General features: G+C 29.3%; 1 protein-coding gene and 1 long non-coding RNA gene across 2 annotated transcripts in view; one reads left to right on the top strand and one right to left on the bottom strand.

Annotated features, from left to right (window-relative positions):
- LOC145307186 (uncharacterized) overlaps positions 1-3,397 on the top strand; it is a 15,481-nt gene extending 12,084 nt beyond the window's left edge. Inside the window, exons 3-5 of the long non-coding RNA XR_013875332.1 lie at positions 1,740-1,815; positions 2,312-2,362; positions 2,734-3,397. This is a non-coding gene — a long non-coding RNA (uncharacterized LOC145307186). The remainder of the gene's footprint in view (positions 1-1,739; positions 1,816-2,311; positions 2,363-2,733) is intronic.
- Positions 3,398-29,021: 25,624 nt separating this feature from the next.
- Positions 29,022-48,382, bottom strand: LOC145306803 (uncharacterized). Its single transcript, XM_080149098.1, has 14 exons — positions 48,190-48,382; positions 46,763-46,824; positions 44,286-44,383; positions 42,274-42,317; positions 41,492-41,569; positions 40,977-41,038; positions 39,990-40,118; positions 37,006-37,085; positions 35,228-35,260; positions 34,178-34,229; positions 32,960-33,091; positions 32,079-32,121; positions 30,915-30,966; positions 29,022-29,823 (listed from the first exon to the last, which is right to left on the bottom strand). The coding sequence occupies exons 1-14, from the start codon at positions 48,323-48,325 to the stop codon at positions 29,664-29,666; spliced, it is 1,161 nt and encodes a 386-aa protein (XP_080005224.1). The 5' UTR covers positions 48,326-48,382; the 3' UTR covers positions 29,022-29,663.
- Positions 48,383-72,089: the final 23,707 nt, after the last annotated feature.

Below are 72,089 nucleotides of genomic sequence, written 5' to 3'. Positions count from 1 at the left end.
CCCCTCCCCTATTTAGCCAGTCCAATCTGACTGCTGCGCGACGGGGTCATCTGCGGTCATGAGGTGAATGGTGATATAATAGGATTAGTGCAGAAGGCTTGACTTGATAAGCCACTGCGTAGCAACTCTGTAAACTACCCGTCCGTCTGCTGCCGTATTACCACACTAGCGTCGAAATGGGTCATACAGATATTTTTTCTGGAAAATAATTTATTACGCAAGAAAAGGGGCGCAATCACTCGTTTTGCTCTTTATTTTGAATTTTTTTAATGGCAATACGGCATACATACAGTAAGCGAGTTTTTTAACACAAATATGAAATTATATAATTATAAATATACTTATGCTTATTTTATCGGTATATCATTTTATTGTCATTTTTATGCTGGAAAATAAATCTACTACTACTTTTTATCGCTAGGAATTAATGTTGCAATTAAATAGAAATGCCAAAATTGAGAATAAAGAAATGAGTGTCGTACAGATGAACAATTTTTAAAAAATCGATCAATTTGAGGTGTGAAGGGGGGGGGGGGGTGGATTTGTATGTGAGTTAGTTGAACTTGTAGGTTAGCAGTGAGGAAAAGTAGATTCCTATAAAGAGTTAGGTACAATTTAGGATATGTGGCAACTCTGTTATCGTTACCAGAAAGTCAATTTAAAACATGCTGATTTTTTTGTATAAAATTATACAATACATATATATTGTATATATATAATTTTTGGAATTATGATTCCTAGAATATCAAGGTACAATATTTAAACAAGGCATTTCTTTAATTGAATCAAAAAAAATTAAAACATCTACTTTTACTGTATCCTGTATTTACACAAGTTTTCAATGTACAATTTAGACAAATAAATGTTCTGCTTTTTAAGTCAAGTTTTGATGTTCTGACATTCTACAAGAGTTATTGTTCGTTTATCTTTTCTTGTATATATGTATGTATGTATATTTCAAATTTAATTATTTGTGTAATGTGAAGGAAACGAAGTTGCGGGTTTCGTCGTATTTTCAAAGTAGGTTGGCACCGCAGGGTTAGAGCCCCCCCCCCCCCCATTGCAAGGGATAGAAATAAGAGAAAAGCTACTGTGACGAAACCTGCAACTTCGTTTCCTCCACATTACCCAATTATTTAAGTATTTTTATAAATGAGATAAAGTGTGGTAATACGGCAGCAGACGGACGGGTAGTTTACAGAGTTGCTACGCAGTGGCTTATCAAGTCAAGCCTTCTGCACTAATCCTATTATATCACCATTCACCTCATGACCGCAGATGACCCCGTCGCGCAGCGGTCAGATTGGACTGGCTAAATAGGGGAGGGGCACGGACACTTAGAACCCCGCGCCCCTCAGGCAACTATACAACCGGGAGATGGTGCCTCCCCTTTTACTACAGCTTACCCCACAGATGTCTACCGCCGCAGCTACGCCCTTGTCTCCCACACCCCCTTCAAACCTAACTTATTGTTATAATCTATTTTGTATATATATAGTAACCACCCATTGTAAATGTATTCAGTTAAAATATAATTTCTGTATGAGTAAATCCTGCTAGTTTGTTTTGGTAGAATACTTCAAGGCTAGGGGCTCGTTGGATTCGAACTCGCAACCGGTGAGCTGAAACGCTTCGGCTTACCACAAAAGAATGAAATAAGATACACAACTAATGATAGAACCCCTTCCTCTGGTTTCAGAAATTTGCTTTTATAGATGTTGTCATCCTTGTTATTTTAGGATTTTGTTTCGGATCATTTCTAGCTGCTTGGACTCCGTCACCAAAACTTTTATTTAGCTATCTCTCTATTGCAAGGTAGGTGATTTTTTATCGTTGGGCCGGATACTGGATATCAGACTGATTTCCAATGCAAATTACCGGATATCTGGCAAATTACCGGATATCTGGCCGGATAACCTGTAATCCGGCATTATAAATCAGCCGGATATCCGGTATCTGGAAAGTTTCAATATACGGTATCCAGCCGGATATTGAAAATGGCCGGAAATCCGGCTCAACACTAATTTTATTTTGTATGTCTGTCTGTATATCTGAAGTAGTTAGGTTTGATTTAGAAAGCGTAGCAACTCTATAATGGTCACCAGAATGTCCCTACGTCCATTTTAAATATGTTGATTTTTAAACTTTTTAACATTTTAAATTTTTTATGTGATATAATTATTTGATTTTTTTTTTAATACTTTTGCTTCTCGGGGCTAAAAACTGTTTTTAATCTTATAATTGTACAGTTTTATATCCGCGGAAAGCTGTTTATAATACGATGTGAGAAATAACTACTCTCCTGTTTCAGGATCCTGCTGGTTCCAGTTTTCTTCCTGGCAAACTTGGAGGGCCACAACAGGTAGAAAGACAAAATTTCCCGCCAAATTTTAGCATTTACTTTTTTTGGTAGCGAAGCTTCTGTGTAATTTACTTTTTTTGATAGCGAAGCTTCTGTGTAATTTACTCTGTCTATCTGTTGGTCAGTCAGTCCGTCCGTCCGATTATTTAAAGATTTTTTTTAGATTAAAAATGGGGATGATCGATTTTCTCTTCCTTCTACCTTAACTGTCCCTAGAGGCTTCTAGGGTTATAGCCCTCAGTCCACCTATTGTATAGAGTAGTGCGGGTATTTTTTCTAAAGCTGAAGATCTCAATAATTGCTGAACCAAGAGAAATCACAAAAAAGTATAGACTTGAACGCCACATTTAAAACTTACGTATATAATTAAGGATATTACCAGCAGTGCTATGGGACTGGGCCCTGGTCATTCTCATCATTGTGTGGGCCATCATCAGTTCATACAGCCTCACCCTCGCCACCACAAAATCTAGGAATCAGATTATACACTTAAGTAACCAAAGTTTTAAAAAAAACGTAGCCTTTGCTACTTTTATTGAATTTTTTCTTCAAAATTTTCAACTAATACAATTAATCTAAAGAAAGGGTAATTCTGTTTATCATCATTAGGAATTACTTTTAGCACTTTATCATTCATTGTCTTATCCCTTAAGATTCCAAAAAGTATTTAAATGAGTTTTCATTGGTTCATTAAGTTGAATGTCCAAAACGTTTCAACAACTAATTTCAATCTACAGAAGGGTAAATTGTGTATCATCATTGGGGATTTACATCAATTTATCGGCCATTTCCGTATCCCTTTAGATCCCTGGATAAAAAGTGTATAATTTTATTTAAAAATCCAGAAGTTTTGTGGACTTTCTAGCACTGTTAGCTGGAATGATAGCCGCTGTATTTACAACTATCTGCATGTTACAATATTTGTAACAATCCGTTTCATTTCCCCTAGATTAGAACCGGTTCTAAGCTATACTATCCGCATAATATCCGCGGAAACCTGACTATAATCCACAAATAAATAATGCTTAAATTTTTTTTACCTGTATTTTTTTTTTGCTTTTTCTTATATAAAAGTATTAGAGTGTATAACTGTTTGTGTGTGTATGTATAGCAAAGAATCTTACTAACTAACCGTTAATTCGCCTTTGCCGTGAAGCTTCAAAAGGGTCCAGGGAAGGTTTATAATTATTTTTAAGCTCTTAAATGGTAGGACAAACGAATATTGTGACTTGTATAGTGTCAGAACATAAAATTTGCGGAAAAACTTACATACTTACATTTTTAGGACTTGATTATAGAGATGCTTCGCTTAAAGAATGTACTTTGTTGTCCTAGGAATCAGTATTCCCAAAATCAGACCATTTAGATAATTTTATCACATAAAAATTTGATGTTAAAAAATTTAAAAAGCAACATGTTTAAAATAGACTTACGGACTTTCTGGAAATAAATAAATAAAAAAAAAGTCAAAAGAATACAGGGATAAAGAATACAAGTAGGAATTAGAAATTATTTATCGCATTATATTTTAGACAGCTTTTGGTGGATAATAAATGAAAATTTATAAGATAAATTCTAGTTTTGTTAGCCCTGGGCTATATTTAAAATAAATTTTTTAATTTTTCATTTTACCGTTCACAGAAAATTGTCTATAATACAATGCGATATACTTTTTTAAACAGTTCTGTTCCAGTGAATATAAATTTGATTTGTAATATATTATGTATATTAAATGATATTTTATATATTTTTAAATAAAACTTAACTAAATAATTGATATTATCTATTTTTTCTGATCAAACAATTAATAAAAATAATCTATTTATGCGTGTTAGAATTGTCTTATCAATTTTAAACATGCATATTAAATTCTGTTCCATTTTTGACAGCATAGTAACTCTATGAGGGAGAAGACATTGAGCTGTTTATTACACCAAACTCTAAAGTTTTAATATAACTTTTGAGACTTTTATTGAATTTTTATTGATTGGTTCATATAGTTGAGTGTCTAAACGATGAAATCATAAAAGGGTAATTTTTGTAACATAATTAGGATGTACATTAATTTATTGGTCATTGTCTTATCCCTTTAGATCCCTGATAGCAAATACTTAATCATTATAACTAATTATTTTAATTTTAGTAGGAAATTGAACATAATACGATACAAGTTTTATCAGAATGGCTGAAAACTAGTTCTAATCCGGTAGATACTGGAAAGATTTGCAATTTTTTTATGCAATAAGTCATTCTGTCAAAGTAAGTTGAATGTATGTTCTAATAAAATTTGTGTTACTTTGCCATTTCTCTTTGCTTTTGTATTCTAGACAGCTTTCTGCGGATATTAAAAAGATAAAATATAAGATTAAAACCATTTTTATTAGCCCTGAGGGGCCAAAGGTCCAAACCAACAAAACTAGTTCTATGATTTTTCATTTTAACATTCATATAAAAATGGTTGTAATACGATGCTATACATGATTTTTCAGTATGGCTTAGAACCAGTGGATAATAATAGGTTTTAATACCATATCCAATTCAATGATAATGTACAAAAATACACCTTCTGTTGATAAAAAATTAGTGGTTGAAACGTTTAAACACTTAACTTTATGAACCAACCAATCAGAACTTCACTTAAGTTCCCAAAGTTATTAAGCCAACGATATAATAAACTTTTGGAGACTAGTAGGATAAACAACCCATTTTCCCATCTCTTGTAAGTTTATTTACTAAAGTATTAGGATGTATAATTAGCACGCTTCGTTTTTTATTAAATGAATAAGTTGGAGTACAATGTTTGGCACTTTCGATATAAGTAAATGATAATAACAAAACCCATAGAATGCGATAATAACTTCAGAAAAATCGAAGAAAATAGTTTTCATACTTAATTAACGTTTTTAAGCTTTTCTTCAAAAAGTTAAGATAAGATGCCTTTAAAAGTCGTCTATGATTTTTTCAGGGATAAAAATGAAACTTTAAAATAAGAATTACAGCATATTTTTTTAATTAGTACAAAGTAAAATTTTGAACATTTTATTGATCAGTATATTTTTTAAAATGTGAAGTAGAAACCTGAATATTTTATCATAAAAATTGTGTTATGATTTGATTGTCTGCTAGATGACAAGAATATAGATACTGACTGGTTCTTTAAAAAAATATTAGTTAGATTACTTTCAGAACCCCTCTTTTTGCAACATTATTTTATTAGAACAGAGCCGTAGTCTTAGTGTACTCGATATCTATACAGTTAAACATTGATTTAGAATTGTTCAATTTTCTAACTTCTGATAAAAACAGAATTTATGGTATTTTTGTAAATATTATACCTCCAAGAAATGGCTATACTTCCCAATCATATGTTGTGTGATATTTAAGAGGAATTATTTTGATATAATGTCATTAAAATATTAGTTTTAAAAAAAAGTGCTAAAAAACTGACTTTATTTTATTGATGCAGGGAAAATTTTGTCAAATATTTGAATAAAAAAACAATATAAAAGAAAATGAATTATTTTTAATATAGTCACAAAAAGGCTTAATAATTTAGTAAATTTTTCATTTACTAATCATGTCAGTTAAACTCTATTACACAGTAAAAAGATGTTCTCGTTTTAATTTTAAGTAATTTCAAATGCATTTTAATACCTTTTAATGATTTATTTTTAAAAACATCATTTTATAAAATGTTATTGATTTTTGAAGTTATATGTTAGAATGTTTTTAAATTTTGTTGCTATTTTGTTTTAAATGTAGAAACATTCAAAAAATGATTTTATTAGATTTTCATCACTTAAATTGCATGTTTGATGAAATTTTCAACTGATAATTCAAGGAAAATCGTTTAGGTTTTATTATATTTTACTTTGAATTGTTAAAATTCAAAATAAATAAAAATAAAATATTTTATTGTCAAAAAAGGAGAAGTTATGCTTTCCTCAAAAAAAAAATACCTACAACATGAAAATTAACACGTGTAATGAGAATTTTTTTCTTTCAGGCTTAGTTTTAAGTAATTCTTGATATTTTTTGTAAAAATGATTTTATATAAAAGATTTTAAAACTCGATTTAAGTAGTGGTGCTAAAAAAGTGGTATGATCTGTGCGTTCAGCAGTCTTTAAAATTCAAAAACTTAGAATGATTTGTTGCCAGCAATATTTTACCGTGAATTGCACTAGATTCAAAATTTTAATAAATTGTGCCTATTTTAAAAAAAGATTAAAGAAATTGCTAGATAAAAATTTTCATACAACACAAATTTTAAACTTTAGAATGATATTGTTTTATGATATTGAAACTGAAAATTACAAATTTTAAACTTTAGAATGATATTGTTTTATGATATTGAAACTGAAAATTACGTAATGCAATTTTTAAATTTTTAAGTCTTTTCTTTAGTTAGTTATTGCTCTAATTGCATAATTTAAAAATTTTAAAAGAAAAATTAACAGCTTTTTAATTTGATTTTTCAAAACAATCAATAAAGTACATTTTTTTGGTTTTAGCAAAAAAAAATTCTAAAACATAAAAAGATATATTTTAGCCTATTATTTAATTTTTTTTTAATATTTTGCAAAAAAAAATATACAGCTATCTTTGTTAGTAAAAATCAACAAAATTTTGTACAATACAATGAGTAGCTAATAAATTTGTTTAGTTAATTTTAAAAACAGTTAAAAAATTGTTATTTTTAAACTTATTATTATTTAAAAGAATTTATTATTATAATATATATAAATTATAGTTTAATAAACTTTATATTGAAATAGTAACAAAACCAGTTGTAAGTTTTCAAATCCTTGTTTTTATTAATTTATAGTTATTTTGTAGTATTTATTAGTAGAGAAGCTACTCCTAAATTTATTTTATATGTCCGTTTGTCCATTTTTTTGTCTAAGAAATAGAGAAATAGGTTTCACACACCTAGTACAAAATTCTATCTACGATTTTTTGTGCTTCGCTACTCATAAATGTTTTATCTTTGTTTTTTTAAATTTAAAAAAAAATTTTGATTAAACAAAAAAATTAAAAATATTTAAAGATAATTGTGCATTGATAAAATAACATAATTTAAGGTACACAAAAATGTTTTAAAAGAAAAAAAAATACTTTAAAAATTTAAAATTTGACCTCTTAGACCTCTAGTTTTCATAATGTCAAAAATAATAACTAGGCTAAAAATGGTATTATTTTGCAAGAAAAAAATTACTCAAAAAAATCAGAAAACACTCAAATTTACACTGGAAACTAAATTTTTATACGATATAATTTACGCAAAAAAAAGTTTTATTTTAAAAAGTGTGACTATTTTTGTCATTTTTGTCAACCGAAATCTTGTGCAAATCTAAAATATTATTGTTTATTTCAACTGCAATTATATTACTTTTCTATTTCAAAAAGCAGTTTTATATAAAAATAATTTAAAAGCTTATGTAATCTAAGGACGTGGAGTAAAACCTAATTCCAATCTAGAAACAACAGACCTTAATCTTTTAATTATTTATATGGTGAGCAAGATCGATATGAGCAAACCCAATTTGACTCCGACCTTATTTAACTTTTGGCTTACCTTAATCCAGCTCAATTTAGTGCTGATGGATCTTATCAAATAAAAAAATAAATTCAAGAATTATACAAGGGAGTGTGTTGGACATAGTATTGTTTTTTTTAAAGTAAATTATTTTAAACAGATGTAGGTATCAGAATATCATCATAAGATATTTTAGTGCTTTAAGATGTCCAGAAAATGTTTAGTTATATAATATCAACATTTTTGCCCAAAAAGTGGATTAGAAAATTGTATGTAGTTTTAAAAAATAAAATAAAAAATATAAAAAATAAAAAAATTAAATGCCAAAAATGACTTGGAGACAGAGTGCTCAAAGAATGCTTTATCAGACGAGGATTGTAAAACAAGTTGTTGCATTCTTTAGATATACAAAAAGATACAAATAACTGAATACCAAACCGAAGTAAAATTAAATGACCGAGGTAATAATTACAATCAGTTAAAGGTTACAAAATTATTCAACAAACTGCAAAAATAAAACTTCTTAAAAATTCAATCAATTTTATAAAATTTCTAATTCATTCTAACTTTGAAAATGAAATCTTAAATGTTTTTGTTTTTTTTAATCAAAAGAGTTGGCTTTTTATTAATTTGTCTAAAATTTTATTAGGATAACTATAAACTGAGCAATAACGTTTTTTAAAATCCTACCCCTAACATTTTAATCTTTTTTAAAAGAATTTTAGACAAAAATAAAAAAAAATATTTTGAGAATTTTTAAAATAAAATTGTATTAATACAATACATAATACTTTAAATAATATTTTTGTCAAAGAGATATTTTTTTAGGACAGACAGACACACATAGACAGAAATACTTCCTGTTATTTTTATATATATTGTCTATATTGATCTCTGAACTTTACATGAATTATCAAAAACCGCAAAATTTTCCTATTTATTTTAATATGTTAAAAAGTAATGTTTATAATGTAATAAAATTATTGCAAGTAATAAGTATAAAATATACATATGCTTTACAAAATAAATTTACTGATCATTTTTTAAGCTTTTTCTGTCTGTAACAAAAGATTTTGCTAAATGTTCTTTTTTGCAGTAAAGAATTTTAAAAGTCTATTAAAAGTTCTCATCTATTTCTTGTCAAAAATAATTTTAATCTTAAATTCAAACTGTAAAGTGCCTCTAAAGGTTTCTAAGATGGAAGGGAGTTCTAAAAGCTTCTTTTTTTTGATTTCAGTTTTTGTTACAAAAAGAAACATAAATTTTTTTCTGGCGGTTTGTGTGAATTTTAGAAAAAAAAATAAATTTTAGTTGCTAAATATTAAAATTTTAAAGCTAGAAATACCAAAAATGTTAATATTTCATTACAAAAAAAAATATTTTTCCTGACCATAGCTGAAAAACGGAAAATTACAAAAACCGTTTTTTTTTGGCAAATACGGCAGTTTACGGCGTAATTTACTTATTAAATTTTCATTAATTAAAAAAAGGAAGTAAACGGTCAAAAAACTACATTTTTAGATATTTTTTGATATTTTGGGATTCACAAAAAATTAGGTCTCAACCTTATACTTAAAATTTATAATGTAAAAGTAAATTTTTTTATAATTTTGATAATTTTAGTGCCACTTTACTGACTTTAATTACACATTACAACCAACTCAACTCTTGCTGACGTTAAATTTCTAAACTTAAAAAGTCATTAAGTTAAAGCATTCTATTTTATCTAAAAAAAATGACAAAAAAAATGATGAAATAGGGAAATGACAAAAACTTCAAAATAACGCAACGAAAAATTAAAAATCTAGGAATCGATCTAGCACCACAATATATAAACAAATCCTAACAAAACTTAATGGAAATATGTAGACTATTAGCATATTCAATCCCTGATAATTTTAGCCGTAAATTTTGAATAGGAATTGAGAAAACAATAGAAAACCTAAAAATCTAGGAATCGATCTAGCACCCCTATTAATAAATAAATCGTAATAAAACATAAGGAAAATATGTAAAATGTAAATTAAGGCAGTCCCTGAAAATTTCAGCCCATTATCTTAAAAAGGAGTTGAGAAAATCAGAAAAACATGAAAATGTAGGAATCGATCTAGCACCCCAAATGACAGACGGTTGGACAAAACAACGTATAGATTAGATATGCATATTATATAAGAATCTTCACTAAAAATTTCAGCTGTCTATCTTTTATAGGAGCCGAGAAAATCACGTTTTCCCCACTTTGTCTCAGACGGACGGACAGACGGACATTTCGAATATTAGAGTAGCTTGGCTACTAAAAAGGTGTGATAAAAAAATCGTTTTGCTACTCACAAAAAAATAATTCATTTTTTTTTTATTTATTTTGATACACTTATGTAAAAAAAAGATTATGAATTAAAAAAAAAATAGAAATTTAAAACCAAAAAATATATAAACAGATTTTTTGTAATTGTTAGTAAAAAACAAAAATTTCTAAGATGTTTATCTTGAACAGATACATCCTAAAAACTAGGGGATAACAACTGTCCTTTTAAACCTTTTTATGCAAAAAACGTCTTTTTGCGACAGTTGTTTTTATGCGACTTTCGACATTTGTTTTGATTCGACAAACCTTTTACAGAAACAATTGTTTTCATGCCACTTCTTACCAGTCCTAAATTTTTTCAAAAATTATAAATAGAAAAAATCGTCAAAAAAATGGTCAAACATTTAATTTTTACTGAATTTTTTTACTTAAATTAACATTTTATTAAGCAAAATTTTTTTAATCTGTTTAACAATCTGCAAGAACTATTTTTTTTTTATCTATTTAAAAGGTTTAATACAAAGAAATGTTACAAATAGACGTTTGTTTAAAGGTCAAATTACTTATTTTTTAAATTTAAAAAAAAAATAATAATAGTTCCTACGCATATTTTTAAAAAAATTACTATTGCAAAAAAAAAAATTTTTTTTGTATGTACAAAAATCGTTGTATTTTTGTTTTCAAGAAGATAATATGAATTTTGTGACGTCTAAACAATCTTTCACCGGAGTGAAGACAAACACATAACTTGAAAATGCCTAACGTCTATAAAAAAAGCCTAAATTTTAGTCAATAATCATTTTTTTTACAGTTATGTAAAAATGTGTATTTTTTAATAAAACATTACTATTTTTAATTATAGAACTAAAATTTTAGAAAAATTTTAGCTTTTTTGGTTGTTTTTGGTTTGTATTCACGGGTCAAAAGTAATTCCTAAAGTAATTAATTGTTTTAAAAATCTAAATTATCACTTGCAAATGCGTTTTAATCTCAAAGCTAATAATTACGGAATATTTTTAGTTATATGACTAGAATGACAAGAAGATGGCAAAAAAAACCACTTTTTGCCAGGTTTTAAAAAAATCAGTTTTAATCTAACCATTTTTATCAATTTATATCACAGTGTCTAAAAATTTTATAGATTTGGTCTCGAAATTGTAAGAAGCTTGAAATTTAAGATAAGGATGAAAATTGTTCAAATGTTTAATAAACTATAAAAGTTGTTGCTTAGTGCTAGTCTAAAAGAAAAAAACATCATTAATATATCGTTTGTAAAAGTGTGGTTTGAAGCCTTTCAATACTGTTAGCATCAAACATTCTATGGCACAATTGGCATTAACCCCATGGCCGGGGCCCGCCTTTGCTCAACACTTCTGCACTGGAGACATACTATTTGTAGTGTATGATAACAATAAGTTAATGTCTGTCTCAAAGATCACTGAAAAAATTACTTTGGGATACAGTAATGTATTTACCAGGGATAAAATTTTCATCGTAAACACTTTTATCACATTTAATGAAAGAATGTTCCTATTATCATATTCAAAATAATGTTAAAAAATAAGCTTTAAAATATTTGAACACTAGTCCCTCATTGGACACTAAATGACATCCAATTAGAAAAAGGAATAAAAATATTGGAAAGAAAATTATTTTTTTTCAAATTTATTTCTAGTCTGAATATAATATTTATTATTTCATTTAAAATCGATTGTCAATTAATAAAAAATAGGCATGCTGTTTTAAAAGTTTTTAATAGAAATTATTATTTTTTGTCAATTACTTTTTTCCGGGACAGTCCAGAAAAAAGTGCTGTGTTGTTTCTCTTGGTGCGGGTAGATTCCGGTTCAACTTACAAAGTGTACATTCTGGAGATTCTGGCCTAAAATTAGAGATATTAGCGTTAAAAAAGTTATAATTGTTTATGGACCTAAATGCGAATTCTCGGATATTTATTGGTAAAAAGGAAAAAGTCCATACTTTTTGCCATTTACGCTCTCTCTCTATGTCAAATTCTCTTACTTTTGCCCAGTTATACCTATTTAAGTAAGACTTACACTTTTCTATCCTCTGATCATCATTTGATAAGAAGTAACGAAAATGTTTTGACTTTACTTTTGGCCTTAAAAAAAGTGAATTGATTTTAGTTTGGGGTTTTGAAAGTTTACACCTATAAAAAGCAATAATGTGCTGAACAAATCCTCGAAGTCTTAAAAGTTTCTATAATCTAGACATATATTATCAATATTTAACAGGTCTCCAAAACAAATTGACTTTATATCATTTTCAAAGCGTACGCATGTTGTTTCTTTAAAAATTGCCCTGCTTACAATTTGTTTTTCACTATTACAAAAGAAATTATTTTTAAAAATTCTCATATCTTTTATGATATCATGGTTTAGCCAAAATGAATTTGAAAACATTATATATGATTCAATAATTCTAGATAAAATAGGATTAATATTCTTATCTAATTTTTCATTGAAATAAAATGGATTATTTGCTTGACATCTAGTATTTTTTATTTCTAAAGCCTAAGTATCTACTATAGATAAGGATTTTTTATACATTAAAATATCTGAAGAGCGTAAAAAATCGATTATTTTTGGTATTCCTAAACCTCCATTTTCAACACTTGAAAAGATTTTAGATTTTGCAATTTGTCTACTTTGACATAAGAAAGAAATAATGAGATTTTCAATTTGCAAAATTATTTCTTCAGATGGAAAGACAACTGCCCCTACATAATTCAGTAAAGGTAACATGAATCTCTTTATAACTGCAATTTTTCCAGGTGTAGTAAGGTAGAAAAGTGCCCAAAAATTTCAAACTTTTGACATTTTAGTGACAATTTTGTTCCAATTATTTTGCATATTAGACAGTTTTGAATCAAAATGTAAACCTAAAATATCAAAATCATCAACTAATTCAATACCAATTAAATCCAATTCCAGAAAAAAATCATTTAATGGCTTCCTACCTATAATACAAATTTTAGTTTTGTTTACATTAGTTCTTAAATTAGAAACTTGTGCAAAGTAGGTAAGAATTTGAAAAAAAGTTTTTAAAGCAATGGCAGTTGGAGTAAATGCAACATTACAATCATCGGCAAATGCTGATTCAGGGTCTGGCTGTGTATCTCTGTCGGTCATGCTAAAAAGGATATTAAAATTATTCAATAATTTTGGTCAAGTGACAAAAATTTCAATTTCCACCTATTTTGCCCCCAAGGGGGCAACAGTAGAGAAAAGATTCAAATTTTTAGTCACATGACCAAAATTATTGAAATATTTTAATATCCTTTTTAGCATTCATCAATATTACAAAACTATGATAAATAACTATTAACATCTATCTCAACCATAACATTTAAAAAAATTAGTAACTACTGCTGCTTTATAACGAAATATATTTCAAAGAAAAAAATCTTCATTATCAATCGCATCTGTAACAGAAAACAACAACATTAGTAAATAAAAAAACATTAAAAATTATACAAAAATAGTCAAAATATTAAAATATGTCATAAAAAAATAAAATTTTATATTCACAGCTACTGTTTAGATCTTTATTACAACACAATTAAACAACAAATAAAGAAGAAGCGGTCAAACTGGCTGTGTAATGAGAGAAAGAAAGAAAATGGTATATAGTTTGAAAAAATATTTTTTTTAAATAATTGCAACAAGGTTGTAGCAATTTTGTGAAGAATGTTGTCCTACAGTTTTTACAGAATTTGGTTCAATTGAATTTTTGTGTTCTCTAAATCTATTTACTGCTTTTTGCTCTGTTTGTTAAATATATTGTGGATAAGATTTACGTGTTTTATTATCTTTAGTACAAGTTATACAATATATAATATTTTTCAAATTACAAGTCAAATTCGATAAAATAGGAATATTTTTTTTGTTACAGAAGATACAATGTCGTTAACAAATTTAAGTAAACATTTACATAACAAACCACAATCATTACCACAATGTTAAAACCTATCTTATAGGAACTAAACTTTTTGACAACCTTGCTCTTATAAGAAATTTTCTTAAATTTTTAGTTTTGTCCAGCAAATCATTTATGGCTCTAAAATATCTTTTTTAATAAAAAATTTGGTGTCATGACCTTCTAGAATTTAAACAAAATATTTGAAATATGTAGCAAACGTGGATCATATTGTAAACTAAGAATTGTGCAGTTTACAATTTTTTTCTCTACTTTTTTTAAAGCAGTTGACTTATCAATTACAGAAACACGTTTAAAAGCTTTTAAAATGTAATTTTGTTTGTATCCACGGGTCAAAAGTAATCTTTTTAAGTAATTAATTTTTTTTTAAATCTAAATTATTACTGCAAATGCGTTTTAATCTCAAAGCTAATGAATAAGGAATATTTTCAGTTGTATAACTAGGGTGACAAAAAGATGTAAGCAACCGAATTACAAGTCAAATTAGATAAAATAGAATAATTTTGTTTTATTTTGTTTTCTTTACTCTACTTTTTTTTTGTGGGTTTATTGTCTGTTGTTGAATTTGTTTACCTAAAAAAAAGTTCAATTATTATTTTATTTATATCTTTTTTATCTTTTCTCTTAATTTTTTCTTTTTTCTTTTTGTCTTTTGAAAAACTTTGCTTCAATATATTTGTTCTTTGATTTTGCATTATTTTTAAAGCATTTTTATATTTTGTAGAGGTGCAATACTGCTCTATAATTTACTTCTGAATTTCATAATTCATGCTTTTTTAAAAAAAAAAGATAACATATCCTCATTTTTTCAAAAAAAAAAGAAACAAAAAAAGATTTTAGTCTTGTCAATTTTTTGTATTTATTTTAAGCCAGACTGTTCACTGTCTGCAAGACTAAGTTCAAATCTTAAGGTTATTTTTTGTTCTGCTGTATGGGACTTAAAACTGGTTTTAAAGCACAACAATGATCTCTAGGCTCCTGGTTGTAGACATGTCTCAACAATTATTCTTATGGATTAACAGAAAACTTTTGGAAAAATATTAGGTAAAAAAACAAAAAATTTTTCCCAGTGATGTTTTATTTTTATAAAAAAAAGTTTGCTTTTTTTCAACAATTAATCGTGCAATGTTGTGTTCTAATCATAACAGAATGCCATTGATGATAACAATACCCTCTGTATATTTAAGTGTTGTATTTTGTATGATATACACACTGCATCATTAAAAATAAGTCTGGTACCTTTAGGTTTGTTCTGGAATTCTGTTTTTTAATGATTTTGTTGTTTTGTACCTACTATGTTGTTGATTCTCAATATTAGATGAGCTTTTTGGATAAAAGCATCATGGTTGATCCAAAAAATAAAAAAAATCATAAAGTTTCTTATTATAATTATTTTTAAAAATATTTTTTTTACTTCTAATCTAATTGTTTTTTATAATTTTTTCTACTAGTAATTTTAAATAAAGTTGTTCAGAAAATTAACAAAGTAATTAGATAAAAAATAAAATTTACAAAAAAAATTTTGTTTTAGAAAATCTACAAAGTTACTAAATATAGATAAATATTTTTTTAAAAAATATGTTTCAGAAAATCTACAAATTTACTAAATACAGATATAAATTTTTACATTCTTTTTTTTTGTGCAAAATGGATTTTATTTTGTTGTATTTGTTAAAAAGAAAAAAAGAATTTAAGTGTCTTTAACAAAAAAATCTTTTATATAATAAATACATACTTATTTTCTCTTATTTACTTTGTACAATTACATATTGTTACTTGCTTTTTTAGTTTTAAGAATAAAAAAAAATACAAGTAACAGATTGTATATTTTTGTTTTAGAACAACTAAAATAAAAAATAAGTGACTTTTAAAAAAGTGTTAGAAAAAAAGTTCTTTTGTTTTCTAAATTATAAATTCTGTCCCTAGGTTGTAATACTTCTTTATTGTTTTCTTTTCTATTCTTTATGACTTATTTATAAAAGTGTTAAGTAAAAAAGTTAGGGTGCTAAAAAAAGTAAAAAATATATTCTAGACAATTTTTTTCTCTTTTTTGACTCTCTGATTTTTATAAACTTAAATGTGGCCTCAAGCTTAACTGGAATCTCATGCAAATCTGAAACATCATTTGATATAAAGACAAATGTTTATTTTGATTGCAATTATATTACTTTTCTATTGCAAAGAAACAATTTTTTATAAAAATAATTTAAAAGCTTATGTAATCTAAGGACGTGGAGTAAAACTTCCAATCTATAAACAACAGAGCTAGATCTTTAAATTATGTTAGTAATGAGCAAGATCGGGGTGAGCCGAACTGATTTGACTTTTTTCGATCTGGCTTACCTTTTAGCTTACCTTAATTCAGCTCAGGTTAGTGCTGATGAATCTTGTCAAATAAAAAAGTAAATTTAGGAATTCTACAAGGTAATGTGTTGGACTTAGTATTGTTTTTCTTTGAAGTAAATTATATTGAACAGATAAAGGCATCAGAATGTATGTAGTTTATTTTTATTAATACAAACAAAATACTGTAAATAAAAGGATTGTTAGAGCGATATTTCTTTTAAACAAACAGACACACATAGACAGAGAAACATCCTGTTAATTTTATATATTAAGATCTCTAAACTTTACATGAATAATCAAAAACCGCAAAATTTTCCTATTTACTTAAATATGTTAAAAATAATGTTTATAATGTAATAAAATTATTTAAACTGTGATTGCAAGTAATAAATACAAAATATATAAATGTCTTACACATAGACGTCTAAGCTTTTTTATTTGAGTATTAAAATTTTTACTCCGGGGGTAAAATTTGCTTCGGGGGGAGGGTAATTACCCCCCCTAAGATCTGTTGGCAGGGGTAAATTTGGTTTACCCCCCCCCCCAAAAAAAAAAAATTTACCCCTGAGATAAAATTTTTTTTTTGGGAAGGGGGGTAAATTAATAATGTCTTAATATTTAGTAGTAAAATTTTTTTTTGTTAGAGATTTTTTATTTTGGGGGTGGTATTTTTCCCCTAAAATTGTTTGGGGAGGGTAGGGGGGGTAAATACCCCCTCTTAGATGGTAGGGGGTTCCTACAACACCCTTAAAGTAGGAAAAAATCTTAAAGGGGAGGAGTAAAATAAAAAATATTTTAAGGGTGCCTAAGTAATCACTTCATTATTCCTATCTATAAACGTCTATGTAGACGTTTCTTGCTTTCTTTGTCCAATTTGTAATTGTTAAAAAAAAAAATTTTTTAACTTAAAAAATACAAAATATTGCCTATACAAGAATAGTCATTTAAATTTTTTAGCTTATTTATTTACTTAACTATATATTTTTAAATTTACTTTTAAAAAGTTCCACAAATAGGTTTTTTTGCCAAGCGACGCACAAAAATTACTTTTTTTTACTTCATAAAGTCAAATAAAAAACCTAGATTTTTTATTTAATAAAAATTTTATTAAAACAAATTTAATAAAAAAGGAAAATAAATTTTTTTCACATTTGTACTAAAAAAGATGGCGAATTCAAAAAAATAAAAATCAACAAATATTTTGTAATTATTTGTAAAAAAAACAAGCACATTCTGAAAACAAGATGATAACAGATGTTATTTTAAACGTTTTTATGCGCGACAGTCGTTTTGATGCGACAAATTTCTTCATGCGAAATCTGTTTTGATACGATAAACTTTCTGCAAAAATAATTGTTTTCATGCGACTCCAGTTTTAATTTTTTAAAAAAAATTATGAATTGTCAAACAAAAAAGTTGTCAAAATTTATTACCTCAATAAACATATTTTTCAGCTAAATTGTAAAATCTATTTGATGATTCCTGTAGTAGTTGGGTACAGTTTAGAAAGCGTAACAACTATATAATCATTACCAGAATGTCCGTACGTTCATTTTAAAAATGTTAATTTTTCTACTTTAACAACAAATTTTTAAGTGTTTTTATTATCCGTTTGATCTGATTGTTGGTATATTGATTCCTTGGACAACAAAAAACAATATTATAAGCAAAGCAACTCTATAATCAAGTCCAAAAATGTAAGTATGTCCATAAACATTATCCTGCTTCAAGCAGTTTATTAACAAATTTATTGACAATTTTGCTTTGACTCTTATATATTTAAATTCTGATTATTCAGTTCAGATACTATACAAGTGTTAATGTCCGTTTGTCCTACCGTTTCAGTGCTTCGCTTTTATAAATGTTGTCATCCTTTTTTTTTTGGCAAAGTTCACTCTTAGGGCACTCCTTTCCTGTCGGACCAAACCGTTTTAACTTTAATTTTACAAATCTATACGCATGAAAATATCTGAAAATTTCGGCCTCTCGTATTTTGATAAATCCAAGTTTCGTCTACCATTTCTCAACAGATTGAGCTAGAATCGATATTAACCCTCAACAGTCGGGCCCCTAGCCGCACCTTAATCGGTCGGGGGGGGGGGGGGGGGGGGGGGGGGCGTTCAACGCCGCATTTTATTATCTCAGTTCCTATTAAAGCAAGAGGGCTAAAAAAATTTGTGCAAGTCCCCTGTTTAATAATGAATATCCGACCTTAAGTAAGTCATAATCAATTTTCGCTTCCTTCACCTTTTTATTTAACAACCTTTGTTTTTAGGTCTTTATTTACTTAAAAATTTCAAACGGCTGTAATTTTCTTATTTTTAAAGGAAGAAGAAAATTTTTTTGCAGAAAATGATTATTTTTATGTAAATTTTATTTTATAAATATCAAAATATAAATTTCAGCGGCCGAAGCTGTACTTGGCAGCTGCCAGCCGCCGCAGTCGACTGTCGTCGAGAAAACGGCGGCAGAACTTTATGAAATATTAAGACGTTAGGTAGACATAAGACGTAAGAAAAGTTTAAGTTAAAAATTCCAACTCTCAGTTATGTGTCACGCAGTTTGGGCTCTTTATCTTTCACACACAGAAAATGAGATATAAAATACAAGGGGAGGGGGGTGGAACCCACCTTTGAATAAAATCCAGTTATGATCATGTAACCAGCATTCACATTCACTACTATTATTTTCTTCAAGCTACGAGCCAAGTGCTTTCCTGTCAGTTAGCTACTCTTACATTTATGAGTCTTATCAACATAATGTTTGAATACACTAACTTGCAAATTATCCATCCAGCTTAGAATTTAATATGTTTCTTTAATCATTCTGTAGGTTCACCTATGAAAACCTTCCATGGTTCTCACTATGACATTTAATCAGTAGTAAAGACAAGCAGTGTGTACAACAGGCAGAGACTCAATCAAGACTGGTCTTTACAAGGATTCCAAGTTCATGTCAAAAACTTACAAGTGATAATCCCATATATAGATTATTATTATATATAATAAAAATAAATATATTAACCTTCTGCCAAGCTCATTTGACCAGAGACTGGTTGTATATTCAATTGTAGTCTGGTATATATGGTAATATAGGACATTGAATATGGCAACTGTAGTTATGGATATATGTTATACCCCAAGCAGATATTGTTTGATATTGAGACATCAAATCAGCCAGGAACCAATATTGAGCAGGATAACTTGTTAATATTTTAAGGAAAACTTGGAACAGAATCATTGCTGTTCTGAAGCATGTTTGTGTAAACTTTTTTAGGAACCTCAGAGGGAGGTCTTTTCACAGTCTGAAACTATGTTTTAACAATATAATATGTCATAAGGTTATGCAACTGGGATATGAAATATTTTTAAAAAGTTAATTACAAGAGCTGTTTAGACATCAATTCAAATATTTACTTCAAATAACTCTTATTTTATTTCTAGACTACAAATCTTAGATTATTCAAGATTCTTAAAGATTTTGTTATTGATGATAACATAGTTCTTAGTTCAGCTGTATTTATTATACTTTTCTTGCGTAAATTTAAGTTAACTAAGCTGCAAATGTGAGAAAATTGTGATTTTTTGAAGAAAAACTATGAAAATTTGGGTATAAAAGTAATTTTCAAAAAATTCCACAAAAATGATCAGCTGTAATTTAACGAAAGTCATGTACTGAACCGTCATCGTCTCCCGGTCATGACTACATAGATCTTGTGAGACATATGTCAAAAAAACCTGTTTTCTATCCAGGACAACGGTGAAAGAATTTATTCATAGGGAGAAAAAAGGTTTTTCTTACGAAAATAAAAAAACATTAATTTAGTTTGATTTAGGATTTTTTTAAATTGCAATGTTTAAAAGACTTTTAGACATCTTTACATAAGACAAAAAAAATTCTAAAAGTTTTGGCAACTAATCTTAAGTTAAATTTTGTTTTATAATGATTACAAAAATTTTTTTTTTGTATTTAAATCAAATAAAAAAAATGTAATGTTTTTTGTAATCATGTAAACGTACAATTTTCTGTTTTAATTCTTTTATTTAAACCTATTTTAGTTGTAATTGGAGATTAAATGTTCCAACACTTCTTTAGTAAGCTAACTAGAAAATATTTGCTTAAATAAAAAAGTTATAAATGTTGGCAATCAATAAATTAAAGTGAACAAATACTTAAAATCTGAGCATGATTCTGACGTTAAAATACTAACTAAAGCCAAAGCTCAAGAACAAAACCGAGTAACGTATGCTTCTACAAAACTTTTAGATACAGTGATCAAAAAAGACCTGACTATGCTAATTTTTTTAAAAGAAAAAGTAAAATTTTTGCACTAAAATATTTTGGTGAAATTATTTTTTAAAACAAGAAACGTTATTCTATTTTTAAAGTTACTTATAAAAAGAATCGCTGTAATCCGTTTTTAAATAAAATTTACTGCTATTAAACACTTTTTACCCAAAATTAAAAAAAAAAACAATATATATCAAATAATATAATAAAAATTTAATCTTTGTATATTAATTTTTTATTTAGTGGTCATTTTTCTTTCTCTGTTGCGCACCTGTCTGCAAAAAAATTTTTAGTTGTAATGCAGTAAAAAAAGTTGTAGCACAAAAAAATTTTTAATGAAATAAACAGTAAACAATAATAAAAAAATCCCTTTTTTTTAACAAAAAACTATTTAAAACTTATATTATTCACATATTTTTTTTATTTCATTAAAAAGTTTGATAAAAAAAAGTAAAAACCTAAAAATCTGACCTTTTTGTTTTTTAAACTTTCATGAAAGTCAAGAAAACTTTAAAACTTACAGTTAAACAAATTTGACATTAATATTGTTTATCCAAAAAAAGTTTAAGAAGTTATTATGGATCTTTTAACGTCCAAACGAGCGAATATATTTAACTTTATTTACAGTTTTGTAAAAATGGATATTTAAAAAAAGAAATGATTTTTTTTTTTTTAAAACAATAGCTGTCCATTTTTTTGTATCAAAAGAAGTCGTTAACCGCTAAATTAATCGTTTTTTCCTTTTTTTTATGTCTTTGGAAGCTTTTAAACTAATTTTGAATTGAACACCATCGACCTATCTATTTTCTTTTTAAAAAAGCCAGAAACGAAGCTGCTATTACAATAAGATACAGTTTATAATACAATAAAATTATTTTTATTGCAGGTAAAAAGTATAAAATACATAATGCCTAGCAATATAATTTAAAATGTAATTAACATTATAAGATTTTATACTTTTGTATTTTAAACATGATGTACTAATGTCAATGATTTATATATATTATTTCTTTTAAATATTTTAAAATTTTTTTTAATCTCATCAAGTAAAAGAATGTTGCAATTCTCACATTTAAAATAAATGCTTAAATGAGCTTTAAAATATTTAAACAATAGTCTCTCATTAGTTATGAAATGACGTAAATAAAAAAAAGGTAAAAATATTGGAAAGAATTTATTTTTTCAAAATCAATTCTTGGCATATTGGAATAATAAATATATATGAAAAAAGTTTTTTTTAGATTAAATATTTAGTCATAATATAATGTTCATTAATTTTTTTAAATTCTAATGTCAACTAATAAAAAAAATTATATTTTTTTTCCTTTACACCGCCTTGGAATTTATAGAGGGGTGTAATTTAAAATAAATGCTTAAATGAGCTTTAAAATATTTAAACAATAGTCTCTCATTGGTTATAAAATGACGCAAATAAAAAAAAAGGTAAAAATATTGGAAAGAATTAATTTTTTCAAAATCAATTCTTGGCATATTGGAATAATAAATATATATGAAAAAAGTTTTTTTTTAGATTTAATATTTAGTCATAATATAATGTTCATTAATTTTTTTAAATTCTAATGTCAACTAATAAAAAAAATTATATTTTTTTTCCTTTACACCCCTTTGGAATTTATAGAGGGGTGTAAGCTTTTGTCAAGGAAGTGGACAACTAGGGAGGTGTATCCATCCCCTAAATTTTACAAGCGAGGTGTATACAACCTATACCAACCTTTTGCACGCCTTTGATCTTAAATATACTTTCAGAGTACCTAAAGTTGTAAATTCTGTAATTATTCTACAAAAATTATCTTCCTAAATTGATATATAATTTTCAGGGTAATCTGCCGTGGACTAAACATTTAAATTTTTAGGAAAAAAGATATCTTTAGAACATTCATGAATTTTGCGTCTAAAAAAACCCTTAGTTTAGGCATTAATTTCTCCAAAAAATGATGAAAAAAGATAATTTTTTTGATAAAATAATAAAAGTTTATGTAAAAAAATTAACCAGCAAAAATAAATTTTAAAATTACGTTAAAAAAAAAAAAATTAGAGCGTTTTGTATTATTTTTTTTTAATTTTTACATTTTATGCAGCAATAGTTATTCATTTTTTTAGCATTCAAATTCAAGTTACGCTTTTTTATTATTGGTTTATTTCTGTAAAATATAATAATTATTCTATGATCTTAAAAATTTACAATTATGATTATTTTAACTGTTTAGGTACTAAAAGATAAAAAAGAAATAATTTGCTGTAAATTATTAAAAGATTTAAAAATTGTATAGCAATATTCTACCATGATTTTTAAAATTTATATACAATAATATTTTTGCCTATGTGATCTGTAAATTTAAATACAAGAATAATTTTGTACTGTGAAATAGAAAATGCTGTACATAAAGTGGATTGATTTTCAATGATTTTCTAATTTTAAATGTGCTGGATACACTTTTTATACACATCATATAAGATACTATAAGATATAAGATGCTAGATACACATCATATAAGAGATCAAAAAAATTAAAAAAAAAAACACATTTTTGATAATTTAGAGGCCACGCTGATGCATGTAAGCTTTTAGGAAAGATTTTTTTTTTTGCCGGGATGCAATTATTTTTTATTTTAAAGTATAAAACCTTCTTAACTTTGTTTAAAGAGAAGAATAGAAATAATTTTTTTTTTTTTAATTTACTCAACAAGACAAATTCAAAAGATGCATAAAGCAATACTTTGAAAAAAAAGTTGCATTTCTGGAATAAACTCTTAAAATTTTTTAATGCTTAGGCACAACTTCCCCCCTTTTCCCCTAAAGACAAAATAATTTTTTTTGTTTCTTATAAACAGTAAATGTTGATAGCAAATTCAATGTCTAAAATTGATCCATTCTACTGTACATTATTTAAATTTAAAAATTTTAAGTAGGTATAACCATTAGATAAAAACGGTCCATTTGACCCCATTTTTAGTAGCAAAGCTACTCTATAATTTACAATGTCAGTCCGTCCGTAATTAATTAATGAAACGTGATTTTCTCGGCTTCTGTAAAAGATAAAAAGGTGAAATTTTTTGACAAAATTCTGATAATTAAGGAGCACAATTAACTAAAAAACATCAATGGCGGTCAGGCTGCTTTTTTGCAGGTTTTTGGCTATTTTTATTTTTTCATATCTTCATTTCCCATATTTTTGGTGTTTTTAGTCCAATTTTCCAAAATTTTTCAGTTAAAGATAAAAAAAATTAAATTTTTGGCGTTTTAGAAAAGAAACAATGGCAGTCAAACTGCCTTTTAGCAGGTTTTTGGCTATTTTAATATTTTTTACAGATTTTCCCATATGTTTAGTTTTTTTTTGTCTAATTTTTAAACTTTTGCATTAACAGTTTCAAAATCATTTTTCCCATTGTTATGTGCATCTAGTATGTAATTTACTTAAATCGTCTTTATCATATAAAATAAAACAAGGTTTTGTGTTAATTTTCTCCAATAAATCTATTCTTGATTTTAATAAATAGACTTTAAATCTGCTTCAACATATTCTCATCCACAATTTTTTGTGCTTAGCTTCTTATGGATGTTTTCATTCTTGTTTAAACTTTTAAAGAAACCTTTGTTTTCTTTTTTGTTGTCTATGAAATACGGTCTTATTATTATTTGAACAAAATTTGGAACTTAAAAAATTTTATAAAGCTAAATTTATTAAAAGAAATTAAATTATTTAAAACTAACTTATTATATGTTTTGCCATATGCTTCACATTTTATGATAGAAAAAATATTTATTTTAATTAATTCACCCAAGGAAAGCTTTATTCAACAATTTATTGCTAACTTATAAAGTAAACAAAATGCTATTTTGCTCTCTTTATTGAATAAATAACCGTACATAAAAAAAAGACAGATAAGTGAGGTAGGAGAGAGAAAAAAACAGCGAGACACCTAGATGATGTAAATATTTTAAATATATAAAAAGATTAAGGATAAGACAAAATTAGTTATCCTAATTTACGTAATATTTTACATACGGTGAAATATTTTTAAAAATTATTGCTTACATTTTAATCACATGATTTAACAAAAAAATTAACAGAGAGAGAAACATCTTGTCAGATCTTATGATCAACACAAAGCAAAAATAAAATATTTAAAAACTCTTCAAACATTTAAAAAAAAACGAAAATACGATAAAAAAAACTATTAATGTCCAAAAAGAATTTTAAATTGTTGATGGTAATTTTTTATGCCAGAAAAAAAATTCTGCAATGAAAATTAGAAATAGAATTAATTTTGTGAAATAATGAGCTTTTATTTATGTTTTCGTTCATTATCTTTTACAAATACTTGTTTTATATGCATTTGAAAAATATCGTTTTGCACTATATTGATCTAGTTACATATTTTAGAAAAGCCTAATCTGCTTATTTTTATAGATATGCGGAAAAACGGAAAAAAAGAAAAGTTGTTTAGAATTTGTATATTTAAATTTTTTTCTTTTTTTTCTGTATTTTAAAACATGTTTTTTACAAAATTACAAAATCAATAATATAGCTAACAGTAAAAAAAAAAAACATTATATATTTAATATAATATATATATATTATATTTTATTTTGTCGTATACATTTTTGCGCACCGTACTAATTTTTTAATCAAATTACGGCATAAAACTAATTTATAATATGTTTTTTGTACTACCAACATTTCTCGTACCTTTGTAAAAAATTTAATAACAATTGTATCCTAAAATTTTTTATATTATAGTTTAAAAATTGTTTACAATTTTATAGGAAGGCCAAAAAGATATAAAAAAAATATACTAAGAACGATTTGTGCTAGGCACGGACTTAGAGTTAATGCGAGTAAATACGTAAAAAAAGTTTTATTGTATAATGAGAACTGGTTCTAATCTACCAAAAAGTAATTAATTCCGAATTAATACAAAAAAGTATTATTTATATGATATTTTAATAATAATAATTCGTTCGCAAAGGGTTAAATTCTCATTAGTATTTTAGTTTTAAAAATGTCTGCTAGGTGTAAAACTTTCCTCCAAAATAGTTATAAACCTTCACGGGACCTATGAGAAGCTTTTTTGTTTAAGAGATTTTTGTTACAAACAAACAGACATTGTTATACTTTGTATTATAGATAGTATTTCATTAATAAATAGGTACCTTTTTACATTCCCTAATTTAAAGATTAGAAGCCCCTATCTCCCCAGGTTGTTCTTAGTATAGGAAGAATTTTTTTTTGTTTTTTAAAAATCATACTAAACATACAAAAGTATTATTGTAATAATTTTGTACAGTAATTATTTTTGGCAAAGTCCCCTTGTACATGTTGAATAAATTTTGTATGCAATAGTGTTTTTCTGTAATTTTTTATTAATTAGTATATTTTTTTTGTATATTTCAATTTCAATATGTATACTAAAGTAACAAAAATAATTAGGTTATAATTTGTGGATTTAAAAGAGTTTTTTTGTTTCATGCTTATTGTATTTATTTTCTTATACAATAGTACAAAGTTTTGGAAATTTGGCTAAGTCCAAATTTTAGGTTTTTGCCTAAAAATGAACATAGTATTGATTGTATTATTTTTTTGAATGATAGTAAATTTTAAAAATATTTAAAGTTCCAGTTTTTTGACTCTAACAAAATTTTAAAAATGTGTACAATTGGAAAACCAAAAATATACAATAACCTAAATTTTGATAAGTTTTAATTTTATTAATTTTAAGTAAAAAATTTTGGGACTTAGCCTGATAATTGAAAAAGTGTATGTCCTAACCGTTTCACAGTCTATGTATTTCAGGAAAGCCTAATATTTGTCTTGTAATGGTTTTGGGCTATTTTATTTTAAGTCGTGGATTGGTTTTGGGCTATTCTATTTTAAGTATTGGGAAGGTTTTAGGCTTTTTCTCTCCCCTTTTAAATACAGAGCCACAAGATGCTAGGGGTGTAGCTACTAGTATTATATAATGGATTATTTTTAAATGAATTTCACACCAGATTATCATGTACTTTAATAAAGTAAATTTTGTAGCTGGCTAAAAGAACAAATGTTCTTATCCATTCACTTTAACCCACCCCTCCCCTCCTACTGGAAGAACAAATTATCAAATAAATGATATTCAAGTTGTAAACCATCCAATGAAAATTCAATAAAAGTACCCAAAGTTGTTAAGCGAACAAACAATACTAAGACTTTGGGTACTAGTGTAAAAAACAGCCTAATGTCCCCCTGTCCTCCTTGTGTATAAAATTGTGGCGAGCTGGCTTTAAATTCCTTTTTCATGCAGAATTAAAATGGATTTTAACAATTTTCTACCTTATATAGTTAAAATTTTTTGCCGCTAAATGAAACACCCCCCCCCCTGCTGATATTGTCTCTTGCTAAAAAAAAAAAAAAAAAAAAAAAAAAAAAAAAAAAAAAAAAAAAAAAAAAATCTCTTCCAGTTTACTTTTAACATCCAACTAAACTCAAGGTTGATCATATTATTTTCTTCTTTTTTCTTTATTTAGCAACATTTTCTGCCTTTATAGTTCTACAAATTTCTTTATTTTTACCTATCTTTTAATATGTAAATTAAATTAATATGATTTATGTCATTTAGACTGATGAGGGTGCAATGTCCACCGAAATATATTTCAATAAATAGCTGGGAAGTTAAAAGACTTTTTCACTTAGTGAATTTATCAAATGTCTCTTACTTTTTAGAAAAACTTTATTTTTTGGGGGTTTTTAATATATGTATGGTTGTTTAAAAATGCAAGAAGTAAATCTTATTTAAATTTGTTACCCTTTTAATTGTTTTTTCTTTAATATTTTCAAATAATTTGATTTTAATAATACAAAATTTAAACTATAGAGACAAGTCAATCAAATCTTGTCAAGAGTTAAGTTAAGCCATAATAGAGTTGAAAAATATAAATCTTCACCCTTAAATTAAGAAGCAAAGGATGAGAATATTTTAAGTACTCTTATTATGCTATAATAGAATTAAACACATGGAATTACATCCTTTAACTCAATAATATTTTTTGAGAACATATAATTCTGTTCAAACTGTCTGGATGGCATTACATACAAATTACAAAATTGTTAGTACTTTTGGATAGAAATGAAAATGATTTTGGCTTACTTTTGCGTCGCTTCGTACCAATTTTTGAAACGTCATACGAGATTTGCAAGGGGCCCTAAATTTTTAATTTTTTGTATACATTTTTTGCGCTTTGTCTAATTTTTATTCGTAATTATTTTTACTGCCTCGTACTAATTTTCTAACCCACTGGATCACGGCCGAAAAATGGTTTTTCGTATATAATATATGTCTCTAGTACTAACAAAATTTCTCGTACCCTCGTAAGAATTATTGCATAACGATGGTGTACTTTCGTAGAATCAACAAACTTTCTATACTATATAGTATAACAAAATTGATACAATTCTAGAGTAAGACCATATATACTATCGTAAACAAAATGATATACGAAAAAAAATTTCCACCTTTACGAATGATTACTTGGGATCAGTCCATGAAAGGATAATAAGCTTTATTAAGAAAGTTGTCTAGTAATATTTCAATATAAAGTTTACTCAACAGACTTATTATATTTCCAAATCAAAAGCGATTCAAATAAACATTTTGACTTTGAAATAACACTTGATTGTACTCGTTCTAAGTAATTTTAATCATTGGGAGTTATGTAAAGCTTTCCTAAAATTTTAAATTAATTTCATTCAGTGTTTAAAGAGATCTTTATGGACAAACAAAAACTCACTACTTTGAGTGTTATGAAATATATTATAAATACCAACAAGGTCAATTAAAGATAAATTATTCTTCCTTTAATATTTTTAATATACTCAATAAAAGTATATTGTTTAAATAGGTTACACGCCAGGCTACAATTGAATAAAGACAAAATCTCTGGGACCTATGTATGGTGAAATATAACATAAAACCAAATTATTTTTAGCGGGGTCTTTTTGAAAAAATTTGATTTAAAAATTTTAAGTTCAATTTTCATCCGCTAGGAGTTGCCGCATAATCATGTCAAGAAAAGCAAAGATCATTTATTTAAAATTTTGAACAAGTTTGCTTTTAAAAAGTTCTAGATAAATCATATATAGAGAGGTTTTATGAAAAACTTCATAAAAGCAAAGTTGTTCAAAATTATAAATAAATCTTTGCTTTTCTTAAAATAATAATGTGGTAACTCCTAGCGGATGAAAATTGAACTTGAAATTTTCAAATCTAATTTTCCCGCTAAAATATTTCGGTTTTACCTGGAGCTCGGCACTTACTTATATCTTGATTTAATTGTAGCCTGACCAGGGTAAAGTTATTTTTTATTTCTTAACATTAAATTACGTAAAAAGTAGATAAAATCTAATTTGTGTCATGTGTGAAGTGATAAAAATACATCTATAAAGGAGAGGAGAAGTGAGAAAGGAATCCCCCAAAAGAGATTTTGATGTATTTTTATGACGTCACACATGACAATTTCCCGTGCTTCTACAATTGGTATATTGATTCAAAGTTTACCTAAGTTTTTATTGATTCTTCTTATTATCAAAATATCTTGTAATAGGTAAATGATAGAACTAATCTTAATTCTCAATCTCACCACCCTCCCAAAAGAAATCACAAAAAAAAACAATTTTTTTACTTTTCTCGATTTTACGCAACTTATACATCAACGCAACATAGACATTTTTGAAATATGAAAAAACATTTATAGTACACATACTTTATGTACCAAAAAACAAAAGCTTTATTTATGTATCACTACAAGTTTAATTTACAGCCCTTTTCCCTCCCAAAATGTATCCTATATATACTATTTATAATGACAATTAAACTACATCATAAAAAGACCCATCAAGATAAGGATCATCTACTGTGGACTTATCTGGTAGCTGTACAACATCGTACAACTCTACAATATCATGTCGCACATACAGATCATTTAGATTCTTCCCAGTTGATGGATTAAAGTCGTTTCTGTGGGTAAATCTGAAATAGATTGATAGACAGATATATTGATAGTTTGATAGATTGATATATTGATAGATAGATTGAAAAATAAAGATGGAGTGATAGATAGATAGTTTGATAAATAGATAGATAGACTTATAGATTGATAGGTAGTTTGATAGATTGATAGATAGATAGACAGATATATTGATAGATAGATAGTTTGATAGATTGATAGATAGATTGATATATTGATAGATAGATTGAAAAATAAAGATAGATTGAAAAATAAAGATAGATTGATTGATAGGTAGATTTATAGATAGATAGATTGATAGATAGATTGATAGATTGAAAAATAAAGATGGAGTGATAGATAGATAGTTTGATAGATAGATAGATATATAGATAGATTTATAGATAGATAGATTTATAGATTGATAAATTGATAGATAGATAGACTTATAGATTGATAGATAGATTGATAGATAGATTGATAGATAGATTGATAGATATATTGATAGATAGATTGATAGGTAGTTTGATAGATTGATAGATAGATTGATAAATTGATAGATAGATTGATAGACAGATAGATTTATAGATTGATAGGTAGTTTGATAGATTGATAGATAGATTGATATATTGATAGATAGATTGATAGATTGAAAAATAAAGATAGAGTGATAAATAGATAGTTTGATAGATAGATAGATTTATAGAAAGATTGATAAATAGATAGATTGATTGATAGATAGATTTATAGAGAGATAGATTAATAGATAGATGGATAGATAGATAGATAGATAGATAGATTGATAGATAGATAGATAGATTGAATAGATAGATAGATAGATAGATAGATAGATAGATAGATAGATAGATAGATAGATTTATAGATAGATATATTTATAGATTGATAGATTGATAGGTAGTTTGATAAATTGAAAGACAGATTGATATATTGAAAAATAAAGATAGAGTGATAGATAGATTGTTTGATAGATAGATAAATAGATTTATAGATAGATTGATAGATAGATAGATAGATTGATAGATAGATAGATTGATAGATAGATAGATTTATAGATAGATTGATTTATTGATAGATAGATAAATATAACTAATACCTCTGATATCCTTTGCTCTTCATAAAATCTCTTATTATTTCTACAGATGAATCTAAATGTAAATATCAGACTGAAAAATATTTTTAAAGATTAAAATTGACTTTTTTCACTCCAGTGAATTTGTATTAAAAATTAAATTTTTTCCTATAATAAAGCCCTTATTTATGTAGATTTACACGTATGTATCATACGAAAAAACTATTTCTAGCATCGTATTATATCCAGCTTTCTACGAATATAAAAATGTACAATCATAAGATTAAAACCAGTCTTTTTAGCCGGTACCTTCGGCACCTCTGAACTAAAAAAAAATGGTTTTAATGTTATAAGTATACATTCCATATCCGCGGAAAGCTGTTTATAATAAGATACGAGAAATAACTTTTCTTCCATAAAAAATATCACACTCCACCTCAAAAGCGGGTTCCCCCCCCCCCCTCCCCACCCCTAAAGATAGAATTATGGATGACCTGAAATCTAATTTCCGAATGTGTACACAGTTTCCTCAGTGTTTCCTCATCCTATCTCAATATTTTCTACTAGCTAAAAACCAAAATTTGAATGTATAAACGATTCAAATACATTAATTTAAATTTTTCAAATTTTGATTTTTTTTGGAGTGAAGCTTTTTAAGCTAGTAGTAAATATTGAGAAGCTTAAGTGTCATACATCACTCAACCAATTAGAGCGCAGATAGTTTTTAATCCACCTATCACATATGTCAAAATCAAGTAACTTGAATTGCAGTTCTGCTTTTATATAAAGAATTATACAAAAAATTATTTCATAAAAAATCCTTAAAATTTGATGCAGTTTTCAAATCTCCCTCTAACACTTAAATTCTTTCCAACTTATATATCTGAATAAGGAAACACCGAGGAAACTGTGTACACATTCGGAAATCAAATTTCAGTTCATTGAATCGTGTGCACAACATCATGATCACCCAGGGAGGGAGGTACCATTGGGCAGTTTATTTTACATCCCAAAAGTTTGCCTAACAACCTTGGGGACTTTTATTGAATTCTTATTGGTTAATTCATTTAGTTGAGTGTTGAAACCAGTAACTGTAATGAGGAAAAGGGGCAATTTTGGGTATGATCATTGGGAATGTACATCAATTCATCGGCCATTGTCTTATCCCTTTAGATCCGTGATAATTACCTTTCATCAATACTCCCGCTATATCAACTTCAACGGACAAAACCTAAAAAAAATAGAAATTTTCCAGTAGGGCTTAGAATAATCCGCTGGATTAGAAAAGGTTCAGAGCCATAATTAAAAACATGTATAGCATCATATTGTAGTAAATTTTCCACAAACATTAAAATAAAAAGCATAATATTAATACCTCTGGTTTCATTTTAAAATCTTAAAATTTTTCATTTTAATGTAATGATTTAATATGATATATATATATATATATTAGGGTGGGCCCATTTCCCCCTATTTTTAGATTTTACTGTTATCATAAGTTGTGGAAGTCATATATATGTGTGATAAGCCCCATTCAAGTTTCAAAAGTGACTTGGCTCTTATAGCTGCCGGCGCGCGGGGGGGTATAAAAAGTGCCCACCCCCTTATAAAACCAAAAATTGAAATTCCTTCAAATACAGGCATGTTGCATATCAAAATGACCGCATTGAAATGCTGATTACGAATCTGAAAACCGTTTAGAAAAATATTGCTCCTAGTTCGAATAAGATCTCATTAAGTACCTAAAAACAGCTGATTTAGTCAAAATTGTTCATTTTGGTAGGTTATTTGAAAATCATTTCAGACTGAATCAATATTTTCTAAAACAGTTTTCAGATCTGCAATCAGCATTTCAATGCAGTCATTTTGATATGCAACATGTCTGTGTTTGAAGGAATTTCAATTTTTGGTTTTATAGGGGGGCGGGCACATTTTATACCCCCCGCGCGCCCAGTAACCCTTGCCAATGTCTATTAATGTGAAATTCGAAAATCGACCCACCCTAATATATATATATATATATATACAGATATATATATCTAATTATCTATCTATATATATCAAGCTACCTCTATATTAACTTTGGACCAGTCAATGGCCCTGAGAATGGCAAACTCGAATCCCTCAACATCCAGAACGAACAGGTTGACAACAGGATTGTAGAGTGCTGACAATATGGACTCCAGGGGGAAACATTGAATCTGAAACATTTTTTTAAATGCGAAACTTTTCTATAATTAGGGTCGGTCTGTCCGTCCGGCATGAATAGCTTTTTTCGTTCATTTAGGCATGTTAGAATTGTCCTATCGATTTAAAACTTTGCAAGGTGATTCCTGTAGCAGTTAGGTACAATTAGGTACTTTTTATGTGATTAAATAATCTGATAGATCTGATTTTTGGAATACTGTTTCTGAAGACAACATAGTACAATGTTATACGCGAAGCATCTCTATAATCAAGTCCTTAAAATGTAAGTATGTCCTTAAACATTATACTGCATTTAATCAGTTTTAAACAAATTTATTTACAATTTTGTGTCGACTTTTATACATTTATATTCTGATTGTTCAGTTCTGACACTCTACAAGTGTTAATGTTTGTTTGTCCTACCGATTAATAGCTTCGCTTTATGGTTGTTGCAGGGGGCGTCCAAGCATTTTATTTTAGGGGGGTTAAAATAAAAAAAAAATTGGGGGTGCCTACCGTATTGCACCCCTAAATTCGTTTTTTTTTTTTTTGGGGGGGGGGGGTAATCACCCCATTACCCCCCCCCCCCTTGGACGTCTATGGTTGTTGCCATCCTTGTTTTTTCCAGTTTGGCTTCAAAACCAATTAGTATCCGCTGGATTAGAACTGGTTTAAATCCTTACTGAAGATCATATATTATCGTATATTAGACAATAATACGATGCAATCAATAGATATTTCTCGCATCGTAATATAAACAGCTTTCCGCGGATATAGAATGTACAATTTTATATTCGTAGAAAGCTGGATATAATACGATGCTAGACATAGTTTTTTTCGTATGGATGAGAACCGGTACCTATCCACCGGATTTGAATGAATACGAGAAAATGTATTAATATCAATGTAACTCAAAAAAAAAAATTTTTTCTATTGGAATAATAGCAAAAGGGCTTGCCAAGCCCCCCCCCCCCCCCCCCCGCCCCCCCCCCTAAAAAATGTATATTTTAGACATTTGTATTACCATATAATCATTACATGAAAGTCCGTACACCAATTTTTAATAATGTTTATAATACGATGCGATAAATAACATTTACCGTATAAACATCCTTCTTGGATTTGGAATTGGAGTTGAAACCTGCCATAGCCCTTAAAAAATAAACAAGGATGACAACAACCATAAGTAGCGAAGCACAAAAAATCATAGATCCAAACAAGGATTAAAATCTTTAAACTAGGGTTCGGCCGAATATCCGGATACCTGATATCTGGCTGATTTCTAATGCCGGACTTGGTTATCTGGCATTGGACAGATATCCAGCATTAGAAATCATCTGGATTGCCGGTATCCGGCCAAAAAAGTATCCGGCCCAACTTTAAACATCACTGCTAAATTTTTAACTTAGAGCACAATTATAATTTGTGGTATTTTTGTGCAGTGCAATCTCCTCACCCTGCCTGCTTGATTACACAGTGAAGAACATAATGGTTATCCTTATACTAAAGTAACAGGATGTTTGTCTGTCTGTTTGTTTGTCTGTGCGTCCCGAAGGATCTCGCTAACCACTGAACAGATCGGATTCTCCTTAACAGGGTAGCTTCTCATAGGTCCCGGGAAGGTTTATAACTATTTTCTTGGGGGGTGGGACACCCCCAACCCCCCAAAAAATTAAAAATATCCCCCCCCCAAAAAAAATTTTTTTAAAATTTTTTAACTAAAATTAAAAATGATAGGAGGGGGGGCACCCCCCCCCATCCCCCCCCCAAAAAAAAATTTTCCACCCCCCAAAATTTTTTTTAAAAATTTTTCTTTTAAAATCTAAAATAAGAAATTGGGTAATCAAATTCGACTCCCCCATCTTCAAGTGCCCCTAGAGACCTCTAGGGGCATAGCCGCTAGTTTATCAAATTGTATCAAAGACAGCAGTCTGCGGATTTTTAAAATAAAAATTATAAGATGAAACCAATTTTATTAGCCCCGAGGGGCCAGGCTCACAAAACTGGTATTAAAATTTTTATTTTTATATGCATGAAAAAATGTCTGTAATACGATTCTATACATGATTTTTTTGGTATGGCTGAGGACCGGTTCTAATCCAGCGGATGTTAATCTGTTTGGAAGCCATACTGGGAATAACTTTACTTACCTTGTCTTTTTCTTTTCATCTAGAGTGCCAGAACTAAAAAATATATAAATAATCCTTATAATAACGTAACAGGAGGTTTTTCTTGCAGAATTGCTGAACCAATATGGTTCTCCGGGTATAACGCCGTATAAGGGGCGATTCGTCGTATTTAAAAAATATTATTATGTTTAAAAGGTTATGTTAGGTTATATTAGGTTAAGTGATTGCCTCGCAGGGTTAGAGCCCCCTACAGGGGCTAGCAATAGGAGAAATGCTGCTGTAAAAATTATGAAGAATAGCCCCTTAAGGAGCGTTGCCACGAAAGGGACTATACCCGAGCTTGATCTTTAAATCATTTATAGGTGATTTAAACCATTCAGCGCACCATCAAATTATTAAATACCAATCTTTAAATCGAATTTGCATGGGCGATTTGGATCGGGCAGTGGCGCGGTACCGGCGCGCCAATGCCACTCACCGAGTGGCATTGCCGGTTCAAATCGAAGTGAATCATATGTAATAAATGGATATTTTTTAATTACTTTAATATTTTATTGCAAAATTATCGAGAAAACATTTTTATAGTTAATTTTAAAATAAATTATATATTAATGTTTTATATAAAATACCATACTGACACGGCATTTTATATAAAATACCTTACTGACACGCCTTAAGTAATAAAGTTGTACTGGCGCGGATCGATATTTTATTGAGTGCGCAAGCGATCTAAAAACACCGCGCCGAAAATCTTTTAAAAATCAATGTTTTATATAAGTGCGCTGTGGCTCACCACCAGCGCACCTACGGTTCACCTCTGAATCGCCCCGATTCAGCGCACCATAAAAACGATTTTAAGATCCAGCTCTGGTTCTCCTTTGCAGAGTAGCTTCTCATAGGTCTCAAAGGTCTCATAGGTCTAGGAAAGTCTATAACCATTCTGTGGGAGAAAACCACCACCTTTTCAAGAGAAATCAGGAAAAAATATGAAAAATGAATAAAAAAAGCTACTTAAAAAATAGACAAATTATTTCTCGGACTCAAACTTTATATTCAGTATAAAATAAAAATGTATCATCAAAAATGTCCTATACAATTTTACACCAGATTTTAAAAAAATATAAAATTTCTAGAATTAATCAATGCAGATTTTTAAGGCCAAATTAAAAACTTTTAAGCAAAAAAAACTTTATCAGTAAGCTAAAAAGAGTATTTGGTAAAAAGTCTTTTAACATACAAGCTATCTCTCTTTACACTTTTGTTTAAAGTTTCTCTCTTTGTATAAAACATACAAGGATTTTGGTACTTTTGATGATACATTAAAAAATAAGGTCTGTAAACTCTAAAAAGTACCTTTGAAATATTTTTATTTACTTACTTTGAAAATGCCAGTGTTGGATAAATTATTGACAGTATAAATAATATGTTAGATGTAAAATTGCCAGGAAAATAGATTTTATTGTCATTTATACAGTCAAAATACAGTTTGTCATAAATGCAACCTTACTTTTTGAATTGCACTGACGAAAATACATCCAATGTAATTTTGCTGGATATGTAAATGGCAGTCACCCTATTTATTGAACACCCGGTTGTTAATGATAAGTGATACTACCGTTTCAAAGATAGTTATTTTTTGTTTATTTGTAATTCCTATTTTCAAAAATCCACTAATTTTTATTGAAAAAATCTGTAAATGCTATTGCTATTGTCAGTATTATTAGTATCAATCTATCAATCTTTCTATCTATCAATCTTTCTATCTATCAATTTATCTATATATCTATCTATCTGAGTACCTTTGCATATTAAACTCCATGAAGCTTGGATGTGTATCTGTCCCCAGACAAGTATTGATCAGATAGGATCTTCTATTTACCTGAATAAGGCCTGTTAGAATTGTCCTATCTACTTTCAAACTTGACATTACCATTACCACGTAAGGGCGGGATTCTCCTTCAATTTTAAGTGATCATCTAGAGAATCCAGAGTAACATCCACATGTAATGTAATGCGATGCTCTAACACCTAAGGATATTGAGTTAAGTAACATCCATCATACATCCAACCCTTTCCTCCTACTCTTACTTTTTATGTCGCACACCAGACATATCAGCAGTAGGAAATATTTTAAACATCTTTAGTTATTGCACGGTATCGACCTAAGATTCAAACCTATCACCATTTGGATGCTACGTGTTGAGCCACGATCGCGAGTTTAAACTTCAACTTCAAACATAATGATATTTCCCCTTACACCTGATTGGAACCACGAGGAATTAAAGTAATTTGGAACGTGTCAACTTTCTGGCAGGTTTCAGCATACTGCCTCATACTAAAGATGTTAAAATGGTTCCTTCTGCTGCTATGTTAGGCGTGTGACATAATACGTAGTAGTATAGCATTAATAGTACGGTAATTTTAATAAAAGGGGGGGGGGGTTAATGCAACCATTTCGTAATCAGTGAGCAAATGGCACTTAGAATTCGAATTTTGATCTAAACTTTTGCATGAGTAATCCTTGGTAGGTCTATTTTCCCTAAATTGAACAAAAAGTTGGAAAAGTAACGGCTGGCGGCTCAGCCGTTTAGCCGTTTTTTGCCTATTTTCAGGGTAAATTCATCATCAATTACATAGGAATCAACTATTTAAAACATATTTTTGGTTTAATTCATGTTAAATAATAGCAATAACCATTTTTGAAACTTCTAGTACCAACAGCTACCGTCTAGAACCGTTTGATAGCATTTTGGAGTGGCAACGAGAATAAGAGGTTTCGTGAATAATTTGTACTATAGGTAGATATCCAAAAAATGGCAAAACTGCTGAGCCGCCAGCGGTTAGCCATTACTTTTCCAACTTTTTTTTCGATTTAGGGAAAATAGACCTACCAAGCAGGGAGTAAGGGAGGGGACAATGGATCGAATATTCAATTTTTAGGAGTCTCAGACTTTGGGGACTGGCTTAAAGGGAACATGCAAGAATTTAGCAGTTTCTAACCAATCTTGGGGACCAATTATGAATGACGTCACGCAAAATCATGCATAATCTCGCGGCAAACTAGCGCGTCAACAGAAAGATAAACAATAACAAGCAGACAGAATATTTTGATTTTGAAAATTATTTTGTAAATTGAATCATTACATTTTTTAGATCTAATTCTTGTTTAATGTTAATTCATTCCGATTAGTGCGTTGTAGAAAGAAATTATATTAAGATTATTAGTTACTATGAGCAAAGCCTTCCTATAATTAGGTCCCGCACATTTGTACGTCCGTAACGGTTAGCTCTTTTCGTTACTTTAGACATGATAGATGTTTCTTATTGATTTAATGTAAAGGCAAAAGTTTTTTGTCGTTAGCTTAATATTTCTGTAATTAATGATCCGATTAATTTCAAAATTTTAGGGAAAATTCACAAAGTCCTGAGTTGTTTAAGGTTTGTTTATCATTAAAATCTCAAGATGGTGTTATTTTATTTTTCTGTCCTGGATGCTAGGAGCGCAGCTACCAGTTATCCTAAGATATGTTACTTAAACCTTAAGATCTTTAAAATTAAGATGTACTTATGTTCTCATCTATTATATTTATGTAGTATGAAATTTTGACGCAAGGTATCTCATTTTTATTTCGTTAAATGAAATAACTTGAGTTAAAAGTTCTGTAGGAAGGTAATTGTTTTAGTAAGTTTTGTAATATAATTATTTAAAGGCTTTTTCATGTCTAAGCTTTTTAATAAATACAATAAAAAAATTTGGGTAAAAGATGTTTTAAAAGTAAAATGGTATGTATCCTTAATTTTCCGAAGTTTAAATAATAACAATTATGGAAATGAATTGTAAACAAGGGTTTTGATCTCTAGAATCAAAGGCTTGTAGTAAAGCATCAGTTTAAGGATGGTGCATTTCGAATTAAAAACAATTCAAAAAGTCAAAAATTTCCACTAAAGGTTGATATATTGCAAATACTTGTTTTATCTGGAAATATCTGGGTTTTCAACCTTAAAGGGTGACAACTATACTGGATATCCGGCTGATATCTAATGCCGGATATCCGGTTCCGGCCGGATATCTGACTAACGTTCGATATCCGGCAATTTACCGGATATCCGGCCGGATAACCGGATATCCGGCGTCAAAAATCAGCCGGATATCATGTAACCGGATAGTTTTAATATCCGGCCTGATATTGAAAATGGCCGGATATCCGGCCGGATAACCGGCCAGACCGGATATCCGGCCCAACCCTACCAAGGATTACTCATGCATAAGTTTAGATCAAAATTCGAATTCTAAGTGCCATTTGCTCACTGATTACGAGATGGTTGCATTAAACCCCCCCCCCCTTATGTATATATAGATATTATAATCATTATCCATCTATCTATCTATCTTTCTATCTATCTTTCTATCTATCTTTCTATCTTTCTACTATCTTTTCATCTAATTTTTTATCTATCTTTATATCTTTCTATCTATCCTTCTATCTATCTTTCTATCTATCTTTCTTCTATCTTACTATCTATCTTTCTATCTATCTTTCTATCTATCTTTCTATCTATCTTTCTATCTATCTTTCTGTCTATCTTTCTATCTATCTTTCTATCTATCTTTCTATCTATCTTTATATCTTTCTATCTATCTTTTCAGCTAATTTTTTATCTATCTTTATATCTTTCTATCTATCTTTCTATCTATCTTTCCATCTATCTTTTCATCTAATTTTTAACTATCTTTATATCTATCTATCTCTCAATCTAACTATCTATCTATCTTTCTATGTACCTTTTTACAATGTTTGAAGAATCCTGGCACAGCCTCAACAAGAATGCCCGTCCATCCGTAATTAGCCTCGAGGGGTAGAGAGACAGAAAATTCACAATCTGCGGCGCCAGCCTCCACGAAGAAGCCATTCTAGATATAATATACATATATTTATATTTTAAAGATATTTTTGTCAGTATCAAATTTTATTGTAACTGAATAGTATCATTATGAAACACAATGTAATGTATTACCTATAACCTTTTTTTATCCACTCTTAAGTCATTCATAAATATATATGATAAAAATGATAAAAATATATATCTGTCCGTCCGTCCATCTGTTCAATCATCTGTCTGTCTGAAGCTTAAGATCTTGATAGTTGCAGGGTATTTTACAGTCAAATTTTCACCCCCTCCCTGGCGTTTATCCTTGTTTTTAAAAGCGAAGCTTTTCTATAATTAGGGTCGGTCCGTACGTCCGTCCGTCCGTACGTCCGTCCGAGATAGATAGCTTTTATTCGTTCATTTAGGCATGTTAGAATTGTCCTATCGATTTCAAACTTTGCATGATGATTCCTGTATTAGTTAGGTACAAATTAGAAAGCGTAGCAACTCTATAATCATTACCAGAATGTCCGTACCTCCATTTTAAACATGTTGATTTTTCTACTTTTTTAACAACAAATTTTTTTGTGATCTAATTATCCGTTTGATCTGATTTTTGGTATATTGATTTCTGGGACAACAAAGAACAATATTATAAGCGAAGCAACTCTATAATCAAGTCCTAAAAATGTAAGTATGTCCATAAACATTATCCTGTATGAAGCAGTTTTTCAACAAATTTACTTACAATTCTGCTTCTACTCTTTCGATACTTTATATTCTGATTATTCAGTTCAGACACTAAACAAATGTTAATGTCCGTTTGTCCTACCGTTTCAGTGCTTCGCTTTTATGGATGTTGTCATCCTTGTTTTTATAGATGTTGTCCATCTTATGTTACCTTGAGTTTGTTTTTATAGACCATTTCCATAATATCCAAAGCTTGGTGGTTATTTACTATTTCTAGATAGATAGATAGATAATTTAATTTACAGATAGATAAAGGGATAGATTCACCCCTAGATATATAAATAGATAGCTAGATATTTGAATAGATATATTGGGTATAGTCCCTTTAGTGGCAATACCCTTTAAGGGGTGATTAGTGGTATTTTTAATATGGCTTTTTTCAGGTTATTTTAGGTTAGGTTAAGTTATATTGGGTTAGGTGATAGGGTTGGGAAATTGGCCCCTGCAGGGTTAGAGCCCCCTGCATGGGCTAGAAATAAGAGAAAAGCTAGAAAATACAAAGAATCGCCCAATAAGGCGCATTGCCACGGAAGGGACTATACCTGATATATTGACAGATAGATATTTTGAAAAAAAGATATATTATAAATGATTTACTAGATAGATAATATAGATAGATTTACAAAAATATGACAAATAGACAACCAGACATATTTAATTATTTACCTTTCCTTCCAGGATTTTTAAGATTATATTCAGAATTATTTGGGGCAGGTGGCAACAACATTTCATTTTCTATCACATCTAAATATACATTTTATCATTATTTCTTTGTCTACCTTATCCTTTTTAACAATTGATAATTGGTCTCCTTCATAGCTCATTTATTGAATGTTGGTTACCTTAACCGTATGTTGTGGGTTCGAAGCTCTCTGAGAGGGGCGGGGTTTTTGAAGTCGTTAAAAATTGGAAGAATTCATAAAACAAAAGTTGTTGCAAATATGGGTATTAAATAATACAGTAATACAGTTTGTTTGTCTATCCATCTGTATGTCCATCCAGGTATAACCAACAAGCGAAATAAATATAAAATGATATTTGGGGGGGGGCAGATAAAAAGGTTGTCAATTCTACTAAGTGTTGTCCTACAATGAGAGCTGAAAAACGCATTAGTTTATTTCATATAATTTGTTACATGCCTAACCCCAGTTGTTATTTCTAACCCTGTAGGGCTAAATTGTACCTTATATGACAAAAATTGACCTACATTTAAAATGATATATAACTTGTATGAAGTATAATTATGAGAAATTATACTCTACTATAATTTCATGAATTTAAGTTTCATTAAAAAATTTTGATTAAATTTTGATTGAAGATTTAAAAACTATTTGTTTCTAACTTTTCCAACAACTATTTTAATCTAGAGAATGGGTAATTTTGTTTATCATCATTGGGGAAGTACATAAATTTTTTGTCCATTGTCTTATCCCTTAAAATAAACTTACGAGCTAAGTAAGGATCATCTGCATCCAGACAATTTAAGAAGGGCCTAAAATAAATGTATAATTATTGAAAAATTTTGCTTTCATAAAGACATATGACTTTTTAAAGAAGGTGTATCAACTTTTTTGTTTTTTATTTAAGATAGCTAGCCGGTTCTTTCAGTAAGTAGTAGATGTAAAATCTTTCATAGAATTCAGATATGCAATCGGTTTTTTTGTAGACCTCTTATTTTTAAAGTAATTTAAGTTTTAAAAAAAAATAATTAAGTCGGTTTTAAGGTACTAAAACGTAACAAAATAAAAGAAGAAAATGGCTAGTATGAACAAAAATAGTAAGATCTTTAATTTGACACCTTACTTTTAAAATTCTGGTGAGTAATTATTGAAAAAATCTATTTTTTTAACCTCGGTTTAATAAAAACTTTAGACCTAAATATTTTCTCAAACAGACATAAAAAACATGGGTTCATATATACCTTTAGAATCAGAAAAATATTACGAATCTATTCTAAGCAAAATTGAAAAAGTTTTATAAAACTATAATAAAAAAAATAAGTTTATTTAAAGAATCATAATTTTCGGCTTTAAAGGGTTAGCTTGAACCAAACCTGAACTAAACCTAAACAAAAGACAATGCAATGTAGCAGATATTTTTTAAACACAAGAAACAATAATGTATTTTTAACTGCATTGTTTTGAAGTTTATAAACAGACTGATGCATATTTGTTCATAATTTTTCATTCTTTACATGTTCTTTAATATCACTATATTTATTGTAGTATCTATTGTATATATTGTATGAACGTTCTCCTTTTTTTCTGGCAATTCTATAGGTTAATTTTATAGGTTGAGTTTCCCAATTCGTCAATTTTTGCGATTTGTGATTGGCTAGTTTAGTAGTTACAATTCTTAAAATAAACTTTTTATTTTTTCTATTTTTTATTACAATTTTTTAAAACTTTTTCAATTTTGCTTAGAATGGATTCATATTATTTTTCTCATTCTAATGGTATATATGAACCCATATTTTTATGTCTGTATGAGAAAATATTTAGGTTTAATGTTTTGATTAAACCAAAGTTAAAAAAATAGATTTTTTCAACAATTACTCAACAGAATTTTAAAAGTAAGGTGTCAAATTAAAGATCTTACTATTTTTGTTCATACTGGCTATTTTCTTCTTTTATTTTGTTGCGTTTTAGTACCTTAAAACCGACTTAATTATTTTTTTTAAAAACTTAAATTACTTAAAAAATAAGAGGTCTACAAAAAAACCGATTGTATATCTGAATTCTATGAAAGATTTTACATCTACTACTTACTGAAAGAACCGGCTAGCTATCTTAAATAAAAAGCAAAATAGTTGATACAACTTCTTTGAAAAAAAACTAACAAACAAACCTACAAGAAAAATAAAGGACAGCTTTTCACGGATATTAAAATGAAAAATTATGTGGTCTGGGCTAAAACAACTGGTATTAATATTATATTTTTTTCTTGCTATATGTACAAAATTGTTTATCCCACTAGTCCCCAAAGTCCTTATAGTAACTTTTTCTTATAAGTTGGCTTAACAACCCTGGATACTTTTATTGGATTTTAAATGGTTAACAGTGGAGGCTACTTTCCTTAGGAGGCTACTTTGTCTGGGTGCTACTTTGTCCAAGATCTGTAATTATCCCCCCCCCCAAGAAAATTTTACCCCCAGGGTAAAAATTTTTTGGGGGTAAAAAAAATTTGCCCCCCTAAAATAAAAAAGCTTGGACGCCCCTGTATAGTACCCAAAGTTTTAAAACCATAATCTTGTTCCTTGGCATAATTACTTTGGGAACTTTTCAAATAATTCTAAACCAATATTCTTAATCTACAGAATTTGAGCTTTCTATCATAGAAAATAGCTGAGAAAATTATGTTTCTCCTAAAAGTTCCTGACGGATATACATAACTATAAAGTCAATGAGCTGCAAATGCGATTGATTTTAATGTAATAGGACACTTCTATTTTGTTACATACCTCAAATCTATATTATGTTCTTCATCCTTTAAATTAATAATTTTATAATGAACAATAACATCTTTAAACCTTCGTCTGCTCTCCTCATAAAGTCCTGCCTAAAAAAATAAAAATTGCGTCATCTTGTGACCAATTTAAGGTGGGTGATTTTGGACATTTTTATCTGAGACCTTAGCGGGAACTTGCACATGATTTTTAAAAGTACACTACATCTGTAGATGGTGTGAAATTTATATATGTTTAGTACCCTGTCCCGTTTTAGAAAAATTTTGTTAAAATTTTTGCCCCCAGCCATAATATGGTTTATTTATGTAAAATAATGACCCATGCAAAATATTTTTTCTGTAATGCAAAAGTTGCGATGGTACAAGCACTGCAAAATTTTTAAAATTTGCAAAAAGACCTGTTTTTAAAGCTCTTGTACCATCTCAATTTTAAAGATTTTTAAAAAATTTCAATTCTAGTGTGTCAAAATAAACCTGAAATTTACCAAAAAAAATGGGGGCAGTCTCAATTCTAACATATGAAGGACAAAGGTGTAGCAAGTAATCTTTCAAAGTAAAAATTGCCAGATTTCATACACAAATAATAGGGTTAGGCCAGATTGGATGGATACAGATATCCGGCTGATCTATAATTCTGGATATCAAGTATTTAGGTTTATATTGACACACTAGAATTGAAATTTCATAAAAATCTTTAAAATTGAGATGAAACAAAATCTTTAAAAACGGTCTTTTTGCAGATTTTAAAAAGTTTGTACCATCTCAATTTTAAAGATTTTTACGAAATTTCAATTCTAGTGTCTCAATATAACCCTAAATACTTGATATCCAGAATTATGAATCAGCCGGATATCTGTATCTATCGATTTCAGCCCAACCCCATTATTTATGTATGAAATCTGGCAATTTTTACTTTGGAAAATTACTTGCTACACCTTCTTCCATTATATGTTAGAATTGAGACTGCCCCCATTTTTTTGGTAAATTTCAGGTTTATTTTGACACACTAGAATTGAAATTTTTTAAAATCTTTAAAATTGAGATGGTACAAGAGCTTTAAAAACAGGTCTTTTTTGCTTATTAAACTTTGCAGTGCTTGTACCATTGCAATTTTTGCATTACAGAAAAAATATTTTGCATGGGTCAATATTTTGCATAAATCAACTATATTATGGCTGGGGGCAAAAATTTTAACAAAATTTTTCAAATCCGGGACAGGCTAATGTTTAGGGTGGGTCGATTTTAAACATTTTTATCTGAGACCTTAGCGGGAACTTGCACATGATTTTTAAAAGTACACTACATCTGTAGATGGTGTGAAATTTATATATGTTTAGGGTGGGTCGATTTTGAACATTTTTATCTGAGACCTAAGCAGGAACTTGCACATGATTTTTTAAAGTATAATACATCTCTGGATGATATAAAATTTATCTTAAGTCTAAAAAACATTAGCAACCATTTACATTTAATGGTATAGCTATTTTTAAGTGGGAGTAAACAATTTAATCAGCTTCATTGTGCTCCCTGAATAAGCCTTGAGGAGTAGAATCAGAAACTTTTGTTCGTTTCATAATATCTCGTTCCTAGCCTTAGAAATGACTAAAAACCACCATATTTAGGTTTTTTTTTAGAATTGGCCAACTTTTAGAGGTTTTTAAGTAATTTCTAAGGCTGGGAACAAGATTTCTTGAAATTGACAAAAGTTCCTGATTCTACTCCTCTAGGTTTTATTTTAGGGAGCACCATTCAAATTTTTGGGAATAGTCCCTTTTGTGGCAATGCCCCTTAAAGAGTATTTCTTCTTATTTTCTAAGTAGCTTTTCTCCTATTTCTAGCACCTGTGGGGGGCTCCAACCCTGCGGGACCAACTTCCTAACCCTGCGGGGCAATTACGCAATCCAATATAACTTAACCTAACCTAAAATAACCTATCTAATGCCATTTTCAAAATATGACAAACTGCCTCTTTAGGGACGTTGACACGAAAGGGACTATACCCAAATTTTTTTCTCCCATTTTAAAATAGCCATACAATTGAATTTGAATGTGTGGTAGTGATCATGCCCTCAAGAATGAAAAATTGTACAAAAAATGAAAAATTGCGTCAAACCTTTCCCCCAAAGTAAAAAAATGACCAATGGAAATTGAACTTTAAATATTATAGGTACCCAAAGTTAGAAAACAAGTTCTTAATACTTTGGCTTTAAATACTTTAATGATTGATTTAACGTCAATTCATTGGTGTTTGTCTTATCCCTTAAGATCCCTGACTAAAATATTTTGTTAATCACTCCTATGAAAAGTAAAAATTAAGTGACAGACTACATAAATGTTCTTATGCAAATTTCAGCTTTCTAAGTTAAAAAGCAGCCGAGAAAATCACATTTCCTCCATAGCATTACAGACTGACAAACGGACGGACGGACAAAGTGAATTATAGAGTATCTTAGCTACTAGAGGGACACTTACCTTTTTATATCTTCTAACCTCGCTACAATCAATACCAAAATTATCAGCCACAGTATTTAAGTCTACAGAGAAAAAAAGAATAAATTATATACCATACCCTAGTAGTTTCTGCCCCGGTCAAAGTCAAATTAGAAATACAAAGTCTCTAGTTTTCATATTTAAAACTGTTTTAATATGACTCTTTGTTAACAAAATTTGACTAAAATTTAGATTTCAATCTGAAATTTAGTGACATTATGTCAGGTTATTTTCTCATTTTTGGCAATACAATCAAATCTGACACAATATCACCAAAAGATATATGGTATTTAGTTACACTGAGTCAGATTCGTCAGATTATAATCGGAAATACCATTGGTCAAATTAAGATTTGGCAGCAAAACCTGAGTTTTACTTACAAAAATGGAACCAAACTCAGGATCGGCAGATTATAATCTGGGATTTAAATTTCAGATTAAAACCAAATCTGAAAAGTAGTGACAAAACCTTGACAAAACTCAGAAAAAAACTAGGGATATGTGATGTTAGGAATCAGGGATCTAAAGGGATAAGATAATGGCCGATTAATTGATTTACATCCCCAGGGTTGATTAACAAAATTACCTCTTCAAGATTACAATTAGTGGTTGAAACATCTAGACACCCATTCAATAAAAGTCCAAAAGTTGTTAAGCCAACGAATAAGAAAATGTAATCATAAGACTTAGGGGACTAGTGTAATCATCCCAATTTCCCCTCCCTCTCTGTTTATGAATACCAACGTTGTGAACATTAATAGTAAGAATAAATGGATTTTTCGAAATTTCACCCTTTCTCCTATTTCTAGCTCCTGCGGGGGGCTCTAGCCCTGCGGAGCATATTTTCTAAACCTGCGAGGCAATCTTTAACATTTACTTAACCTAATCTAACCTTAAATAATTTTCCTATAAATTAACATTATCATTTAATAATTATTTAATAATTGAATAAATATGATGATTATTATCGCATCGTATTATAGAGAGCTTTCCACAGATATTAAAATGAAAAATTATAAGATTAAAACCAATTGTCTTGGTCCCGAGTGGCTATCATTGATTTTATGATTTTTTAAAAGATGCTTGTTGAAAATTGTCTGTAATACAATGCTTTGTATTATTTTTCAGTATGGCTGAGAACTGGTGCTAATCCAGCGAATATCAATCGATTTCAAAGCAATACTGGATTAATTCTTACTAGGAATGGGCCGGATACCAGATACCGGTTATCCGGCCGATTTCTAATGCCAAATATCCGGTATCTGGCCGGATATTGTAAATGGTCTGATATCCGGCAAACTACTGGCATCAGAAATCAGTCTGATATCCGGTATCCGGATAGTTTTAATATCCAGATACCAGGCCGGATATTCGGCCAAACCGGATAACAGGCCCAACCCTAATTCTTACCTTTATTGGCGTATTCAACCGTTAGAAAGCCCAAACTTCCAAAAATTAATATTGCTCCGAATGTTTTCAATTGCTGCTGACTTATTCGCCGTAAATTTTTCCTCACAAATATATATGAATTATTAAATTGTAACATATTTATATTACTGTTCTGAAAAAAGAAAACAACAAGGATGACAACAAATAAAAGCGAAGCTCTGAAACGGTAGGACAAACAAACATTAACACTTGTGGAGTGTCAGAACTGAATAAGCAAAATAAAAATGTATAAAAGTTAAAACAAAATTGTAAGTATATTTGTTGTAAAACTGTTTAAATGCAGAGCTGGATCTATAAATCATTTTGATGGTGCGCTATATCGGGATGCGCCAAATTTCAGCGCGGCATTTCAAACAATGCTGTGCTCTCATTGGTGGAAAGTTGGATCGCCCCGATATGGCGCACCATCAAAATGATTTAAAGATCCAACTCAGGATAATTTTTAAGGACATACTTCTATTTAATGACTTGATTATAGAGATGTTGACCTAGGAATCAGTATAAAAAAAATCAGAACAATAGACGACGACATACGGACATTCCGGTAACGACTATAGAGCTGCTACGCTTTCTAAATCTTACCTAACTACACTGTTAAAAATAATTTTTTTTTTTAGCATCAGGTAATACTATATATTCTTCACATTAATGTATAGTATCAATCCGTATGTACTAGGAAAAAAACCTCATTACAATACAAGGAAGTTTTCAATGCTGTATTAAGTATTAGGTAATGTTCTGTGAAGTAACATGTAGTTTTAAATAATGTATTTGTCTGTAGAGTATTATCCAATACACTCTTGGGAATAAAATTCAGTACAGTAGAAGTAATTTTTCATTACGCTCCTTCGCAATTGTTGTTACCCTCTATCATAATTTTTGATACTCTGGAGAGTATGAAACTGTTTTACTTTGTATGAAAGATCAGTTTATAATATATGATTATTATATGTACATTTTGTTATATCAACAAACATACAAAGCAGAGCCATAAAACATTAATTTAAATGTAAATTTAGTAAAAAAAATTACTTTAAAGATGTTTAGGACTAAACATTATCCTTAAAAATAAAAACTATGGTCAGTCATAATTACAAAAAACAAAACTATAAAACTAAAACTAAATCTTTGTCTAAAACGACCAAGCATTGAAACACTTCCATGAGAGGTGTGCACGAATTGTGTCTGTTTCAATTATTCTTTACAGTACAGATTCGTAACCTAGAAGGTATGAATAGTTACTATTTTCATAAACCATTCTCTTGCGTATTGTCTGATACGCTACAGCATATGAAATAGTACTAAATCAAGAAACATTTCTACAGCGTATTTTCCGATACCCTACAACGTATAAAATATTACTATTTTTATAAACTTTTCTACAGCGTATTCTATAGTACCCTAGAGCGTATCAATCGATACTAAAAAAATGTATGGGTTCTGTATAGTAATAATTATTGTGTTATATAGTTTTACATAGTGTTATATATTAATTATATAGTTGTAGCGTTCTTACGGGTCCAATACTCTCCAGAGTATCAATTGATACTAAATAAAAAAATTATTTTTAACAGTGTACTACAGGAATCATCATGCAAAGTTTGAAATCTATAAGAAAATTCTAAAATGCTTAAATTAACAAAAATAATGTAGCCGTAACGGACGGACGGATGTAAGGACCAACTCTAATAATAGAAAAGCTTCGCTTTTAAAGGGACTGTGAACGTAAATTTTTCTCATCTTAATATCAAATCTTAACATTATCTCATTCATAATATCTCACAGAAAGAGCAAAACGCGCTTTTGTTTGCTTAAAAAACGGCTTTTTCCGACGATTTTTGTAAGGTAAAGGGAAAGTAAGAAATTTTCCGTATTATATAAAATGTGCATAAAATTGCTTATTTCTCCCATTATAGCTAAAATTAAACTTTTTCACATAGTTCTTGATTTTTCCTAACGGTTAAGCTGACTTTTAACATAATTCTTGCTTTAAACCAATGTATAGTTACTTAGAAATTGATAAAATAAGCAATATTTTTTATGGAAAACCAAATACAATAACAAATCTAGAAACAGGTTTTTTATTAGTATCCAATTAACTTTAGATGGCCCATCTCTCGCCCACCTTTAATTACAAATTTGTATATAATAAAGGCGCAATATTTCTTTATAAACAGTCTGATAAAAGTGTAAACTAATTCTCCAAAGTGGGTTATTTATTGTCCAACACAATAAAAAAGGATATTATTATTTTAAATAACCTATGAGATTCAACCCTTTGTAGACAGTGAGGTATTTTTTTTGTCAATAATACGAATTAAAAATAGGTCTTTATTACCTAATTACTACGTTATAAAAAAACCAATTAGCAATTTTATATCATAAAATAAATCCTTAACAGTAAGTAAATTGTTTCAACTATATATGACACGTTAAATATCCCTACAAACATTATAAGAAACATAAACGTTCAGATTTTCCCTGTTTTTTCCTTTTTCCCTCCCAAAATACCATAAAATCAAGGCATTATTCCTGGATATTTTTGTTAATAGGACGTTTTTGGTTGATCAGTGTAGTGAAATGTGCTTAGAAAATGTTAAGATTTGATAATCAGATGAGAAATAATTACGTTCACACTCCCTTTAAAAAGAAATCAAGGATGACAACATAAAATAAAAGCGAAGTTCAAAAATTCAGACACACCAAAACAATTTACAAATATAATTGGATATTTCTTTGGAGGATTTTTTCTCGATGTTTTTATGTTTGAAGATTTTGTTCCTATCCATGTTTTCAAAACATTAAAAATCGCCATTAATAAGCATTGAAAAACATCAAAACAAATCTAAAAACTTTTAGAACAATAAAAACCTTGAATAATTACTAAAATTTTCTAGTGCGTTTAAACAGGGGCAACACATTACCCTGCACAATTAGGACTTTTAAAGTTTGTTTAATCAAAAGGTTGGTTATCTAATGGACGCTTTACATTGCAATTAAGTATGTTTCAAGGTGGCAAGAAAAGGACTAGAACCTAAAGAAACACCAAGCCCCAAAGTAATTTTTATTAATTGCTGAAAAAAAACTTTAAAAAACAAGGATGACAACATCCATAAAAGCGAATCTCTTAAATTAAAACATACAAACGCGTATTTAATAAGCAGAATTTCAATTTAGTATAAACTAAATTGGATATAAGCAAAATTGTATAAATACAGGATTCTAATTTCAGGACTTGATTAGAGAGAGAGAGAGAGAGAGAGAGAGAGAGAGAGAGAGAGAGAGAGAGAGAGAGAGAAAGAAAGAGAGAAAAGACGGAGGAAAAAGTGAGAGAGAAAGAGATAGATTGAGAGAGAGAGAGAGAGAAAAGAATAGTTATGTCTTGCATCGTATTATAAACGGCTTTTCGTGGATATAGAATGTACAATTAAGGAATTAAAACTATTTTTTTTAGCCCCGAAATGCCGAAGGCACTGGCTAAAAAAACTGGTTTTAATCTTATGATTGTACATTTTTTTATTCGTAGAAAGCTGGATATAATACGATGCTAGACATAGTTTTTTCATATGGATGAGAACCGGTTCCTATCCACCGGATTCGAATGAATATATATATATAGAGAGAGAGAGAGAAAGAAAGAGAGAGAGAGAGATAAGGATAGAGAGAGAGAGAGAGAGAGAGATAAGGATAGAGAGAGAGAGAGAGAGAAAAGAAAGAGAGAGAGAGAGAGAGAGAGAGAGAGAGAGAAAAGAAAGAGAGAGAGAGAGAGAAAAGAAAAAGAAAAAAGATAGATAGATAGATAGATAGATAGATAGAGTTAGAAAGGTAGATAGATAGAGTTAGATAGGTAGATAGATAGATAGAATATGGAGAAGGCCAAAACATTTATAGACAGTTAGATTTAAAGGGCAGATGTGCCGTGGTATTGAAATAAACAAATAACAAATCACAAAACCTTTCACTCGAGTTTTAATTTCTTTTTTAAACCTTTCCTGAACCTAAGAAAAGCTTCACTCCAACGTAGAACCATATTGGTCCAGCGGTTACCAATCTAATAAGCTTCACTCATAGGTAGATATCTTGTTACTTTCATACAACTTAAAAAATCACTGACTCAAATGAAGAGAAAATGATCATAACTAGAATTTTCAAAAAAAGAACTTGTGATTTAACCAGCGATATATGTATGAGCTATGAAGGATACTAAAAATTATTAATAAAAATTGTATAGACAATATCAAATTTTGCATATTACTGAACAGTGTTGAGGCATTCTAAGTATAGCTTTGAAACTGGATTAGAACTGGTTGTGAGCCATATTGAAAATTCATGTATTACGGACAATTTTCTACAAATACTAAAATGAAAGATCACAAAATTATAAAATTCGGCCCCTCTTGTATAACAAAACTGGGTTTAATCTTATAATTTTTCATTTTGATATATGCGAAATGTTTTTTTTAAAGAAGGTGTATCAACTTTTTTTTTATAGCTAGCCGGTTCTTTTAGTAAGTAGTAGATGTAAAATTTTTCATAGAATTCAGATATGCAATCGGTTTTTTTGTAGACCTCTTATTTTTTAAGTAATTTAAGTTTTAAAAAAAAATTAAGTCGATTTTAAGGTACTAAAATGCAACAAAAAAAAGAAAGAAAATGGCTATTATGAACAAAAATAGTAAGATCTTTAATTTGACACCTTACTTTTTCAATTCTGTCAGGTAATTATTGAAAAAATCGATTTTTTTAAACCCACAAGAATAAAAACTTTGAACTCAATTTTATCATTTCACAAGTAAAAAAATATGGGTTCATATATACCTTTAGAATCAGAAAAATATTACGAATCCATTGTAAGCAAAATTGAAAAAAAAAGTTTACAATATAGTATATAAACTACAATAAAAGGAATTATATGAAAATATCATATTATATTGTACAGGCAATGTCTTAATTCTTGAATTGAGTATAAAAATGGGAAGGGGGTATAGAGGGGGTAAAGAGGGGGTAAAAAAGGGAAGACGATAGTGTTGCCTGAACAAAAAATACAATTGGCCATTTGTTTAATTTTTATTTTTTTACTTTTTTCAATTTTGCTTACAATGGATTCGTAATATTTTTCTGATTCTAAAGGTGTATATGAACCCATGTTTTTTATGTCTGTTTGAGAAAATATTTAGGTCTAAAGTTTTTATTAAACCGAGGTTAAAAAAATAGATTTTTTCAATAATTACTCAACAGAATTTTAAAAGTAAGTTGTCAAATTAAAGATCTTACTATTTTTGTTCTTACTGGCCATTTTCTTTTTTTATTTTGTTGCGTTTTAGTACCTTAAAACCGACTTAATTATTTTTTTAAAAAACTTAAATTACTTAAAAAATAAGAGGTCTACAAAAAAAACCGATTGCATATCTGAATTCTATGAAAAATTTTACATCTACTACTTACTAAAAGAACCGGCTAGCTATAAAAAAAAAGTTGATACACCTTCTTTACATGTTGTGCCAAAAGTCACCTAGAATCCTGGAGCAAAAAGCAAAATTGGGATTTGAATCCGGTGTACTTGATCCTGGGATTAGAGTAAAACACTAGAGGGGAAGGGGTTAAATAATTGTATGTTCCCACCCCAAGGACCTTGTGCCGACCTTTAATTAAGTCTTTGAAAATCAACCAATACTGTCGGGAATATTAAAATAGCCAGGTAGCAAATAACAATTTGTTAGCAGACAAAAAAGGTATTTGGAAAAGGGGAGCAGGTAGTTATCTGTATATACATCTATACTAAAGATCTGTTATTTTGAAAGGTAAGATATTATTGTATAAATGTATATTAATGTTCTGTGTATCTATCTAGTGCTCTCTCTGGCAGTCATCTGTGCTCTCCTCATTGTCATCTACATCTGCACAATATTCTATGTTTTCATGAAGAGGTAATTTTATTTCCATTTAGTATAGCTTCCAAACCAATTAGAACCGGTTTAGTCAGCCATATTGAAAAATTATCAGTACACCTAAAGACAATTTTCCACAAATAATTAAATAAAAATTTAAAATTAATACCAGAGCCAACAAACCTGGTTTTCATCTTATAAATTTTTCATTTTGATATCCGCGGAAAGCTGCCTATAATACGATACGATGAATATACAATTGAGGTGGTATGCTTTGATAAATTGAAGCAAGAAATCTTAATAATTCTTAAACAAAAATGAAACATCCTTAAAGGCAAAGCTAAAAAATCAGACATTTGTCCAAATATTAATATTGATTTTTTTTTATGCTTAATTGTCCTAAGAATCTAATCATTTTTACTAGAATCAGAATGATTGCTACTTCTATGTTATGTAATTCAAATATTCGTAGTGGTGAAAATAAGTTCTAACTCACATGGGGTGCCTCAAGGTTCAATATTAGAACCATTTCTTTTTCTAGGTGTGTCACATCTTTTGTCGTATTCATTCGAAACCGATTAATATCCGATGGATTAGAACCGGTTCTCATCCATACGAAAAAACTATGTCTAGCATCGTATTATATTTAGTTTTATAATAAGATTAACACAAGCTTTTGTAAGCCTTTGCCTTCGGTATCTCGGGGATAAAAGAATTGGTTTAATTAATTGTACATTTTATATCCGCGGAAAGCTGTTTATAGTACGATGCGAAAAATAACTTTTACTTCTGGAGACAAGTATAATTTTGGTGTCCCCCAGGGTTCAACTCTAGTTACAATTTATTTTAGAATGATCAGAACACAGCAGAAGAAGAGATCTGTGAGAGACCCAGGAATTTTCAGGGGATAAATCCTTTGGTCATCTTTTCACAACTTCATTTGTAGCACATATATGCTTAGATATTAAAAACAATATTGCTTCATGGTCATTTTTAGCCAATTAAAACTCTTTGTTGGTATATTAAGTAATTATTTTAAACCAATAGAAGGAGTGTATTTTAATATTATATTTAATCATGATATATCTATTGTGGTATAGTATGTTTCAGCCAATAGGAGCTCTTTATGATTATCAGTAGCCAATAAGCATAGACGTCCAAGGGTGGGGGGGGGGGTAATTGGGGCGATTACCCCTCCCCTATTTAAAATTTACCCCTACCCTAGGGGTGCCATAGGCACTAGGGTGGGTTCATATCGGAATTAGACAAAGCGGGGATATGCAACAGATAAAATTAACCTTAAAAACATTTCTGACCGAAAAAGAATTTTAAAATATTGAGTTTTAGAACACGACCACTTAAAAATATAATTCATTACTTATAAGTATGCAAAGACGACATTCAAAAATTTTTTTGAATCAGAACTATGGCTTCATGGTGCTCCCTGGAAAGGCCTTAAGGAGCTGAATCAGGAACTTTTGTCCGTTTCAAAATATCTCGTTCCTAGCCTTAGAAATCACTAAAAAACCAAAATTTTTAAAGGTTTATTGAGAATTGTCCAATTTGTAGAGGTTTTTTAGATTTTCTCAGGCTAGGAACGAGATTTTTTGAAACGGACAAAAGTTCCTGACTCAGCTCCTCAAGGCATTTCCAGGGAGCACCATGAAGCCATAGTTCTGATTCAATAAATTTTTGACTCCCATTTACAAATAGCTATACAATTGAATGTCTGGTCGTCAGCGGTTTTAAGACTTAGAATAAATTTTAAATCATCCAGAGGTGTATTATATCTATATATATTGAGTGCAGATCCCCGCTTTGGCCTCAGAAAAAAAATGTCCAAAATCGACCCACCCTAATAGGCACCCCCAACCATTAAGGAGGGGGTATTTCTCCCCCCCAAACAATTTTGGGGGGTAAATACCCCCCCCAAAATAAAAGATCCAGTGGAAACAAATCTGATTCTGAGCACTGTTAGAATTATCATTTTAATGAGAATTTGAAAAATCTGTGATTAAAAAACTTTGTATGAAATGTATTATAATGATAAAAAATTTAAATCTCCATTTAATGAGCTGGCTTTAATCACTTGAGCTAGCTTTCTGTGGATTTTTTTTTTGATGCCAAACATAAAAGATTGAAACATAGAAAGTAGTTAGAATCTTTCTAAGTAAAGAAAAGTCTTTTTTTTTAATTCAAATTTGAAATCTGTCTTATTTACATATTATTTTTTCTTTTTGTCCATATCAAAGCTTATTTAAATTAGTAAAATATGCTTTTAGAAGCTAAAATAATGCAATTAATGCAAAAATAATTGCTTAAAAGTAGATTAATTTGTTTTGTGTGTTAGAATCTCTTCTTAAGAGATGGGTTTTGAAAAAATAATTTGAAGAAAGATGCTATCCAGATTTTTTAATTTATTTTTTCAGAACCCAACCTCTAATATAGCTTCAGTTATTTTGAATCTCATTATTGAATCTGCCAAAATTTTATATAGTCTTTTAGTTTATGCTGTAGTGCCTTTTTTAGCCTAGATGGGGATTGGAGTTGAGGGGGGGGGGGGCATAAAGTTTGTGTGTGATATAATTAATGATAATAGCAAGTAAATGTTATGCCGCAAAATCCTATGATTTTGTTGTTTAAGTTATTTTTTAAAGGGGGGGGGGAGGAGGCAAAAAGACGAAATTTGTTAAACCCTCCTAATCCCCCCTCTATATTTTTTTTTTGTAAAACTTTGTCTTCCTAAATAAATCATAAATCTCAAGTAGATAAAATCAGTGCAGCTCTTTATAGTTAGGGAGGAGGGTGTATTGACCCTCCACCACCCATCCTATAATTATAGTTAGGTTGGGGGTGGGGGGAGACGAAATTTGTTAAACCCTCCTAATCCCCCCTCTATAATTTTTTTTTGTAAAACTTTGTCTTCCTAAATAAATCATAAATCTTAAGTAGATAAAATCAGTGCAGCTCTTTATAGTGTGGGAGGGGTGTAGTAACCCTCCACCAACCATCCTCTAAGTATAATTAGGGTGTAGTAACCCTCCACTACCCATCCTCTAATTATACAATATAGTAAACCAACTTGTTTTGTAAATGGTTGTCTTCCATGACCTCTGTCAAAATTTGTGTAATTATTTTGTCATTAAAATATCATAATGTCCTATAATCTATGAACTTTATTATGGATATACAATAGAATACACACTGGTCTCCCAAAAGGTGATTTTCAGATTTGGGATACCACCCCCAAAAAACTTCATTGTACAATAAGTTATACAATACAGTGGTAAAAATAGTCAAATTACATTTTCCCGCATTTTTTCTCAAGAAGGTACTGTCCATATTTCTGTTTTGTGTTGTTTAAATTATAAAAGGCCTATAAAACATAGTACTAGCATAATCAAAAGCAAAACCTGAAGTATTTTTTTCCAAATCTGAAAAACACTATTTGTAAACCAGTGAATAGTTTTAAATGTGGTTTTATGACAATATTATAAAAATACTACCAATTATGACAGAAAATATAAACCAAAAAAATGGATTTTTTCATTTCTTCCATAAATAATAATAATAAACTAATGGGAATCAAATTTTAAAGAAAAATAAGAATTCTTAAATTTTTTAATCGACCAAACAACTCCCAATTATATTAAATACCATTTTGGAAAGGTGTATATTTTCTTTAAAATCTAGATTTTTAATAGGATTAAAAACATTTTGTTATTGTATGTTAGATCTAGTTTAATTATTAGTTAATTATATTTCTGTAAAATAAATATAAAATACAAATTATTCTTTTCTAATTCTCAAATTAATTGCTTCATAAATAAGGGACACTTAAATACAGTGGATGTGTATTTGTAATCATAATTTCTCTTGGGAGGGTGGTGTTACCATTCCCCAAAGAGTTATAAAACATTCCAGGACCTTTAAGGAGGTACATTGTAAAGGAGAACCATATTGGTCCAGTGATTAGACAAACACACAGACAGACAAACACACTGATACTTTTATTTAAGGATAACCCCTGGGTTTGGGTCAGAGCCACGCGGCGTCATATTAAAGACGCTAAGAATTGTAAATACAGCTGCAATATCTTGCACATGACACTATTAGTTAGATATATTAGTTATTATGCTTTGGCCTATAAACAGGCACCAATCATTACCATGTACACTCAGAACTTTCATACAAAGGTCCTACAATCAAAGGGTTAATTGTCCTTGAACGATCGCTTGTAGTAAAAATAACACCTCGCCCTCACAAGGTAAATTAATGTATAAAAAACTTCTAATTTTTGAAATGGTTAAAATTGCTTCGTGCTTTCCTTTTAAATGTGGAATATAGGTAAGAAATTGCCGATTTTCAAAGTTATACGCAGTCATACGCATTATTGGAGTTTTGGTACAATTTAGAAATCATACCAACTCTATAATTGTTACCAAAAAGGCCGTATGGCTTGTAATAGGATGCAATACTCTAACCCCCACTGGAGGATATTAGGTTAAGTAACATCCACCAAACAACCAATGCAATAACGGCCTCCCATTGGCTAATTTTTTTTGTTACGTCATAATCAGTCAGACACTATTACTGTGTTCCATCATAGTTCTAAAAAGAAAAAAGAAAAAAATAATTTGGGTGGGGGTTTATGTGTTCAGGGGTGATATCTGTCATAGAGGTGGAGTACACCTCCCTCAAAAAAATTTATGATCCTTCCCAGTAAATATACATATGACAAGCTTCACTGTATAGGAGAACCATAATAGTCCAGTGGTTAGTGAGACCATTCAGTACACACAGACAGTAGATAGATATATAGAAAGATAGATAGATAGGTAGATAGATAGATAGTTAGATAGATAGTTAGATAGATAGATATATAGAAAGATAGATAGATAGGTAGATAGATAGATAGTTAGATAGATAGATAGATAGATAGATAGATAGATATATAGATAGATAGATAGATAGATAGATAGATAGATAGATAGATAGATAGATAGATAGATAGATAGATAGATAGATAGATAGATAGATAGATAGATAGATAGATAGATAGATAGATAGATAGATAGATAGATAGATAGATAGATAGATAGATAGATAGATAGATAGATAGATAGATAGATAGATAGATAGATAGATAGATAGATAGATAGATAGATAGATAGATAGATAGATAGATAGATAGATAGATAGATAGTTAGATAGATAGATAGATAGATAGATAGATAGATAGATAGATAGATAGAAAGATAGATGGATAGATAGATTATATGTCTTTTTCAAATTTTAACTTTTTAAGTAAATTTGTTTAAGGACGGCTAAAATAAAGGATACCTACTATTTATGGACATATTTACATTTTAAGAATTGTGCAATAGAGCTTTGCCTTTAACAAGGAGGACAAAATCCATAAAAGTAAAGCTTAACAAATCAGAAATTAAGACAAACGAACATTAACAAATATAGGCAAACAATGCATTTGATATTCAGTTATTTAGTGCATTGTATTATGAACAGCTGTCCGCAGATATAAAAAATGTACAATTGTAAGATTAGAACCATATAAAATTATAGAGTAGCTTTGCTACTAAAAAGTAAAGATAAAACTGAACGCTGCTATAAACTAAATTAATGGATGTAGGATAATGTGGATATATTGACAGGGGGAAATTTGCTATTATGGACCTAATTTACTGGCCAGTTCGTTCATCCAGTAAGAGAGGAGGGTGTGGATAGGGCAGTATCATTATTTTAGCCAGCTGCGAGCATCACTTTATTAGAGTACACGAAAATGTGGCGCAACATCCATGTAATAATATATCCATTACTAAACGTTATCTTTAAATTTTTAATTCAAAAGATAAGAAAAACTTAAACTTTGTATAGTATTGATTAACATTTTGTGTTCAAAGTGAAAAAAAATCATAAAATTAGTGAAAAATATATTTTAATAGCAGTCTGTCTGTAATCTATAATACAAAGTAGCTTGATGTCTGTCTGTCCGTCCGTCCGTCTGAAGCTTAAGATCTCGGTAACCACTGGACCGATTGGATTCTACTCTTCAGGGTATATACCTATCGGTCCTGTGGTGGTTTTAAGCTATTTTCTTGGGGGGTGGGACACCCCCAACCCTCCCAAAAATGAAAATTTCCCCCCAATTTTTTTTTTTTGCAGAAGATTTCCTTGGTCCTTTTTTTTTGCTGAAGATTTCCTAGGTCCTTTTTTTATGCAGAAGATTTCCTTGGCCCTTTTTTATGCAGAAGATTTACTTGGTCCTTTTACGAATTTCGCCTAAATTTTTTTTGATCACCTCTTGGGGTAAAGCACCTAGAGGCTAGGGGCGAAGCCGCTAGTGCATAAATAAGTTATGAAGCGACAAAAGTAAAGTTTTATTATAAACTATTGTTATTAAAAGCGAAACGTAACAGTTAGCTCTTATGGAGTTTTAGAATTGTTCTTGTCAATTTAAACTTTAGATGATGATTCCTTTGAAAATTAGAATAATTTAGAACGCTTAGCAAACCTAAAGTTCGTACATACATTCAAAACATAATGTTTTTAGTAGCGAAGCTACTCTATAAGTTGTAATGTCCGTTTGTCCGTCTTAGTTTGGGGGAAACGTGATTTTCTCGGCTCCTATAAAAGATAAAAGGCTGAAATTTTTTGACAACATTCCCATTATTAAGGAGCACAATTAACTATAAAACATCAATGGCGGTAGGACCGCTTTTTAGCAGGTTTTAGGCTATTTTTGTATTTTTCAAATTTTTCTCCATATCTTTGGTGTTTATGGTCCGATTTCCAAAGTTTTTTCAATTATAGCATCAAAATTAAATTTCGTTGTTTCAAGAAAACAACGATGACGGTCAGACTGCCTTTAAGCAGGTTTTGGGCTATTTTTGTACTTTTCACATTTTTCTCATTGGTGTTTATGGCCCGATTTCCGAAGTTTTTTAGTTATAGATATCAAAATTAAATTTCCTGTCGTTTCAAGAAAACATCAATGGCAGTCATACTGCCTTTTTGCAGGTTTTTTGCTATTTTTATATTTTTCACATTTTTCCTCATATCTTTGGTGTTTATGGTCCGTTTTTAAAAAATTTTGTAGTTAAAAATATCAAAATTAAATTTCTTCTTGTTTTGAGCATCCAGTATGTAATTTACTTCGACCATCAGTCTGTTAGTCAAAGTACTGAAATATAAATATTGAGAAATTAAAAACAAATGTTGAAAAGGTTTCGTGATTTTTCTCTAATATACATGCTTTTGACAACTAATATCTAAATTCTTATTTAATTGTTTGTGCTTCGCTACTTATGGATGTTGTCATCCTTGTTTTTTACTTTATTGACATCAATTATTTGTATGATATCTTTATCTTAATCTTCTGATTTTGTGAACAATTCCTAGGACAACAATAATTTAATCAAAGTTTTTCTGTTATAAAGTAATAAAAATGTGAGCATGTTCTTAAACAGAATCCTGTATTTGCGTAATTTTGCAACAAGTTTACCTACAATTTTGTTTATATTCTGCTTTGTCAGTTATGACACTCTAAAAGTGTCAATGTTCGTTTGTCCTATTGTTTCAGAGCTTCGCTCTTATTGATGTTGTCTTTCTTGTTTATATACAATTTTGTTTGTAATTTATAATTAATACTAGATACTTTGCCCCTAGCCTCTAGGGGCTGCCCCAAAAGGTATTGGGAAGTCCCCCTCCTAAAAAGAATTATTCCTTCGTAGTTTGTTATATAATTTTTTTTGTTGGGGCGGTAATATTTTTTTCTTTTTGGGGGCTGGGCGTGTCCAAACTCTCAAGACAATGGCCTAAAACCACCACAGGACCAGTAGGTATGAATAGTAGAACCCAATCGGTCCAGCGGTTATCAAGATCTTAAGCTTCAGACAGACAGACGGATAGACAGACATCGTTCTACTTTACATTATATATACTAGTTACTTTGCCCCTAGCCTCCAGGGGAGGGCGGAGGAGGTCAAGAAAATATTTGTAAAGCTTGCCTGAAAAGTGCAACCAATTCGGATCAGCAATTTTCGAGGTCTTTATCTTCAGACAAATCGGATTATATTATCGGATTATTGTTATTCAGTTTATACCAACAACGAAGTTAATTCGAAAAAAAATCTATACGTGGTTTTTAGCTGTCCTTGGGGGACAACACATAGTAAAATTGACGACCTTTCCATCTGCCCCACAAATTTCATTTTAGATTTATTTCGCAAGTTCCTCTGATTGTTATTAAATGTTTGTATTCGTATCTTTTTACTTTTTGAAGGCGAAGCTTTTCTATAATTATGGTGGGTCCGTCTGTACGTCCGTTCTTTAAATAAAACATGTTAGAATTGTTATATTGATGTAAAACTTTTCATGATGATACCTATAACGTTAATGTACAATTTAAAAAGCTAAGCAACTCTATAAAGAAAGTCACTGCGTCCGTTTAGAACATGCTTTTTTTTTTACATTTTAACAACATTTTTTTGTATGATAAAATTATCCTATCCATCTGATTTTGGAAATAATTATTTATAGGACAACAAGGTACAGTATTATGAGCAAGGTATCTCTATAAACAAATCCTAAAAATGGAAATATGTCCTTTTACTGTATCCTATGTGTACGCAATATTACAACAAATACAGGGTATTTTTAAAAGCGAAGAACGATTTCAAACTTTGCATGATGATTCCTGTAGTAGTTGGGTACGATTTAGAAAGCGTAGCAACTCTATAATCATTACCAGAATGTCCGTACGTCCATTTTAAACATGTTGATTTTTCTACTTTGTTAACAACAAATTTTCAAGTTTTTTAATTATCCGTTTGATCTGATTTTTGGTATATTGATTCCTGGGACAACAAAGAACAATATTATAAGCGAAGCAACTCTATAATCAAGTCCAAAAATGTAAGTATGTCCATAAACATTATCCTGTTTTTAAGCAGTTTTTCAACAAATTTACCTACAATTTTGATTCGACATTTATACATTTATGTTCCGATTTTTCAGTTCAGATACTATACAATTGTTAATGTCCGTTTGTCCTACCGTTTCAGTGCTTCGCTTTTATGGATGTTGTCATCCTTGTTTTTCAATAGAACAAAAGTATTGCTTAATTTAACCCAAGGGAACCAAAGGATTAGATCCAGCAGGGTTTAACCTCAGAAAAAAAACCCTCCCCCATCCCCCTCCCTCCTTATATGTTGAGGGGGGGGGGGGGAGTAAAAGTGCATAACCAGAAATTTGTGTGAAAGTACCGGAAATATTTTGTTGATAAGAATTAAAATTTAACTTTAAACATTCAGACTTTATAAAAAATGGATTTTTAACCCCAATCAAAATATTCATTATTACAAAAGCTCATAAAACAAAAGATGGGGGGTGGGGGTATTTTTTAAAGGGGGGGGGGGATTTTTTCTGGGAACGATTTCTGTTCAGAGGGTGACAATAAAGTCCCTCAAAAATAGCTAAAACCTTCCCAGGAGCTGTAACGGAGAACCATATCGGTTTTGCTATAACCTTTGGTACAAACAGATTGACACATAGATTTCCTGTTACTTTTATCTTGATTGGACAAAATTTTCCTTTAACTTCAAGTGATCATCTATAGAACCCAAGGGCATCATCTACTTGTTATGGGATGCAATGACCAAACGTCCACTTTGGATATAATTAGGTTATGTAACATCCAACAGACAATCGACTCTGACTGTCATTACTGTTCATGGTAATGATTTACACCTTTTTAATTTTCTTTAATACCGACTGCGCCAGTAGCATCCAAGGGAGGAAACATGACTTGTACAGGGTGTCCCACGTAAACAGTTTTTTTTTAAACGCTTATTACTCCCATAATATTTGAGCTATTTTAGTAAAATAAAAAGTATTTGGCAGCCTACTACTGACCATTTTATAGGATAATGATGAAAAATCCACAAAATAAACAGGAAAAAATCTACGAGGTATTACATAAGAGGTTCATTTTATTGAATTTAGACTAACCCACAAGAAAATATTTGCTTTGTGAACTTAAAGATTAGTTTGGGTCCAAACTGCTGGTCGCTCAGACTTTCTAAGAACAAAAATAGAACAATCTTGACATGGCATACTAGAAATTTTCTATATTCAAGAATCTGAAGTGTAATATAAGTGAACAATATGTAAAAATAGGTATAATATTGATCTTCTTTGTTAATTTCTCATGTGAGTTCGCTTTAAATGCACACAAGAACCTGAAATATACCAGATTTTTTAATTAGACTACAATGCCAGTTCTTATAGTGTCAGAGAAAGTCATTGTGATCCACACGTTTGACCACCAGCTGCTTTAAAAGTTAACTAAGGCATATTTTTCTTGTGGATTAGTCTTATATTCACTAAAATCAGCCTGTTATGTATTACCTTGTAGATTTTTTTCTGTTAACTTTGCGGATTTTTCATCACTATATCATTAAATGGTCAGTAGTTTGCTGCCAAATACTTTTTATTTTACGAAGATAGCTCAAATTTTATGGGAGTAATAAGCGTTTTAAAAAAAAACAGTTTTCGTGGGACACCCTGTATGATCATTTTACTAACAGACAAACAGCATTTTTATTGCAACATCATCGTCTCGAGTTGCACCTGAATGAGGGCCAGGATATGCTCTCTAGTGTATTAACTTTTGAAATGGTGATTTCTAGAACAATTGAGCACAATTTAATATGTGAAGTATCTCCATAGTAACTTTTTAAATTGCAAATTCTAAGGAATAATTTGTTTCTGTATATTAAAGAGCTGTCGCTTATAAAATTTTGTTTGTATAACTATGCTGTTATAAATTTTGATATACTTGTTGTATATTATTTTCTTACTCTATTAGTCAACACCTGCCAAGGGTGAATAATATTAAAAGGAAATAGTTTATCTTTTAGTTTTCCTTTTAACCAGCAAAAAAACTTGTTTGGTTTTAACAAAATACCCATGACAATAGCTAAATCGTAGTCAGTGGTATTTAGGCCTAAACTTTGTCATACCTTAAAATGTCAAAAGATTATTTATCGCATCGTATTTATTTATCGAAGGCCCTGACTAACAAAATTGTTATTAATTTTATGATTTTTTTATTATTATTCTGTAAATCGTCTGTAATACAATGCTATACATAATTTTTTAGTATGACTGAGAACCAGTTCAAATCCAGCAGATATGGATGGAATAATTCTTGGAATATAAACGAACGTCAATATTTGAATGGCAAAACAAATATTACAATGTTTGTCTTTACTTAAATAAATTCAAATAAGGAAATATATTTTAAAACTTTGAATTTAAAAAAGATGTGTCATTAAATAAGTAAAAAACACATATCGAATTACGAATTTTTTTTTTGTTTATAAGTAATATTTAAAATTAATTTTTGACTTCGCCTCTAGCTATGAGGAGCTTTACCCTAGAGATGGTTCTTAGGAAACAAGGGGCTCCAATTTTTTTTTTTTTTTTGGGGGGGGGGGGTTATTACAAGGGAAATTTCTCTGGGAAGAGTGAAGGAACTGTCCCCCCAAACTAGTTATAAACCTTTCCTGCAACCTTAAAGAAGATTTGCTGTAAAGGAGAACCATATCTAGGTCCAGCAGTTGGCGAAATCTTAAGCTATATGCAAAAAATAATTCTGTACTTTTACATAAGGATAGGTATTATTCCTTTGGACATTATTTAGTTAAAAATAATCCCATATAAAAACCACCTTAAAAACTGCTTTGGTCCAATAGTAAGCTTACTTGTAAATTAGGTTTATCAGATTTGTAGAATTTTGATTTTACCTACCCTCTTTCTTTGTCTTTCCATATCGCTTTCTCCTTGGAACTAGGGGCGCAATTTTGCAAAGAATATATTTAGAAAATAAAAAAAAACTTTACATGCTCTAAAACATCATAGTACAACATTACAACAAATATACATTACAATCCAAATAAGGATAGGACTACATTTTTACCGGCATTAGATCTTTTCATGAAAATACCCTTTCTCGAATTTCATTTTTCAAAGGTATAAAATGCATGATTTTAGAAAACTGACTGGCGCTAGGTGTAGAGTAGACTTTGACAAAAGATTTTTTGGATATAATATCTTTGGCCTTATGTGTTTAAATTGAAATATGCAGAAGAGCTTAAAACCTGCACATTACTGAGATATTGTTAAAACCGCCGTGCTACCGTTATTTGTTGATATTTTACATGCCTGGCGCTAGGTCGCCAGTAGAGATAAAGAGCTGAAATTTTGTACATGTATTTCTAGGCACCTAAAATAACTTTTTAGGTTAGCAGAAGAATGAAATTCGAGAAAGGGTATTTTCATAAAAAAAGATCTAACCGGCATAATTGTAGGTTTTATCTTAACGTTGTTGTCTTTGTAAAAAACTTTAAAAACAAAAACTAAAAATGGATGCAATAAAAGGCAGTGATAAGAAAATGGAAGATTTTAAATTCTACCCAATAATTTCTACATATATCCTTTATAAAAGAGACAGAAGGTCCATTTGTCTGCCTGTATGACATGTATCGAAAGATCTTGCTAACTACTCGACAGATATTTTAATTAACTGCGTGTGTAAGGTTTTTTATCTATTTTTGTGGAGGGTAACACTACCCTACCACACTAATATGAAAAATCCTTTTTATTTTTACAAATTTTCCAGCTTATACCAATAACGAAATTAATTCGGGGAAAAATCACGAAACCTATACGTGTTTTTCAGCTGTCGTTGGGGGGCATACATCGTAAAATTGACAACCTCTCCGTTTGCCCCCCAAATATTGTTTTGTATTTATTTCGCTTATTTTTCCCTCAAAATATACTTTTCTAAAATTTTGCTCTTTTGCTCGTGTATTGACCTCCCTTCTATAAAAGTCAATCTAGCCGATCTCTGGGGGCGCAACCGCTTGTATGTATATATATATATACTAACGGCTATGCTCCTAGAGGCCTCTAGGGGGCAATGGAGGAGTGGAGTAGTTGATTTTTTTTATTTTTTTTCGTGGGGTGGATACCCTCCCTTAAAATAGTTATTAATCGTCCCAGGAAGTTACCCTGTAAAGGAGAACTATATCGGTTTAGGGGTTAGCGAGATCCTCACCGTGCGATATACAATTGAAATTTTTTTTTATAATTCCGTGGGTTGAATCCCATGTGGGATGAATTCCAATGGAACCAAACATAGAATATTTAGCATTATAGATAGACATCTATCATCTAAAAGCTACAAGGAAGAGGAGTAAAAATAAGTTGTGATAATTATTTATCGAATCGTGTTATAGACAGCTTTCTGCGGATATTAAAACCAGTTTTGTTCGGCCCGAGGTGCCGAAGGCCCGGCCAAACAAACAGGTATTCATTTTATGATTCTTATTTTAATATTTGTGGAAAATTGTCTTTAATACGATGCTATACACGATTTTTCAGTATGTCTGAGAACCGGTTCTAATCCAGTGGATATTAATCGGTTTGGAAGCCATACTGAAATTTTTTAAATATCAATTTTGAAACTAGGAAATTTGACAATCTCCCTCCATCCTTTAATTGAAAATAGATTTTAAATGGTAAAGTAATGTTTATTGAATGATATTTGTTTATTAAAATAATAATAAAAATCTAATTAGTAAAACTATTGTTATCAAGCCTAATATTAATTCTTTTGAATTCACTGTTGTTAAGATATGTAAGAAACAAGGATGACAACATCCACAAAAGCGAAGCACTGAAACGGTAGGACGAACGAACATTAACACTTGTATAGTGTCAGAAATTAATAATTAGAATATTAATGTACAAGAGTCAAAGTAAAATTGTAAGTAAATTTGTTGAGATACCAACTGACATTAATTATATTATTTTTTATGCTTATTATATGTACTTGAAATACAAGTTTTAAATGTAAAACACCTCTTATTTGATGTAAGATTAAATAACTAATAATAAGATTAAACTATTGATTGAAATTCTAAGGATTACCAGGTCTCAAATTCGCAAAATAATAATATGTCTATCAACTTAATGAATAGTTATATTATAGAAATATTATAACCGATTGAGTTCTCCAATTTAGGAAAGCTAATCAATATGGTCATGCGTAGATTTTGCATTCTTGTAGATTTTGCGAAATGTAGAAATTGCTAATAGATCAATTCATAACACTCCTTATAATATGCTACGCAAACTTATCAAATTTTAAAAAAAATATTAGTGCTGTAAATATAACTTTTTCTCAATTATTTAAAAAGGTAATGTATTTTTAAAGCTAAATACAAATATTTTTATAATTTTTAAAGTGTTTTTTTCTATAAGATTTTTAAAATATATATTTTTTTATTTTAAAAGGATGATAGTTTTGTTAACAAATGATGGTCGACAAAAAATACATAATTATCCTTTACACTTAAGAAAAATCTGTTTGTAAAAATTTAAATTATTTTAGATGGAATATTTTTTTTATTTACTTATCCCTGATTCCTGAGTAAGGATAATATTACAACAATTGACAGGTGACAAGTTCTTCAATTTATACTAACAGGTTAAAAATTAAAGTCAAAGCTTTGATGCAAACTCAGCACTTTTAATTAAAGTGTTTAAAACTAGGTTTTTTACCTAGTTAAAATGATTTTTAATTTTGGTTTTGGAAAAGATTAAAAACAAAATAACATTTATGGGTATTTTCACTCATATTAATATATGGACCATTATTTACTTTGTCTCCCTCATTCACACCAATATTATTTAATTTTAAAATAAAATAAAAATATGTTTCTAGTTCAGGCAAAAGATAGAAATTTACCCTGCAGAACCCTGTGTTCATATTCAATGTTTTTAACTTTTTAAACCTGTTTGTTAGTTATCCTTTATGATTACAAATCCCGGCCCCACAAATTATGCCCCAAATTCATGTATTGAGAATTAGGCTGGTCTTTAAAAATTTTTAAATTTCAATTTGTAAAAATATTTTCAAAATAATTTAAAATATGGGTTGTATCTGTCATAGATCTTTTTTCAAATTGGTTAAGAATACAATTATTAAAAAAAAACATTCTTTAATGCATATACATTATAGCTAGATACAATAAAACTACTTAAATAAAGAAATTAAATATGAGTTTTACTGTTTTGTACTAAATAATACTTCATAAGCAAAAGAATAAGTTTTATTTAAAAATTGAACTTTCAATTGTAAAAAAGTAAGGTAGAAGAGGGTTTAAGGTGAGAACAAGGATGACAACACTTATAAGGAGCGAAGATATAAAAGTCATAAAAGATGATAAATATATAGAAAATTACTAACATATAATATATCTGATTAATGATTTGAGTCTTTTGTAGCTTGACAAAACATAAAGAGACCAAGTTAAATCATACTGGACTCTCATTAGTACAAGAAATCTTCACCAAAAATTTACTTATTTACCACCTGAGACAAATTTACTTTTCCCCTATTTAGTTTCTTAACGATGGACAAAAGGACATATCGAATTATAAAGTACCTTCGCTTCGCTAGTAGTAAACATATGAAATAGATAAATTCCTCATACTAAATTGGATAAAGGGAAAGTTAAATGTGCTTTTCTCTTATTACTCTATACTAAATTATTATTGTTTTTATTAAATTAGTAAATTCCAAATTATGTATAAATTTGAATTTAAAGATGCAATTAAAAAGATAAAATCATATTTTTATACTATTCTGAGTTCCATGTCAATGATCTTCAAAATAAATAATTTTCATCTAAAAAAGATTTCCCTTTATCCCTAGATAAACCGGAAATAAAGTTTTGCTACATAGATATGATGATAATAAATCAATTGAATGGGGTGGGAATTTTTCAAAAGAAAGGATTATTTTTCAAAATTGCCAAGAAAAAAAGGGAGGGGGGTTGTAATTTGTATAAGCTGAGAAAAGAAATAAAACGGAAAACCTTGTCATTTGACTTAATATCTTGATAATAAGGATAAGAGAAGGTGTGAAAATGAGGACGGGACATAAAACAAGCTTATTTGTTATTTATTAAATCTTTGTCATTTAGTTTGGTTATATTATCGCGTATTTGTTAAACCGCGTAATAGAAAAGGAATTAGGTATATGTTCTATAATCAGAACTAGCGGTTACGTCCCTAGAGGCCTCTAGGGGCACTTGAGAAAGGGAGAGTCGAATTTGATAACCCAATTAATTATATTTTGTGGGGGGGTAATTTTTTACTAGGGGCAATTTCTCTTGGGAGGGTGGTGGTTCCCTCCCCCAAATAGTTATATACCTTCCTGGGACCTATGAGAAGCTGCTCTGTTATGGAGGGCCCGATCGGTTCAGCGGTTAGAGAGATCCTTTAGTACACACAGCCAGACAAACAGACATTCTGTTACTTTATTATAAGGATAGGGGATATGAGACATAATGGACAAGCTTTATTATGTTTATTTTTAATAGGAAAGTTATTTATAAAAATATTTTTATTAGACAAGTAGACAAGAACATTGTACCTAAAACACACAAAGAATACACTGAAAAGAAAAAGATGTAATTGTTCCCTAACTCCTGATGATGTTATACACTTTTTCTAACTTATTTTTTTTTCTCTCTGAGCGTTTAAATTAAATAAGACTTTTAAATTCTAATAAATTTCCCTTAAATCATAAAAAAAAAAAAAATAAAGTCTAAACGAAAATGTACATAATGTTTTTTGCATAATATATAGGACTTTCTGGTAAAATTATATTGTTGCTACGCTTTCTAATTCTATATTCTAATTTCTAACACTGCCATAGAAATCATCATGCAAAGTTTGAAATTGATAAGACAGTTCTAACATGCAGTAAGAAGAAGCAGTAATACCAAAACAAGAAAGTACGTTTCATAAGCAGTGCAGCTACAATAACTACATTATAAAAAAGATTTTCAAACACTACAATTGTAAGCTAAATTATATAACCTATGACAAAATTATGTAAGTCCATTTCAAACTTTTAAAATGATTATTTCTCTGGGACATTTTGGTACCATGTAAACATGTTTAAAAACATTAAATTTCAATTAACAAGGATCACAACATCCAATAATAGCAAATACCAGAAATAAGAAAATATAGTAATCTTTCTAGAAAAGTTATTTTACTTTTTAGTGTTACCAACAGACCTTTACCAAGCTTTATATCTTCATTATAACAAATATAAAATGTTGTTGATCAAGGATGACAACACTTATAAAAGCGAAGCTCGGAAATGGTAGGACAAACAAACATAAACATTTGTAGAGTGTCAGAACTGATTCCTGTTTAAGCAGAATATTAGTATATGAGTTTAAACAGTATTGCTTATTACATTGAACTATGTTGTCCCAAGACTTCCAAAAACCAAAATAATTATCTTCCACTAAGAATTGTTGTAAAAAGTATTTTAAGTAGACGCACGGACATTCTTATAACGATTATAGAGTTGCTACGTTTTCTTAATTGTACCTAACTGTTATCGGAAACCTAGTTATATAAAGCTTCGCTTTAAAAAAAGGAATTACAGCATAATTGAAATAGACCTACGGACTTTCCAGCAACAATTATAGATTTGCTATGCTAAATGAATCTTTATGAAAATTTCGAAATAAAAATCAGGACACTAATGATTAGAGCAATTTGTTAAGGATGTAATTGTACAGACCCTAATTAAAGAAAGCTAGGCTTTTCAAAATCATAATAGGATTGTTATATCATGCAAAGATTTGTTGTCAAAAAGATATTTAGGGTCATTCCGTCCGTCGTCCAGGGTAGCTCTTATCGTTAATATAGGCATGTAAGAGTTGTCCAATCAATTTCAAACATTGCATGGTGATTCTTGTAGTAGTTAGGTAAGATTTAGAAAGGAAAGCAACTATATAATCGTTATCAGAATGTACGAACGTCATTTAAAATATGTTCATTTTTTACAACATTTTT

Source organism: Acartia tonsa, chromosome 15 (genome assembly GCF_053477335.1).
Source record: "Acartia tonsa isolate MP-2025a chromosome 15, ASM5347733v1, whole genome shotgun sequence".
Taxonomy (NCBI): domain Eukaryota; kingdom Metazoa; phylum Arthropoda; class Copepoda; order Calanoida; family Acartiidae; genus Acartia; species Acartia tonsa.
Note: the sequence above shows the minus strand (reverse complement) of the source record. Positions and strands in the feature narration are given on the sequence as shown.

Coding starts and splice junctions, on each gene's coding strand:
- LOC145306803 (XM_080149098.1), bottom strand. CDS start 48,325: ATGTTACAATTTAATAATTCATATATATTTGTGAGGAAAAATTTACGG. Junction 34,230..35,227: donor GATGAAAAGAAAAAGACAAG/GTAAGTAAAGTT, acceptor TTATTTTTTAAG/GGCTATGGCAGGTTTCAACT. Junction 29,824..30,914: donor AAGAGCAAAGGATATCAGAG/GTATTAGTTATA, acceptor AATCTATTTCAG/ATTTACCCACAGAAACGACT.